General features: G+C 65.8%; 4 protein-coding genes and 1 long non-coding RNA gene across 10 annotated transcripts; 3 read left to right on the forward strand and 2 right to left on the reverse strand.

Moving 5' to 3' along the window:
• Positions 1-2,004: 2,004 nt before the first annotated feature.
• Positions 2,005-10,063, reverse strand: OPA3 (outer mitochondrial membrane lipid metabolism regulator OPA3). The gene is given in 4 exon segments (XM_058828341.1): positions 2,005-2,193; positions 3,395-3,697; positions 3,700-3,744; positions 9,867-10,063. Coding segments are annotated over 4 exon segments (660 nt in total). The 5' UTR covers positions 10,009-10,063; the 3' UTR covers positions 2,005-2,023.
• A 791-nt stretch (positions 10,064-10,854) lies between these two features.
• On the reverse strand, positions 10,855-12,064 carry LOC131573980 (uncharacterized). The gene is made up of 3 exons (XR_009276324.1): positions 11,936-12,064; positions 11,080-11,349; positions 10,855-10,964 (listed from the first exon to the last, which is right to left on the reverse strand). It is a non-coding gene; the product is annotated as an uncharacterized LOC131573980 (long non-coding RNA).
• Positions 12,036-27,770, forward strand: GIPR (gastric inhibitory polypeptide receptor). 3 transcript variants are annotated; one of them, XM_058828338.1, is made up of 13 exons: positions 12,036-12,187; positions 14,377-14,464; positions 14,537-14,644; positions 14,737-14,858; positions 17,289-17,392; positions 18,721-18,862; positions 19,786-19,939; positions 22,299-22,359; positions 23,177-23,246; positions 23,353-23,441; positions 27,182-27,320; positions 27,516-27,557; positions 27,632-27,770. In XM_058828338.1, the coding sequence occupies exons 1-13, from the start codon at positions 12,131-12,133 to the stop codon at positions 27,752-27,754; spliced, it is 1,299 nt and encodes a 432-aa protein (XP_058684321.1). In that variant the 5' UTR covers positions 12,036-12,130; the 3' UTR covers positions 27,755-27,770. The 3 variants fall into 3 exon arrangements, with proteins under 3 accessions (XP_058684321.1, XP_058684322.1, XP_058684323.1); XM_058828339.1 differs by having other exon boundaries at positions 27,182-27,230; XM_058828340.1 differs by lacking the exons at positions 27,516-27,557; positions 27,632-27,770 and adding an exon at positions 27,321-27,509 and having other exon boundaries at positions 27,182-27,230.
• Positions 27,771-28,805: 1,035 nt separating this feature from the next.
• Positions 28,806-32,157, forward strand: FBXO46 (F-box protein 46). Its single transcript, XM_058828337.1, has 2 exons — positions 28,806-29,005; positions 30,254-32,157. The coding sequence occupies exon 2, from the start codon at positions 30,296-30,298 to the stop codon at positions 32,048-32,050; it is 1,755 nt and encodes a 584-aa protein (XP_058684320.1). The 5' UTR covers positions 28,806-29,005; positions 30,254-30,295; the 3' UTR covers positions 32,051-32,157.
• A 7,198-nt stretch (positions 32,158-39,355) lies between these two features.
• Positions 39,356-56,232, forward strand: QPCTL (glutaminyl-peptide cyclotransferase like). 4 transcript variants are annotated; one of them, XM_058828329.1, is made up of 8 exons: positions 39,356-39,599; positions 41,106-41,246; positions 44,921-45,196; positions 49,578-49,727; positions 52,631-52,730; positions 54,253-54,369; positions 55,712-55,877; positions 56,040-56,232. In XM_058828329.1, exons 1-7 carry the CDS (start codon positions 39,378-39,380, stop codon positions 55,855-55,857), a joined length of 1,152 nt encoding a protein of 383 aa, XP_058684312.1. In that variant the 5' UTR covers positions 39,356-39,377; the 3' UTR covers positions 55,858-55,877; positions 56,040-56,232. The 4 variants fall into 4 exon arrangements, with proteins under 4 accessions (XP_058684312.1, XP_058684313.1, XP_058684314.1 ...); XM_058828330.1 differs by lacking the exon at positions 56,040-56,232 and adding an exon at positions 55,989-56,001 and having other exon boundaries at positions 55,712-55,887; XM_058828331.1 differs by lacking the exon at positions 54,253-54,369.
• The last annotated feature ends 11,158 nt before the right edge of the window (positions 56,233-67,390 follow it).

Raw genomic sequence — 67,390 nt, forward strand, 5'->3', positions numbered from 1 at the left:
TTTTGGGGGTGGTGCCCCCCCCAAATCCCCCCCCAATCCGCCCCCTCCTCACAATTTCACCCCCTCACCGCCCTCGGGGGGGGGGGGTCCGGGCCGTGTTCCCCCCAGGCTGTGCCTTACCGGCAGGGGGGGCCCCGAGGCCCCCCCACACTGTGCCCCTCCCCCCCCTCACCGCCAATGGGGGACCCCATTTTATACATGGGGGGGGGGAAGGGAAGCCCCCCCCCCCCCTTTTTCTTCCACCTCCCCCTCCAGGGGTCTTTTTTAAGTCACTTTTGGGTTTTTCACTGGTTTTTTTTTTTTTTTTGATGATTTTTGGGGGGGGGGGGGTCGCCCCCCGCCCAGCACCAATAAACGGTTTTCTACAGGACCCTCGTGGCTTTGGGGGGGTCCCTGGGGGGGTCCTGAGTGGGATCAAAATCCTCCCCCCCTCACCAAAATCTCCCCCTCTCCCCCAAATCCCCATTCCCCAAAAATCCCCCCTCCCCAAAATCTCCCTCCTCAAAATCCCCCCTCCCCTAAATCTCCCATTCCCAAAATCTCTCCCCAAAATCCCCCATTCCCCAAAATCCCCCCCTCCCCAAAATCCCCCCTCCCCAAATCCCCATTCCCCAAAATCCCCCATTCCCCAAAATTCCCCTCCTCAAAATCCCCCATTCCAAAATCCCCCCCTTCCCCAAAATCCCCCTCCCCAAAATCCCCCCCTCCCCAAAATTCCCCCTCCCCAAAATCCCCCATTCCCAAAATCCCCCCTCCCCCCAAAATCCCCCTCCCCAAAATCCCCCCTCCCCAAAATCTCTCCCCAAAATCCCCCATTCCCAAAATTCCCCTCCTCAAAATCCCCCATTCCAAAATCTCCCCATTCCCAAAATCCCCCCCCCCCAAAATCCCCCATTCCCCAATCCCCCATTCCCAAAATCCCCCTCCCCAAAATCCCCCATTCCCAAAATCTCTCCCCAAAATCCCCCCCCTCCCCAAAATCCCCCCTCCCCCAAAATCCCCCTCCCCCAAATCCCCCCTCCCCCAAATCCCATTCCCAAAAACCCCCTCCCCAAAATTCCCCTCCTCAAAATCCCCCATTCCCAAAATCCCCCCCTTCCCCAAAATCCCCCTCCCCAAAATCCCCCCCTCCCCAAAATCCCCCCTCCCCAAAATCCCCCCTCCCCCAAATCCCCCTCCCCAAAATCCCCCCCCAAAATCTCTCCCCAAAATCCCCCTCCCCAAAATCCCCCTCCCCAAAATCCCCCCCTCCCCCAAATCCCCCCTCCCCCAAATCCCCCCTCCCCAAAATCCCCCCTCCCCAAAATCCCCCATTCCCAAAATCCCCCATTCCTCAAAATCCCCCCATCCCAAAATCCCCCTCCCCAAAATCCCCCTTCCCCAAATCCCCCTTCCCCCAAAATCCCCCTTCCCCAAAATCCCCCATTCCCAAAATCTCCCCATTCCCAAAATCTCTCCCAAAATCCCCCTCCCAAAATCCCCCTCCCCAAAATCCCCCATTCCAAAATCCTCCCCCCATTCCCAAAATCGCCCCCCCCCTCAAAATCCCCCTCCCCAAAATCCTCCCCATTCCCAAAATCCTCCCCATCCCCAAAAATATCTCCCCAAATCCCCCTCCCCAAAATTCCCCTCCTCAAAATCCCCCCTCCCCAAAATCTCTCCCCAAATCCCCCCTCCCCAAAATCCCCCACTACCAAAATCCCCATTCCCCAAAATCCCCTCCTCCCCCAAATCCCCCTCCCCAAAATCCCCCATTCCCCAAAATCCCCCTCCCCAAAATCCCCCATCCCCAAAATCCCCCCTCCCCAAAATGACCACGCCCCTTTCAGAGGAAGCCACGCCCACTCCACCAGCCCCTCAGCACCTCTCCACCAATCAGAGCTCTCCTGGTTATTGCCCCTGTGCTGTGATTGGTCACACTCGCACAGAGGCACGCCCACCGGGCACACCCAAACGTGGCCACGCCCACCCCCTCCCTTAGCCCCGCCTCTTAAAGGCACAGCGCACAGAACACAAAAGTGCTTTAATGCGTGGGGGTGTGGCCTGTTGCGACATGGCCGCTGCCTGTCGCGACAGGGGCGTGTCCAGAGCCGCTGGGGGCGTGTCCAGAGCCGGCGGGGGCGGGGCCAGCCCCAGCAGCGACATTCACAGCTTGGTTGGGGACGTGTCCTGAGGTTCCCTGGGCGTGTCCGGCTCCACCCTGGGCGTGTCCAGCCCCACCCTGGGCGTGTCCAGCCCCACCCTGGGCGTGTCAGCCCCTCCTGGGCATGTCCAGCTCCTCCCTGGGCGTGTCCAGCCCCTCCCCGTGCGTGTCCAACCCCACCCTGGGCGTGTCCAGCCCCTTCCTCCCCCCAAAATCCCTCCCTCCCCCCAAAATCCCCCTCCCCCAAATGACCCACGCCCCTTTCAGAGGAAGCCACGCCCACTCCACCAGCCCTCAGCACCTCTCCACCAATCAGAGCTCTCCTGGTTATTGCCCCTGTGCTGTGATTGGTCACACTCACACAGAGGCCACGCCCACCGACACACCTAAACGTGGCCACGCCCACTCCCCTCTTAGCCCCGCCTCTAAAGGCACAGCGCACAGAACACAAAAGTGCTTTAATGCGTGGGGGTGTGGCCTGTCGCGACATGGCCGCTGCCTGTCGCGACAGGGGCGTGTCCAGAGCCGGCGGGGGCGGGGCCAGCCCCAGCAGCGACATTCACAGCTTGGTTGTGACGTGTCCTGAGGTTCCCTGGGCGTGTCCGGCTCCACCCTGGGCGTGTCCAGCCCCACCCTGGGCGTGTCCAGCCCCACCCTGGGCGTGTCCAGCCCCACCCTGGGCGTGTCCAGCTCCACCCTGGGCGTGTCCAGCCCCACCCTGGGCGTGTCCAGCCCCATCCTGGGCGTGTCCAGCCCCTCCCTGGGCGTGTCCAGCCCCTCCCTGGGCGTGTCCAGCCCCTCCCTCCCCCCAAAATCCCCCCTTCCCAAATCCCCCTCCCCCAAATGACCACGCCCCTTTCAGAGGAAGCCACGCCCACTCCACCAGCCCTCAGCACCTCTCCACCAATCAGAGCTCTCCTGGTTATTGTCCCTGTGCTGTGATTGGTCATACTCATACAGAGGCCACGCCCACTGGACACACCCAAACGTGGCCACGCCCACTCCCCTCTTAGCCCCGCCTCTTAAAGGCACAGCGCACAGAACACAAAAGTGCTTTAATGCGTGGGGGTGTGGCCTGTCGCGACATGGCCCGCCGCCTGTCGCGACAGGGGCGTGTCCAGAGCTGCCAGGGGCGTGTCCAGAGCCGCGGGGGCGGGGCCAGCCCCAGCAGTGACATTCACAGCTTGGTTGGGGACGTGTCCTGAGCTTCCTGGGCGTGTCCGGCTCCACCCTGGGCGTGTCCGGCTCCACCTTGGGCGTGTCCAGCCCCTCCCTGGGCGTGTCCGGCCCCTCCCTGGGCGTGTCCAGCCCCTCCCTGGGCGTGTCCCTGGGCCCGCAGCTCCTCCAGGTCCCTCTGGAGCTGCTCCAGGCCCTGCCGGAGGTCGCTGAGGGTCTGCTCCAGGTGCTCCTCGCGGCGCCGGCTCTGCCCCGCCTGCCGCAGGTACTCGAGGTAGAGGCAGAGCCCCCCGACCCCGAAGACCAGGGCCTCCCCCAGCAGCTCGGCGCCGAGCTCGGCCGCCGCCTCCTCGTTCAGCGGCTTCACGGCCGCCCCACGAAGCCCAGGAGGCGCATCTTGGTTCGCATCTCTACCCAGTGGTAAACTGGGCGGGAGAAATGGGGTTAGGAACCCGAAATGAGGGCAGGAGCAGCCCTGGTGCCGGCTGGGAGCGCCCCAAAAGTTCCCTCAAATTGCCCCAAATTCCCTCTGAGTCCAGTCACAAATCCCTGCTGAACCAACCCTGGATTCCCCTCAAAATCCTGTCATGGATCCCTCAAATTGCCCCAAATTCCCTCTGAGTTCAGTCACAAATCCCTGCTGAACCAGCCCTGGATTCTCCTCAAAATCCTGTCACAGATACTTCAAATTGCCCCAAATTCACCCCCCAAATTCCCTCCCAGTCCAGTCACAAATCCCTGCTGAACCATCCCTGGATTCCCTCAAAATCCTGTCATGGATCCCTCAAATTGCCCCAAATTCCTCTGAGTTCAGTCACAAATCCCTGCTGAACCAGCCCTGGATTCTCCTCAAAATCCTGTCATGGATCCCTCAAATTGCCCCAAATTCCCTCCCAGTCCAGTCACAAATCCCTGCTGAACCAGCCATGGATTCCCCTCAAAATCCTGTCATGGATCCCTCAAATTGCCCCAAATTCCCTCCCAGTCCAGTCACAAATCCCTGCTGAACCAGCCCTGGATTCTCCTCAAAATCCTGTCATGGATCCCTCAAATTGCCCCAAATTCCCTCCAGTCCAGTCACAAATCCCTGCTGAACCAGCCCTGGATTCCCCTCAAAATCCTGTCATGGATCCCTCAAATTGCCCCAAATTCCCTGAGTTCAGTCACAAATCCCTGCTGAACCAGCCCTGGATTCTCCTCAAAATCCTGTCATGGATCCCTCAAATTGCCCCAAATTCCCTCTGAGTCCAGTCACAAATCCCTGCTGAACCAGCCCTGGATTCCCCTCAAAATCCTGTCATGGATCCCTTCAATTCCATTCTCGGATTCCCCCAAAAAAACACCCCGGATCCCCCCAAATCCATCCCCAGGCACCTCCCAAACCCAGCCACAGATCCCCCAAAATCTATCCCCAGACGCACCCAAATCCATCCCCAGATCCCCCCAAACCCAACCCCAGATCCCCCCAAATCCATCCCCAGATCCCCCAAATCCATCCCCAGATCCCCCCAAATCCAACCCCAGATCCTCCCCAAATCCATCCCCAGATCCCCCCCAAATCCAACCCCAGATCCCCCCCAAACCCAGCCACAGATCCCCCCAAAATCTATCCCAGACGCACCCAAATCCATCCCCAGATCCTCCCCAAATCCAACCCCAGATCCCCCCAAATCCCATCCCCAGATCCCCCCAAATCTATCCCCAGATCCACCCCAAACCCAACCCCAGATCTCCCCCAAATCCATTCCCAGATCCACCCAAATCCATCCCCAGATCCTCCCAAATCCATCCCCAGATCCTCCCAAATCCATCCCCAGATCCCCCCAAATCCATCCCCAGATCCCCCCCAAATCCATCCCCAGATCCCCCCAAACCCAACCCCAATCTCCCCAAATCCATCCCCAGATCCACCCCAAATCCATCCCCAGATCCCCCCCAAATCCATCCCCAGATCCTCCCCAAATCCATCCCCAGATCCCCCCAAATCCATCCCCAGATCCCCCCAAATCCATCCCCAGATCCCCCCCAAATCCAACCCCAGATCCCCCCAAATCCATCCCCAGATCCCCCCCAAACCCATCCCCAGATCCCCCCAAATCCATCCCCAGATGCCCCCCAAATCCAACCCCAGATCCCCCCCAAACCCATCCCCGGATCCCCCCAAACCCATCCCCTGATCCCCCCAATCCAACCCAGATCCCCCCAAACCCATCCCCTGATCCCCCCCAAATCCAACCCCAGATCCACCCCAAATCCATCCCAGATCCCCCCCAAACCCATCCCAGATCCCCCCCAAATCCAATCCCAGATCCCCCCAAATCCAACCCCAGATCCCCCCCAAAACCCATCCCCAGATCCCCCCCAAACCCAACCCCAGACACCCCAAACCCATCCCCAGACACCCCCAAATCCATCCCCAGATCCCCCCAAATCCAACCCCAGATCCCCCAAATCCATCCCAGATCCCCCCAAAACCATCCCCAGATCCCCCCCAAATCCATCCCCAGATGCCCCCAAATCCAACCCCAAATCCATCCCAGATCCCCCCCACATCCAACCCCAAATCCAACCCGACACCCCCAAACCCATCCCCAGATCCCCCCAAAACCCAGCCACAGATCCCCCCAAAACCCAACCCCAGATCCCCCCCAAACTCATCCCCAGATCCCCCCAAACCCATCCCCAGATCCCCCCCAAATCCATCCCAGATCCCCCCCAAACCCATCCCTGATCCCCCCAAATCCAACCCCAGATCCCCCCAAACCCATCCCCAGATCCCCCCAAACCCATCCCCAGATCCCCCCCAAACTCATCCCCAGATCCCCCCAAATCCATCCCCAGATCCCCCCAAATCCATCCCCAGATCCTCCCAAATCCATCCCCAGATCCTCCCCAAATCTATCCCCAGATCCCCCCAAATCCAACCCCAGATCCCCCCCAAATCCATCCCCAGATCCCCCCCACATCCAACCCCAAATCCAACCTGACACCCCCCAAACCCAACCCCAGATCCCCCAAATCCATCCCCAGATCCCCCCAAACCCATCCCCAAATCCCCCAAACCCATCCCCAGATCCCCCCAAATCCATCCCCAGATCCCCCAAATCCATCCCCAAATCCCCCCCAATCCATCCCCAGATCCCCCAAATCCAACCCCTGATCCCCCCAAATCCAACCCCAGATCCCCCCCAAATCCAACCCCAGATCTCCCCCAAATCCATCCCAGATCCCCCCCAAACCCAACTCCAGATCCCCCCAAATCCAACCCCAGATCCCCCCCAAACCAACCCCAGATCCCCCCAAATCCATCCCCAGATCCTCCCCAAACCCATCCCCAGATCCCCCCAAACCCATCCCCAGGCACCTCCAAACCCAACCCCAGATCCCCCCAAATCCAACCCCCAGATCCCCCAAATCCAACCCCAAACCCATCCCCAGATCCCCCCAAATCCATCCCAGATCCCCCCAAACCCATCCCCAAATCCCCCCCAAACCCAACCCCAGATCCCCCCCAAATCCAACCCCAGATCCCCCCAAACCCATCCCCTGATCCCCCCAAATCCAACCCCAGATCCCCCCAAAACCCATCCCCTGATCCCCCCCAAATCCAACCCCAGATCCCCCCAAAATCCATCCCCAGATCCCCCCCAAACCCAGCCACAGATCCCCCCAAATCCAACCCCAGATCCCCCCAAATCCAACCCCAAATCCAACCCGACACCCCCCAAATCCATCCCCAGATCCCCCTAAATCCATCCCAGATCCCCCAAACCCATCCCCAGATCCCCCCAAATCCATCCCAGATCCCCCCCAAATCATCCCCAGATCCCCCAAATCCAACCCCAGATCCCCCAAATCCAACCCCAAATCCAACCCAGATCCCCCCCAAATCCATCCCCAGATCCCCCAAATCCATCCCCAGATCCCCCAAACCCATCCCCAGATCCCCCCCAATCCATCCCAGATCCCCCAAACCCAACCCCAGATCCCCCCCAAATCCAACCCCAGATCCCCCCCAAATCTATCCCCAGACACCCCCAAACCCATCCCCAGATCCCCCAAATCCAACCCAGATCCCCCCAAATCCAACCCCAAATCCAACCCGACATACCCCAAACCCATCCCCAGATCCCCCCAAATCCATCCCCAGATCCCCCAAACCCATCCCAGACACCCCCAAATCCATCCCCAGATCCTCCCCAAATCCATCCCCCAGATCCCCCCAAACCCAACCCCAGATCCCCCCAAATCCATCCCCAGATCCCCCAAATCCATCCCCAGATCCCCCCAAACCCAACCCAGATCCCCCAAATCCATCCCCAGATCCCCCCCAAACCCATCCCCAGACACCCCCAAACCCATCCCCAGATCCCCCCAAACCCATCCCAGACACCCCCAACCCAACCCCAGATCCTCCCCAAACCCATCCCCAGATCCCCCAAATCCATCCCCAGATCCCCCCAAACCCAACCCCAGATCCTCCCCAAATCCATCCCAGATCCCCCCAAACCCATCCCAGATCCCCCCCAAATCCAACCCCAGATCCCCCCCAAATCCAACCCCAGATCCCCCCAAATCCAACCCCAAATCCAACCCGACATACCCCAAATCCATCCCCAGATCCCCCAAATCCAACCCCAGATCCCCCCCAAACCCATCCCCAGATCCCCCCCAAACCCAGCCATAAACCATCCCCAGATCCCCCCCAAATCCATCCCAGATCCTCCCAAACCCATCCCCAGATCCCCCCCAAATCCAGCCATAAACCATCCCAGATCCCCTAAATCAACCCCAGATCCCCCCCAAACCCACCCCTGGGGGTCCCCAAGTGTCCCCATCGCCGTTTTGTCACCCCCTGGGACCCCACAGACCCCTCCTCACTCACTGGGCAGCCTCAGGGCCGGGAGAAGGGGCAGGGTCCCCACCATGTCCCCAAGTGTCCCAAACCCTCGGTGACCCCTCGGTGACCCCTTGGTGTCCCCTGTCCCTCAGATCCCGGACCGGAAAGCGGGGTCGGGCGGGGGTCCCGCGTGTCCCCCACTGTCCCCTCAGTGTCCCCACACCCCCGTGTCCCCCTCTGTCCCCTCAGTGTCCCCACACCCCCGTGACCCCTCGGTGACCCCTCGGTGTCCCCAAACCCCCGTGTCCCCCACTGTCCCCAAGTGTCCCCTGTCCCCATGACCCTCGGTGACCCTTGGTGTCCCCTGTCCCTCAGATCCCGGACCGGAAAGCGGGGTCGGGCGGGGGTCCCGCGTGTCCCCCACTGTCCCCTCAGTGTCCCCACACCCCCGTGACCCCCGCTGTCCCCTCAGTGTCCCCAAACTCCTGTGACCCCTCGGTGACCCCTCGGTGTCCCTGTCCCTCACATCCCGGACCGGAAAGTGGTGTCGGGCGGGGGTCCCCGCGTGTCCCCACTGTCCCCTCAGTGTCCCCACACCCCCGTGACCCCCACTGTCCCCTCAGGGTCCCCGCGTGTCCCCCGCTGTCCCCAAGTGTCCCCAAACCCCCGTGACCCCTCGGTGACCCTCAGTGTCCCCTGTCCCTCAGATCCCGGACCGGAAAGCGGGGCGGGGGCTGGGTCCCGCGTGTCCCCCACTGTCCCCTCAGTGTCCCCAAACCCCCATGACCCCTCGGTGACCCCTCGGTGTCCCCTGTCCCTCAGGCCCTCAGGCCCCGGACAGGAAAGCGGGTCGGGGCTGGGTCCCGCGTGTCCCCTGCTGTCCCCTCGGTGTCCCCGTGTGTCCCCCGCCATGTCCCCAAGTGTCCCCACACCCCCGTGACCCTCGGTGTCCCCTGTCCCTCAGATCCCGGACCAGAAAGCGGGGTCGGGGGGCGTCCCCGCGTGTCCCCCACTGTCCCCACACCCCCGTGACCCCCACTGTCCCCTCAGGGTCCCCGTGTCCCCCTCAGTGTCCCCTGTCCCTCAGGCCCCGGACCGGAAACAGGGGTCGGGGCTGGGTCCCCCCGTGTCCCCTCAGGGTCCCGGTGACCCCTCGGTGTCCCCTCGGTGACCCCTCGGTGTCCCCTGTCCCTCAGGCCCTCAGACCCCGGACCGGGAAGCGGTGTGGGGGCTGGGTCCCGCGTGTCCCCCGCTGTCCCCTCAGGATCCCCGTGTCCCTCAGTACCCCCACACCCCTCTGACCCCTCGGTGACCCCTCGGTGTCCCCAGGCCCTCAGATCCCGGACCAGAAAATGGGGTCGGGGGGGTCCCTGCGTGTCCCCCGCTGTCCCCAAGTGTCCCCTGTCCCCCGTGACCCCTCGGTGTCCCCTCGGTGACCCCTCGGTGTCCCTGTCCCTCAGGCCCTCAGGCCCCGGACCGGAAAGCGGGGTCGGGGGGCGTCCCCGCGTGTCCCCCACTGTCCCCTCAGTGTCCCGCGTGTCCCCAGCCATGTCCCCAAGTGTCCCCACGCCTCCCCTGACCCTCGGTGTCCCCTGTCCCTCAGACCCCGGACCGGAAGGCGGTGTCGGGGCTGGCTCCCCAGGTGTCCCCGCACCCCCGGCCATGTCCCCCCGCTGTCCCCTCAGTGTCGCCGCCGCTGTCACTCACGCTGGGCGGGGGGCAGGCAGATGTAGGTGCGGAAGAAGGGGGAGGCGCGCGCCCCCGCCTTGATGCGCGCGGCCAGGGGCCGGCTGAGCTGGCGCGCGCCCAGCGTCAGCAGCTTGGCCAGCGGGAACGCGCCCGCCACCATCCTGGGCCCGGGGGCGCGCGCGCGGCGCGGCGCGGTGACGTCACGGCGCGCGCGCGGCCAGGGGCGATGACGTCACGGCGGGGCGCTGCGCTGCGTTGGACACGCCCCTCCCCCCTTCCCTCTCCCCTCTCCCCTCCCTTCCCTCCCCTCCCCTCCCTCCCCTCCCCTCCCCTCCCCCCTCCCCTCCCCTCCCCTCCCCTCCCCTCCCCTCCCCTCCCTCCCCTCCCCTCCCCTCCCCTCCCTCCCTCCCTCCCTCCCCTCCCTCTCCTTCCCCTCCCCTCCCCTCCCTCCCCTCCCCTCCCTCCCCTCCCCTCCCCTCCCCTCCCCTCCCCTCCCCTCCCCTCCCCTCCCCTCCCCTCCCCTCCCCTCCCCTCCCCTCCCCTCCCCTCCCCTCCCTCCCCTCCCTCCCCTCCCCTCCCCTCCTCTCCTCTCCCCTCCCCTCCTTCTCCTCTCCCCTCCCCTCCTTCTCCCTCCCCTCCCCTCCCCTCCCCTCCCCTCCCCTCCCCTCCCCTCCCCCTCGGTGGTGGCGCCGCCTGGCGAGGCGCGCGCTGGAAGGGACACGCCCCCTTGTCTTGGGGACATCGGGGACACCGGGGGGACACACCTGGGACACCTGGGGGACACTGGGGGACACAGCTGGCGACACCTGGGGACACCTGGGACACCTGGGGGACACTGGGGGACACAGCTGGGGACACCTGGGGACACCTGGGGACACCTGGGGACACCTGGGGGACACTGGGGGACACAGCTGGCGACACCTGGGGACACTGGGACATACCTGGGGACACTGGGGGACACCTAGGGGACACCGGGGGGACACGGGGACACGCCTGAGGACACCGGGACACACCTGGGGGACATTGGGGGACATTGGGACACACCGAGGGGACACTGGGTCACACCTGGGGGACACCGGGACACACCTGGGGACACGGGGGGACACTGGGGGACACCTGGGACACACCTGGGGACACCTGGGACACATCTGGGGGACATCTGGGACACACCTGGGACACACCTGGGGACACTGGGACACACCTGGGACACACCTGGGACACTGGGACACACCTGGGACACACCTGGGGACACTGGGACACCTGCGGGGGACACTGGGACACACCAGGGGACACCGGGGGGACACCGGGGGGACACTGGGGGACACCTGGGACACATCTGGGGGACACCTGGGACACACCTGGGACACACCTGGGGACACTGGGAGACACTGGGACACCTGCGGTGGACACTGGGGGACACTTGAGGGACACCGGGACACCCATGAGGACACTGGGACACACCTGGGGACACCGGGGGGACACCAGGGGACACTGGGGGACACTGGGACACACCTGGGGGACACTGGGACACACCTGGGGGACACTGGGGGACACCTGGGGACACCTGCGGGGGACACTGGGACACACCTGGGGACACCGGGGGGACACCAGGGGACACTGGGGGACACTGCGACACACCGGGCGGACACTGGGACACACCTGGGGGACACTGGGACACACCTGGGGACACCGGGGGGACACTGGGGGACACTGGTGGGACACGGGGACACACCTGGGGACACCAGGGGACACCAGGGGGACACCTGGGACACTGGGAGACACTGGGACACCTGCGGCGGACACTGGGGGACACCGGGGGACACTGGGACACACCAGGGGGACACCTGGGGACACTGGGACACACCAGGGGACACTGGGACACACCAGGGGGACACCTGGGGACACTGGGACACCTGCGGTGGACACTGGGGGACACCAGGGAAGACAGGGGGGACATTAGGACACAGCTGGGGACACGGGGGGGACACTGGGACACACCCGGGTGACACTGAGACCCTTGCAAGTGGCCGTGGACCCCCTTGGTGACACCGGCACCCCCTTGGTGACACCGGCACCCCCTTGGTGACACCAGGACCCCCTTGGTGACACCGGCACCCCCTTGGTGACACCGAGGCTCCTCCCGCCCCTCCCGGGGGCGGTCCCTGCCCGTGCCGGTGCCACCCGAGGGTGACAGAGCCACGGAGCGGCGACACGGGGGAGGTGACACGGGGGAGGTGACACCGGGGGAGGTGACACCGGCACCAGAGCCCCCAGGGGCCACCATGGGCCAGCAGGCAGCGACCCCCGCCCCGCTGAGCCACGTCCCGCCCGGAGCAGAGGTGAGACCCCCCCCGATGTCCCCCGATGTCCCCACTGCTGTCCCCCGATGTCCCCCAATGTCCCCCAATGTCCCCCGATGTCCCCCGATGTCCCCCCGATGTCCCCCGATGTCCCCACTGCTGTCCCCCGATGTCCCCCGATGTCCCCCGATGTCCCCACTGCTGTCCCCCGATGTCCCCACTGCTGTCCCCCGATGTCCCCCGATGTCCCCATCGCTGTCCCTCGCTGTCCCCCTCTCCCCCACCGCCGTCTCTCGCTGCTGTCCCCCGATGTCCCCACTGCTGTCCCCGATGTCCCCCGATGTCCCCCAATGTCCCCCGATGTCCCCCGATGTCCCCCGATGTTCCCGCTGCTGTCCCCGATGCTGTCCCCGATGTCCTCCGCTGTCCCCGATGTCCCCACTGCTGTCCCCGATGTCCCCCGATGTCCCCACTGCTGTCCCCGATATCCCCATTGCTGTCCCCGATGTCCCCACTGCTGTCCCCAATGTCCCCATTACTGTCCCCCATGTCGCCAATGTCCCCACTGCTGTCCCCAATGTCCCCACTGCTGTCCCCAATGTCTCCACTGCTGTCCCCGCTGTCCCCATTACTGTCCCCGCTGTCCCCAATGTCCCCACTGCTGTCCCCAATGTCCCCATTACTGTCCCCCATGTCGCCAATGTCCCCACTGCTGTCCCCGATGTCCCCGCTGCTGTCCCCAATGTCCCCATTACTGTCCCCCATGTCCCCAATGTCCCCATTACTGTCCCCGATGTCCCCACTGCTGTCCCCGATGCTGTCCCCGCTGTCCCCAATGTCCCCATTACTGTCCCCGCTGTCCCCAATGTCCCCCCCAGGATCGCTCCGCTCAGGCCACCGTGCTCGCGTGGCTCCGGTACTGCCAGTCCTGCGAGCTGCACCTGCTGCTGGCCCCGCTGTCCCCGATGTCCCCAATGTCCCCATTACTGTCCCCAATGTCCCCAATGTCCCCCCAGGATCGCTCCGCTCAGGCCACCGTGCTCGCGTGGCTCCGGTACCGCCAGTCCTGCGAGCTGCACCTGCTGCTGGCCCCGCTGTCCCCGATGTCCCCAATGTCCCCACTGCTGTCCCCGCTGTCCCCAATGTCCCCATTACTGTCCCCGCTGTCCCCAGTGTCCCAATGTCCCCAATGTCCCCCCCAGGATCGCTCCGCTCAGGCCACCGTGCTCGCGTGGCTCCGGTACTGCCAGTCCTGCGAGCTGCACCTGCTGCTGGCCCCGCTGTCCCACTCTGTCACCCCGCTGTCCCCCGCTGTCCCCGCTGTCCCCGCTGCTGTCCCCAATGTCTCCACTGCTGGCCCCGCTGTCCCCGATGTCCCCAATGTCCCCATTACTGTCCCCGCTGTCCCCACTGCTGTCCCCAATGTCCCCATTACTGTCCTCGATGTCCCCACTGCTGTCCCCAATGTCCCCATTACTGTCCCTGCTGTCCCCGCTGTCCCCGATGTCCCCACTGCTGTCCCCGATGTCCCCACTGCTGTCCCCGATGTCCCCATTGCTGTCCCCGCTGCTGTCCCCGATGTCCCCACTGCTGTCCCCGATGTCCCCATTGCTGTCCCCGCTGCTGTCCCCGCTGTCCCCAATGTCCCCATTGCTGTCCCCCCCAGGACCGCTCCGCTCAGGCCACCGTGCTCGCGTGGCTCCGGTACCGCCAGTCCTGCGAGCTGCACCTGCTGCTGTCCCCGCTGTCCCCGCTGTCCCCAATGTCCCCATTACTGTCCCCAATGTCCCCATTGCTGTCCCCGCTGCTGTCCCCAATGTCCCCACTGCTGTCCCCGCTGTCCCCAATGTCCCCAATGTCCCCCCCAGGACCGCTCCGCTCAGGCCACCGTGCTCGCGTGGCTCCGGTACCGCCAGTCCTGCGAGCTGCACCTGCTGCTGTCCCCGCTGTCCCCGCTGTCCCCAATGTCCCCATTACTGTCCCCAATGTCCCCACTGCTGTCCCCGCTGTCCCCCCAGGACCGCTCCGCTCAGGCCACCGTGCTCGCGTGGCTCCGGTACCGCCAGTCCTGCGAGCTGCACCTGCTGCTGTCCCCGCTGTCCCCGCTGTCCCCAATGTCCCCATTACTGTCCCCGCTGTCCCCGCTGTCCCCAATGTCCCCATTACTGTCCCCATTACTGTCCCCAATGTCCCCATTACTGTCCCCAATGTCCCCGCTGTCCCCTCAGGACCGCTCCGCTCAGGCCACCGTGCTCGCGTGGCTCCAGTACCGCCAGTCCTGCGAGCTGCACCTGCTGCTGGCCCCGCCCTCCCCAGGTGAGCCGCGACACCTTGGGGACACCGGGGGACACTCCAGGACCCCCCCTGACCCCCCCACGACCCCCCCAGGACCCGTCTGCAACCGCAGCTTCGACCTCTACGCGTGCTGGGGGGACGCTGTCCCCAACAGCACCGCCACTGTCCCCTGCCCCTGGTACCTGCCCTGGTACCACCGAGGTAACGCGGGTCCCCCAGGAGGGGACAGCGAGGGGACAGCTGGGGACAGCGAGGGGACAGCGAGGGGACAGCGGGTGACAGCGGTGCCACAGTGCAGGGCGGGGTGGTGGCGCGGCGCTGCGGCCCCGACGGGCGCTGGGTGACAGATGACACCGGCAGGACCTGGCAGGACAATTCCCAGTGCGAGGACCTGGCGCAGGTGCAGCCGCTGCAGGTGGGGACTGGGAGGGGACAGGGAGGGGACAGCGAGGGGACAGGGATGGGACAGGGAGGGGACAGGGAGGGGACAGGGAGGGGACAGGGATGGGACAGGGAGGGGACAGCGCGGGGACAGGGAGGGGACAGGGAGGGGACAGGGAGGGGACAGCGCGGGGACAGGGAAGGGACAGGGAGGGGACAGGAAGGGGACAGGGAGGGGACAGGGATGGGACAGAGAGGGGACAGACCGGGGACAGCGCGGGGACAGGGATGGGACAGTGAGGACAGGGAGGGGACAGTGAGGGGACAGGGAGGGGACAGGGAAGGGACAGGGAGGGGACAGAGCGGGGACAGGGAGGGGACAGAGCGGGGACAGGGAGGGGACATTGAGGGGACAGAGCGGGAACGTGGCGGGGATAGAGGGGGGACAGGGCAGGGACAATGAGGGGACAGTGAGGGGACAGAGCGGGGACAGGGAGGGGACAGGAAGGGAACACTGAGGGGACAGGGATGGGACAGAGAGGGGACAGAGCGGGGACAGGGAGGGGACAGGAAGGGAACACTGAGGGGACAGGGATGGGACAGAGAGGGGACAGAGCGGGGACAGCGCGGGGACAGGGATGGGACAGGGAGGGGACAGGGAGGGAACACTGAGGGGACAGGGATGGGACAGAGAGGGGACAGCGCGGGGACAGGGATGGGACAGTGAGGACAGGGAGGGGACAGTGAGGGGACAGTGAAGGGACAGGGAGGGGACAGTGAGGGGACAGCGCAGGGACAGTGAGGGGACAGCGCGGGGACAGGGAGGGGACATTGAGGGGACAGGGAGGGGACAGTGAGGGGACAGTGAAGGGACAGGGAGGGGACATCGGGGGACGTGTCGGGGTTGGGGGGGGGACAGCGCGGGGACAGCGGGGGGCGCAGGGAAGTGACGCCGGAGGGGACAGCGGGGGGGACACAGTGGGGTGACACCGCGGGGTGCCACCATGCTGGGAGATGCCACGTGCCTGTCGCTGTGTCGTGCTCCGTGTCACACTGTGCCCCGCGTGTGTCACACTGTGCCCCGCGTCGTGCTGCGCTCCGTGTCGTGCTGTGCCCCGTGTGACACCGTGCGACACCGTGTGACACCGTGTGACACGCCGCGGTGCCACGTGCCACGCTGCGCTGCCACTCGTGTCCCGCCCTGTGTCGCGCTGTGCCGTGCCCCCCGTGTCCCCTGTGTCGCGTCCTGTCCCCTGCTGTGTCCTGTGTGCTGTGTCCCTTGCTGTCACCATGCTGTGCCATGTCCCCCGTGTCCCCATGTCCCCGTGTCCCCGTGTCCCCGTGCCCCTGTGTCCCCATGTCCCGTGTCCCCTGTCCCCCATGTCCCCGTGTCCCCATGTCCCTTGTCCCCATGTCCCCATGTCCCCATGTCCCCGTGTCCCGTGTCCCCATGTCCCCGTGTCCCCATATCCCCGTGTCCCCATGTCCCGTGTCCCCGTGTCCCCGTGTCCCCATGTCCCTTGTCCCCATGTCCCATATCCCCGTGTCCCCATGTCCCCGTGTCCCCGTGTCCCCGTGTCCCCATGTCCCGTGTCCCCGTGTTCCCATGTCCCCATGTTCCGTGTCCCCGTGTCCCCATGTCCCCATGTCCCCATGTCCCCATGTCCCCATGTCCCCATGTCCCCATGTCCCCGTGTCCCCGTGTCCCCGTGTCCCCATGTCCCGTGTCCCCGTGTTCCCATGTCCCCATGTCCCCGTGTCCCGTGTCCCGTGTCCCCCTGTCCCGTGTCCCGTGTCCCCATGTCCCCATGTCCCCATGTCCCCATGTCCCCGTGTCCCCGTGTCCCCATGTCCCCGTGTCCCCATGTCCCCGTGTCCCCGTGTCCCGTGTCCCCATGTCCCCGTGTCCCCCTGTCCCGTGTCCCCATGTCCCCACGTCCCCATGTCCCCATGTCCCCGTGTCCCCGTGTCCCCATGTCCCCGTGTCCCCATGTCCCCATGTCCCCGTGTCCCGTGTCCCGTGTCCCTGTGTCCCGTGTCCCCATGTCCCCATGTCCCCACGTGTCCTCTGTCCCCGTGTCCCCCCATGTCCCCGTGTCCCCCCATGTCCCCCTGTCCCCTGTCCGGTGTCCCCCTGTCCCCTGTCCGGTGTCCCCGTGTCCCCTGTCCGGTGTCCCCCTGTCCCCTGTCCCGTGTCCCGTGTCCCCATGTCCCCATGTCCCCCCGTGTCCCCATGTCCCCCCGTGTCCCCATGTCCCCACATCCCCACATCCCCATGTCCCCCTGTCCCCGTGTCCCCGTGTCCCCCTGTCCCGTGTCCCGTGTCCCATGTCCCCATGTCCCCACGTGTCCTCTGTCCCCGTGTCCCCCCATGTCCCCGTGTCCCCTGTCCGGTGTCCCCGTGTCCCCTGTCCCCTGTCCGGTGTCCCCGTGTCCCCTGTCCGGTGTCCCCGTGTCCCCTCAGCGCCAGGCGTGGCTGCTGGAGCAGTTCCGTCTCCTCTACACCGTGGGATATTCGCTGTCCCTTGTCGCGCTGGTGGTGGCGCTGCTGCTGCTGCTGCTGCTCAGGTAGGGACACACCTGGGGCACTGTCACCTCCTGGGGCTGTGTCACCTCTGTGGGGCTGTGTCACTTCTGGGGGGCTGTGTCACCTCTGAGGGCTGTGTCACCTCTGGGGGGCTGTGTCACCTCTGGGGCTGTGTCACCTCTGGGGCACTGTCACCTCCTGGGGGGCTGTGTCACCCCTGGGGCTGTGTCACACCTGGGGCACTGTCACCTCTGTGGGGCTGTGTCACACCTGGGGCACTGTCACCCCTGGGGCTGTGTCACACCTGGGGCACTGTCACCTCTGTGGGGCTGTGTCACACCTGGGGCACTGTCACCTCCTGGGGGGCTGTGTCACCCCTGGGGCTGTGTCACCTCCTGGGGCACTGTCACCCCTGGGGCTGTGTCACCCCTGGGGGGCTGTGTCACCCCTGGGGGGCTGTGTCACCTCTGGGGCTGTGTCACCCCTGGGGGGCTGTGTCACCTCTGGGGCACTGTCACCTCCTGGGGGGCTGTGTCACCCCTGGGGCACTGTCACCTCCTGGGGGGCTGTGTCACCCCTGGGGCTGTGTCACCTCTGGGGCTGTGTCACCTCCTGGGGGGCTGTGTCACACCTGGGGCTGTGTCACCCCTGGGGCTGTGTCACCTCTGGGGCACTGTCACACCTGGGGCACTGTCACCTCCTGGGGCTGTGTCACCCCTGGGGCACTGTCACCTCTGGGGCTGTGTCACCCCTGGGGCTGTGTCACCCCTGGGGCACTGTCACCCCTGGAGCTGTGTCACCTCTGGGTCTGTCACACCCCTGTGTGCTGCTGCCCCCCGTGGCGGTGTCACCCGGGCGGTGTCCCCGAGTCTCCCAGGGGCTGTCCCCGTGTCACCCAGGCGGTGTCCCCGTGTCACCTGTGTCGGTGTCCCTGTGTCACCCAGGGGCTGTCCCCGTGTCACCCAAGGGCTGTCCCCGTGTCACCCAGGCAGTGTCCCTGTCCCTGTGTCAACCAGGCGGTGTCCCCGTGTCACCCGTGTCAGTGTCCCGGTGTCACCCGTGTCAGTGTCCCCATGTCACCCGTGTCACCCGTGTCCCCGTGTCACCCGTGTCGCTGTCCCCGTGTCACCCGTGTCCCCGTGTCACCCGTGTCACCCGTGTCCCCGTGTCACCCGTGTCACCCGTGTCACCCGTGTCCCCGTGTCACCCGTGTCACCCGTGTCACCCGTGTCCCCGTGTCACCCGTGTCACCCGTGTCCCCGTGTCACCCGTGTCAGTATCCCCATGTCACCCGTGTCGCTGTCCCCGTGTCACCCGTGTCACCCGTGTCATCCGTGTCCCCGTGTCCCCCGTGTCGCTGTCCCCGCAGGCGCCTGCGCTGCACGCGGAACCTGATCCACGCCAACCTCTTCGTGTCCTTCGCGCTCCGGGCCGGCGCCATCCTCACGCGTGACGCGCTGCTGCCACACGGCCACCGCCACGGCCACCCCCTGCAGCTGCTGGGCATGCAGGTGGGCATGGGGACACCCTGGGGACACCGCGGGGACACCCCGGGGACACCCCAGGGACACCCCGGGGACACCCCTGGGGACACCGCGGGGACACCCTGGGGACACCCCAGGGACACCCCGGGGACACCCCTGGGGACACCCGCGGGGGAGCGGGGAAACCCTGGGGACACCCTGGGGACACACGTGGGGACAGCCCTGGGGACACCCGCGGGGGAGCGGGGACACACGTGGGGAAACCCCGGGGACACCCTGGGGACACACGTGGGGACACCCTGGGGACACCGCGGGGACACCCTGGGGACACCGCGGGGACACCCTGGGGACACCGCGGGGACACGGCGGGGACACCCCTGGGGACACTGCGGGGACACCCGTGGGGGAGCGGGGACACCCTGGGGACACCATGGGGACACCCCGGGGACACCGCGGGGACACACGTGGGGACACCCTGGGGACACCGCGGGGACAGCCCTGGGGACACCCTGGGGACACCCCTGGGGACACCCGTGGGGACACCCGCGGGACCGGGGACAACCCACGGGGACACCCGCGGGGACAGCCCTGGGGAAACCCGCGGGGGAGCGGGGACAACCCACGGGGACACTCACGGGGGAGGGTGGCACCCACGGGGACACTCACGGGACCGGAGACAACCCACGGGGACACCCGCGGGACCGGGGACAACCCCCGGGGACACTCACGGGACTGGGTGGCACCCACGGGGACACCCACGGGAGGGAGGCGACACTGACGGCGGAGGCTGGAGGGAGCACACGGGGCCACCCACGGGAGCGGGTGACACTCTCGGGGGTGGCTGTCACCCGCCGCCGGTGGCCGCTGGTGGCCGCTGGTGGCGGTGTCGGGGCGGGGAGGGGACAGCCCTGTGTGTGTGTGTCACCTGTGGTGTCACCGTGTCGCCGCAGGCGGGCCCCGCGTGTCGCGTGGCGCAGAGCCTGGCCCAGTACTGCGTGGGCGCCAATTACGCGTGGGCCATGGGCGAGGGGCTCTTCCTGCTGCGCCTCCTGCTCGCCACCTCCGGCCGCCGCTGCCTGCCCGCCTTCCTCCTCCTCGGATGGGGTGCGACATGGCCCTGGCACCTGTCACCTGTCACCTGTGTCACCTGTGTCACCTGTCACCTGTGTCACCTGTGTCACCTCCTGTGCCTTTGTGTCCCCCCGTGTCTCCCTCCGTGCCACCTCCGGCCGCCGCTGCCTGCCCGCCTTCCTCCTCCTCGGATGGGGTGCGACACGGCCCTGTGTCACCTGTCACCTGTGTCACCTGTGTCACCTGTCACCTGTGTCACCTGTGTCACCTGTGTCACCTGTGTCACCTGTCACCTGTGTCACCTGTGTCACCTGTCACCTGTGTCACCTGTGTCACCTGTGTCACCTGTCACCTGTGTCACCTGTGTCACCTGTGTCACCTGTGTCACCTGTGTCACCTGTGTCACCTCCTGTGCCTTTGTGTCCCCCCGTGTCTCCCCCTCTGTGCCACCTCCGGCCGCCGCTGCCTGCCCGCCTTCCTCCTCCTCGGATGGGGTGCGACATGGCCCTGTGTCACCTGTGTCACCTGTGTCACCTGTGTCACCTGTCACCTGTGTCACCTGTGTCACCTGTGTCACCTCCTGTGCCTTTGTGTCCCCCCCGTGTCTCCCTCCGTGCCACCTCCGGCCGCCGCTGCCTGCCCGCCTTCCTCCTCCTCGGATGGGGTGCGACATGGCCCTGTGTCACCTGTGTCACCTGTGTCACCTGTGTCACCTGTCACCTGTGTCACCTGTGTCACCTGTGTCACCTGTGTCACCTGTGTCACCTGTGTCACCTGTGTCATCTGTGTCACCTGTGTCACCTGTGTCATCTGTGTCACCTGTGTCACCTGTGTCACCTGTGTCACCTGTGTCATCTGTGTCACCTGTGTCACCTGTGTCACCTGTGTCACCTCCTGTGCCTTTGTGTCCCCCCCGTGTCTCCCTCCTCTGTGCCACCTCCGGCCGCCGCTGCCTGCCCGCCTTCCTCCTCCTCGGATGGGGTGCGACATGGCCCTGGCACCTGTCACCTGTCACCTGTGTCACCTGTCACCTGTGTCACCTGTGTCACCTCCTGTGCCTTTGTGTCCCCCCCGTGTCTCCCTCTGTGCCACCTCCGGCCGCCGCTGCCTGCCCGCCTTCCTCCTCCTCGGATGGGGTGCGACATGGCCCTGTGTCACCTGTGTCACCTGTGTCACCTGTCACCTGTGTCACCTGTGTCACCTGTGTCACCTCCTGTGCCTTTGTGTCCCCCCCGTGTCTCCCTCCTGCTCGCCACCTCCGGCCGCCGCTGCCTGCCCGCCTTCCTCCTCCTCGGATGGGGTGCGACATGGCCCTGGCACCTGTCACCTGTGTCACCTGTGTCACCTGTCACCTGTGTCATCTGTCACCTGTGTCACCTGTGTCACCTCCTGTGCCTTTGTGTCCCCCCCGTGTCTCCCTCCGTGCCACCTCCGGCCGCCGCTGCCTGCCCGCCTTCCTCCTCCTCGGATGGGGTGCGACATGGCCCTGTGTCACCTGTGTCACCTGTGTCACCTGTCACCTGTGTCACCTGTGTCACCTGTGTCACCTGGCACCTGTGGCACCTGTGGCACCTGTGGCACTGTGTCATCTGTCACCTGTGTTGCTGTGTCACCTGGTACCTGTGGCACCTGTCACCTGTGTCACCTGTGTCACCTGTGTCACCTGGCACCTGTGGCACTGTGTCATCTGTCACCTGTCACCTCTGGCACCTGTGTGTCCCCCCGTGTCCCCCTCATGTCCCTCTCCGTGCCACCTCTTGTCTCACCTGTGGCACCTGTCACCTGTGTCACCTGTGTCACCTGTGTCACTTGTGTCACCTGTGTCACCCGTGGCACCTGTGGCACCTGTGGCACCCGTGTCGCTGTGGCAGCTGTGGCACCCGTGGCACCTGTGGCACCTGTGGCACCTGTGTCGCTGTGTCACCTGTGGCACCTGTGTCACCCGTGGCACCCGTGGCACCTGTGGCACCTGTGGCACCTGTGTCGCTGTGCCACCTGTGTCACCTGCTGTGCCTTTGTGTCCCCCCCGTGTCCCCCCCCGTGCCAACTCCCGTGCCCCCGTGTCACCTGTGGCACCTGTGTCACCTCTGTCACCTGTGGAGCTGTGGCACCTGTGGCACCTCTGTCATCTGTGGCACCTGTGGCACTGTGTCACCTGTGGCACCTGTGGCACCTCCTGTGCTTTTGTGTCCCCCCGTGTCCCCCCCATGTCCCCCTCCGTGCCACCTCCTGTGCCCCCGTATCATCTGTGTCACCCGTGTCACCAGTGTCCCCAGTGTCACCTGTGTCCCCAGTGTCACCTGTGTCACCAATGTCACCTGTGTCACCCGTGTCACCTGTGTGTCCCCCCGTGTCCCCCGCTGTCCCTAACCGTTCGTGTCCCCCACCCCAGGTGTCCCCGTGCTCTTCGTTGTCCCCTGGGTCCTCCTGCGGTACCTGTACGAGAACGAGGGGTGAGGCCACCTGTCCCCCACCCTGTCCCCTCCCTGTCCCCTCCCTGTCCCCGCTCTGTCCCCACCCTGTCCCCGCGCTGTCCCCACCCTGTCCCCCACCCTGTCCCCCACCCTGTCCCCCACCCTGTCCCCCGCTCTGTCCCCTCTCTGTCCCCTCCCTGTCCCCTCCCTGTCCCCTCCCTGTCCCCGCTCTGTCCCCACACTGTCCCCGCGCTGTCCCCCTCGCTGTCCCCACGCTGTCCCCGCCCTGTCCCCACCCTGTCCCCTCCCTGTCCCCTCTCTGTCCCCTCCCTGTCCCCTCTCTGTCCCCACCCTGTCCCCGCGCTGTCCCCACCCTGTCCCCGCGCTGTCCCCGCGCTGTCCCCGCGCTGTCCCCGCGCTGTCCCCACCCTGTCCCCACCCTGTCCCCGCGCTGTCCCCGCACTGTCCCCGCTCTGTCCCCACCCTGTCCCCCGCTCTGTCCCCGCTCTGTCCCCGCTCTGTCCCCGCGCTGTCCCCGCGCTGTCCCCATGCTGTCCCCACCCTGTCCCCGCGCTGTCCCCGCGCTGTCCCCGCGCTGTCCCCATGCTGTCCCCACCCTGTCCCCGCTCTGTCCCCGCGCTGTCCCCCCCCGTCCCCGCGCTGTCCCCTGCGCTGTCCCCGCCCTGTCCCCCACCCTGTCCCCCGCTCTGTCCCCGCTCTGTCCCCCCACTGTCCCCCGCGCTGTCCCCGCTCTGTCCCCGCTCTGTCCCCGCGCTGTCCCCGCTTTGTCCCCTCGGAGGGGACATCGGTGACACTTTTGGGGAGGGGGCTGAGCGCGCCCCCGCCGCCCCCGCAGGTGCTGGGAACGCAACGAGAAGGTGGCGGTGTGGTGGCTGATCCGCTGTCCCATCCTGGTGGCCGTCGCGGTGGGTGACATCGCGACGGGGGTGGCGGTGGCTTGGGGGGGGGTGTCCGGGTGTCGCGGGAGGTGCCACCGCGGGTGTCGCCTCTGCTGTCGCCTCCCCCTGCCAGGTGAACTTCGTGGTGTTCGTGCGCATCGTGCGGATCCTGGTGGCCAAAGTGCGCGCGCGCCAGGTGTCCCGCGGGGACACGCGGCTCAGGTGGGGACATCGCGGGTGGGGACACGCGGCTCAGGTGGGGACATCGCGCGTGGGGACACGCGGCTCAGGTGGGGACATCGCGCGTGGGGACACGCGGGGACACGCGGCTCAGGTGGGGACCTCGAGTGGGGGACACGCGGCTCAGGTGGGGACATCGGGTGGGGGGGACACGCGGCTCAGGTGGGGACATCGCGAGTGGGGACACGCGGCTCAGGTGGGGACATCGCGGGGGGGGACACGCGGCTCAGGTGGGGACATCGCGGGTGGGGGACACGCGGCTCAGGTGGGGACATCGAGTGGGGGGGACACGCGGCTCAGGTGGGGACATCGAGTGGGGGGGACACGCGGCTCAGGTGGGGACATCGAGTGGGGGACACGCGGCTCAGGTGGGGACATCGGGTGGGGACACGCGGCTCAGGTGGGGACATCGAGTGGGGGGGACACGCGGCTCAGGTGGGGACATCGGGTGGGGACACGCGGCTCAGGTGGGGACATCGAGTGGGGGGGACACGCGGCTCAGGTGGGGACATCGCGGATGGGGACACGCGGCTCAGGTGGGGACATCGCGAGTGGGGACACGCGGCTCAGGTGGGGACATCGCGGGTGGCGACACGCGGCTCAGGTGGGGACATCGCGCGTGGGGACACGCGGCTCAGGTGGGGACATCGCGGGGGGGACACGCGGCTCAGGTGGGGACATCGCGGGGGGGACACGCGGCTCACGTGGGGACATCGCGAGTGGGGACACGCGGCTCAGGTGGGGACATCGCGGGTGGGGGGGACACGCGGCTCAGGTGGGGACATCGAGTGGGGACACGCGGCTCAGGTGGGGACATCGAGTGGGGACACGCGGCTCAGGTGGGGACATCGCGGGGGTGGGGACACGCGGCTCAGGTGGGGACATCGAGTGGGGGACACGCGGCTCAGGTGGGGACATCGAGTGGGGACACGCGGCTCAGGTGGGGACATCGAGTGGGGGGGACACGCGGCTCAGGTGGGGACATCGAGTGGGGGGGACACGCGGCTCAGGTGGGGACATCGCGCGTGGGGACACGCGGCTCAGGTGGGGACATCGCGGGGGGGGACACGCGGCTCAGGTGGGGACATCGAGTGGGGACACGCGGCTCAGGTGGGGACATCGCGGGTGGGGGGGACACGCGGCTCAGGTGGGGACATCGGGTGGGGGACACGCGGCTCAGGTGGGGACATCGCGGGTGGGGACACGCGGCTCAGGTGGGGACATCGCGAGTGGGGACACGCGGCTCAGGTGGGGACATCGCGGGTGGGGACACGCGGCTCAGGTGGGGACATCGAGTGGGGGGGACACGCGGCTCAGGTGGGGACATCGAGTGGGGGACACGCGGCTCAGGTGGGGACATCGGGGGGGGGACACGCGGCTCAGGTGGGGACATCGCGAGTGGGGACACGCGGCTCAGGTGGGGACATCGATGGGGACACGCGGCTCAGGTGGGGACATCGGGTGGGGACACGCGGCTCAGGTGGGGACATCGCGGGTGGGGACACGCGGCTCAGGTGGGGACATCGCGCGGGGACACGCGGCTCAGGTGGGGACATCGCGGGTGGGGGGGACACGCGGCTCAGGTGGGGACATCGCGCGGGGACACGCGGCTCAGGTGGGGACATCGCGGGTGGGGGGGACACGCGGCTCAGGTGGGGACATCGCGGGTGGGGACACGCGGCTCAGGTGGGGACATCACGCGGGGACACGCGGCTCAGGTGGGGACATCGGGTGGGGGGGACACGCGGCTCAGGTGGGGACATCGCGGGTGGGGAGGACACGCGGCTCAGGTGGGGACATCGGGTGGGGACACGCGGCTCAGGTGGGGACATCGAGTGGGGGGGACACGCGGCTCAGGTGGGGACGTCGCGGGGGGGGGGGACACGGCCACCGCAGCTGGGCAGGGTGGGGACACCAGCTCGCCATCGCTGGCCGTGTCCCCTGAAGTGTCCCCGCGTGTCCCCGGGGGTGTCCCCGTGTCCCCGGGGGTGTCCCCGTGTCCCCAGAAGTGTCCCCGCGTGTCCCCGGTGGTGTCCCCGTGTCCGGCGGCGTCCCCGGGGATGTCCCAGCGGTGTCCCCAGGCGTGTCCTCATGTCCGAGGGTGTGCCCAGGCGTGTCCCCGTGTCCGGGAGTGTCCCCGCGTGTCTCAGCGGTGTCCCCGCGTGTCGTCAGGGGTGTCCCCGTGTCCGGGAGTGACCCCGCGTGTCCCAGCGGTGTCCCCGCGTGTACCCGGGGGTTCCCCAGCGGTGTCCCCGCGTGTCGTCAGGGGTGTCCCCGGGTTCGGGGGTGTCCCCGGGGATGTCCCAGCGGTGTCCCCGCGTGTCCCCGCGGTGTCCTCGTGGTGTCCCCGGGTCCGGGGGTGTCCCAGCGGTGTCCCGCGTGTCCCCATGTCCTGGGGTGTCCCCGCGGTGTCCCCGGGGGTGTCCCCGGAGGTGTCCCCGTGTCCCAGCGGTGTCTCCGTGTCCGGGGGTGTCCCAGTGGTGTCCCCACGTGTCCCAGCGTGTCCCCGGGGGTGTCCCAGCGGTGTCCCCGCGTGTCCCCGGGGGTGTCCCCACGTGTCCCAGCGGTGTCCCCACGGTGTCCCCGCGTGTCCCCACGTGTCCCCGGGGGTGTCCCCATGTCCGGGGGTGTCCCAGCGGTGTCCCCGGGAGTGTCCCCGTGTCCGGGGGTGTCCCCGCGTGTCCCCGGGGATGTCCCCGCGTGTCCCAGCGGTGTCCCCGCGTGTCCCCACGTGTCCCCGGGGGTGTCCCCATGTCCGGGGGTGTCCCCACGGTGCCCCCCGCGTGCCCCCGGGGGTGTCCCCGCGTGTCCCCGGGAGTGTCCCCGTGTCCGGGGGTGTCCCCGCGTGTCCCGGGGTTGTCCCCGCGTGTCCTAGTGGTGTCCCCACGTGTCCCCACGTGTCCCCGGGGTTGTCCCCATGTCCGGGGGTGTCCCCACGGTGCTCCCCGCGTGTCCCCGCGTGTCCCCGGGGGTGTCCCAGCGGTGTCCCCGGGAGTGTCCCCGTGTCCGGGGGTGTCCCCGCGTGTCCTGGGGATGTCCCCGCGTGTCCCAGCGGTGTCCCCACGTGTCCCCGGGGGTGTCCCCATGTCCGGGGGTGTCCCCACGGTGCCCCCCGCGTGTTCCCGCGTGTCCCCGGGGGTGTCCCAGCGGTGTCCCCACGTGTCCCCACGTGTCCCCGGGGGTGTCCCCATGTCCGGGGGTGTCCCCACGGTGCCCCCCGCGTGTCCCCGCGTGTCCCCGGGGGTGTCCCAGCGGTGTCCCCGGGAGTGTCCCCGTGTCCGGGGGTGTCCCCGCGTGTCCTGGGGATGTCCCCGCGTGTCCCAGCGGTGTCCCCGCGTGTCCCCACGTGTCCCCGGGGGTGTCCCCATGTCCGGGGGTGTCCCCACGGTGCCCCCCGCGTGTCCCCGCGTGTTCCCGGGGGTGTCCCAGCGGTGTCCCCGGGAGTGTCCCCGTGTCCGGGGGTGTCCCCGCGTGTCCTGGGGATGTCCCCGCGTGTCCCAGCGGTGTCCCCGCGTGTCCCCACGTGTCCCCGGGGGTGTCCCCATGTCCGGGGGTGTCCCCACGGTGCCCCCCGCGTGTCCCTGGGGGTGTCCCAGCGGTGTCCCCACGTGTCCCCACGTGTCCCCGGGAGTGTCCCCGTGTCCGGGGGTGTCCCCGCGTGTCCCCGGGGATGTCCCCGCGTGTCCCCGCGATGTCCCCACGGTGTCCCCGCGTGTCCCCAGGCTGGCGCGCTCCACGCTGACGCTGATCCCGCTGCTGGGAGTGCACGAGGTGATTTTCGCCCTGGCCGGGGAGGGCGAAGGCGGCGGCGGCCTGAGGCTGGCCCGGCTCTGCCTTCACCTGCTGCTCACCTCGCTGCAGGTGAGGGCGACAACGCCGCGACAACACCGCGACAACACCGCGACAACACCGCGACAACACCGCGACAACACCGCGACAACACCGCGACAACACCGCGACACCGGGGAGGGCGAAACGCGGCTTCCATGGGGTTAATTTGGGGTAATTAATTTGGGGTGTCCCCACACGTGTCCCCCCCCTTGTCCCCCCACCCAGGGTCTGGTGGTCAGCGTCCTGTACTGCTTCACCAACAAGGAGGTGCGTCACCGGCCGGGCGTGTCGCGACAGGGTGCCGCGCCCCGCAGCGTCATGTCGCGACATGCCGCCCGCAGGTGCAGGCTGAGATCCGCCGGGGGTGGCAGCGCTGCCGTCTGGGGGTCCCCGGCCCCGCCAGGGCCCCCCCGAGGGGTCGCTCCCGGCCGGGGCAGCGCCCGGTGGTCGAGAGCGGCTGCTGAAGGGGCGGGGGGCACCCATGGGTGCTGGGCAGGGGGGGGGTCTCCGAGAGTTTGGGGTGCGGGAGGGGTTGTGGGTCAGTTTAGGGCGGAATCCGGGGGATTTGGGTCAGTTTAGGGCGGAATCTGGGGAATTTGGGTGTTTGGGGATGGGGGGTTTCAATGCCTTGGGGTTCAGGGTCAGTTTAGGGCAGAATCCGGGGGATTTGGGTGTTTGGGGATGGGGGGGTTCAATGCCTTGGGGTTTTGGGTCAGTTTAGGGTGGAATCCGGGGGATTTGGGTCAGTTTAGGGCAGAATCCGGGGAATTTGGGTGTTTTGGGGAGGGGTGTTCAATGCTTTGGGGTTCTGGGTCAGTTTAGGGCGGAATCCGGGGGATTTGGGTGTTTGGGGATGGGGGGCTCAATGCCTTGGGGTTCTGGGTCAGTTTAGGGCGGAATCCGGGGGATTTGGGTCAGTTTAGGGCGGAATCCGGGGGATTTGGGTGTTTTAGGGGGGTTCAATGCCTTGGGGTTCTGGGTCAGTTTAGGGCGGAATCCGGGGGATTTGGGTGTTTTGGGGAGGGGGGGCTCAATGCCTTGGGGTTCTGGGTCAGTTTAGGGCAGAATCCGGGGGATTTGGGTCAGTTTAGGGCGGAATCCGGGGGATTTGGGTCAGTTTAGGGCGGAATCCGGGGGATTTGGGTGTTTTGGGGAGGGGGGCTCAATGCCTTGGGGTTCAGGGTCAGTTTAGGGCGGAATCCGGGGGATTTGGGTGTTTTAGGGGGGTTCAATGCTTTGGGGTTCTGGGTCAGTTTAGGGTGGAATCCGGGGAATTTGGGTGTTTTAGGGGGGTTCAATGCCTTGGGGTTCTGGGTCAGTTTAGGGCGGAATCCGGGGGATTTGGGTTTTTTTGGAGGGGGATTTCAATGCCTTGGGGTTCTGGGTCAATTTAGGGCAGAATCCGGGGGATTTGGGTATTTTGGGGAGGGGGTTCAATGCTTTGGGGTCCTGTGGGGGACATCGGGGGTCCCCAGGTTTGTACCCTAAACATAAAACAACCACGTGACACCCAGGGGTGCTGTGCGGTCATTGTGAGGGGGGAACTACGACTCCCAGCGTGCCCCGCGGGGCGGCGCCGAGCGTCACGGGGAGACTACGACTCCCGTGATGCCCCGCGCGGCGCAGGCGCGGAGCGCGGCGGGCACGTGCGCAGGCGCGGCGGGGCACCCCGGAAGCGGCCGGAGAGGCGGAGCGGCCGCGCCCGGCACTGCCCGGTGAGCGGGGGAGGGGCGGCGGCACCGGGTGGGGCCCGGCTTAGCGCGGGAGGGGGAGGGGCGCGGGGCATCGCGGGGCAGCCCCGGCGAGCGGCCGAGCCTGCGGGTCGGTGGCTGAGAGCGGCCACGGGGCCTCACGGAGGGGACGGCGGGGGCTCTGGGGGGGGGGGGGATCTCGGTGCGGCACCGAGCACCGGCGCGGGGGGACGGCGCCGCTCAGCCGACACGCGGGGCGCGCCGGGTGGGCCCGGTGGTGTCTCCGCGCCCCCAGCGCGGCGGGGCCGGGCCGGATAACGCGTTCCCCACACCGGACACCGGAGCCGGGTCCCCCCCCCGGACCCCCCCCGAGCCCACGCGGGACCGGGACGGCGGCGCGGGACCGGGCGGGGCCGCCGGGCCACGCCCACCCCGAGGCCACGCCCCCCGGCCCGGCCGTGCCCCCGCGCGCCGCCGTCCATATATGGGCATGGCCCGAACGCCGCGCGCTGATTGGCTGCCGGCCGGGCGCGCGCGCGGGGGATGAGGCGTTAAACGGGCGGGGCGGGGCGGGGCCAGAGAGGGGCGGGGCTTGAGGAGGGGTGGGCGGGGCTTAGCGGGCTCGGGGGGGCGGGGCTTGGGGCGCGCGTGGGAAGGGGGCGCGGCCCCGCGATGTCCCCGAGGGTCCCCCAAGGGTTCCCCGTGATGTCCCTGAGGGTCCCCCGCGATGTCCCTGAGGGTCCCCCGGGATGTCCCCAAGGGTCCCCCGAGGGTCCCCCGTGATGTCCCCGAGGGTTCCCCGCGATGTCCCTGGGGGTCCCCCATGATGTCCCCGAGGGTCCCCCATGATGTCCCCGAGGATCCCCTGGGGGTCCCCCATGATCATGTCTCCAAGGGTCCCCCGGGGGTGTCCTGCGATGTCCCCCGAGGGTCCCCTGCGATGTCCCCGAGGGTCCCCCAGGGGTCCCCTGTGATGTCCCCGAGGGTCCCCCGAGATGTCTCCGAGGGTTCCCCGCGGGTCCCCCACGATGTCCCTGTGATGTCCCCGAGGGTCCCCTGCGATGTCCCTGAGGGTCCCCCGGGATGTCCCCGAGGGTCTCCCGAGGGTCCCCTGCGATGTCCCCCGAGGGTCCCCCGGGATGTCCCTGGGGGTCCCCCGTGATGTCCCCGAGGGTCCCCCGAGATGTCTCCGAGGGTCCCCCGCGGGTCCCCCACGATGTCCCCGTGATGTCCCCGCGGGTCCCCCCGCCATCACCGCCCGTCTCTCCACAGGCCCGGGCGGCCCCGGCGGCGCGGCCGTGCCATGCGGCGCTGATGGAGCCCAACGCCTTCCCGCAGCTGCAGCTGTGGTGCCCGCGGCCCTTTGGCACCTTCTCGCAGAACAAGCCATGCGCCCCCGCCGGAGCCGCCCCCGCAGCCCCCCGCAAACCCCTGAGCTGCCGCCCCTCCGAGAACACCCCCCCGGAGCCCCCCGAGCCCGGCCCGGCGCCGGCGCCGGCGGCCGAGGACGGCCGGGTGTTGCTGGACACGTGGTACGTCATCAAACCGGGCAACACCAAGGAGAAGGTGGCTTTCTTCGTGGCCCACCAGTGCGGCACCGGCGGCGCCGGCGGCACCGGAGGCCGCGCCAGCACCATGAAGGTCAAGGGCAACTGGGGCAGTGACAGCTCCAAAGCCAAGCGGCGCCGGCGCTGCCACGACCCCAAAGCTGCGCCCGGCCCGCCCTGGGCCGCCAGCTCCGGTGACGCCCCCAAGGACCCTCCTAAGGACACCCCCAGGGACACCCCCGGCGACGCCGTCGGGGACGGCGCCAGCGACGCCCCGGACCTGCTGTCGGTGGCGGAGATGGTGGCGCTGGTGGAGCGGCGAGCGGCGCTGGCCCTGCAGAGCCTGCCCCGGCCCTGCGACGCTCCGGCCCCGCTGGTGCTGCTGGAGGCGCCCGGTGGCCCCGAGTGCCGGCGCGTGGCCGCGGCCGTGGCCCAGTTCGAATCGCAGCAGCAGCACCACCGGGAGCGCGGCGGCGGCGGCGGCGGCGGCGGCGGCGGCGGCCGGCCCAACGGGCTGTGCCGCGGCGGATCCGCGGCGGAGTGCGCGCCGGGAGCGGCCACGGCGGCGGGGCCCGGCGAGGTGAGGATCGCCTTCCGCATCTCCAGCGGGCGGGAGCCCCGAGCGGCCGCCGCGGCCACCGGCGCCGTCCCCGAGCGGCCCCGCGCGCTGGGCGCCAAGGACCAGATCACCTGCGACCTGTACCGGCTGGTCAGCCCGGCGCGCGCCGGCGTGGAGCTGCTGCTGGCCGCCAAAGGCGACAAGGACGGCGCCGACGAGGCGGCGTCGGCGTCGGCAACGGAGCCGAGCTCTGGCGCGGCCGAGGGTCCGGCGGCGCCGCGGGACTGCGCGTCCGGCTTCCACGTGGACGTGGTGGTGACGGGCGTGGTGGACCAGTGCGTGTTCTTCGGCAAGGACAGCGCCAAGCAGGTGACGGAGGAGACGGTGCGGCTGCCGGACGAGCCGCCGCCGCCGGGGCAGCTCTTCCTGCTGCCCGGCCGGCACGAGGAACCGGCGTCGGCATCGTCGGCGTCGCCGGGCAGGGAGGCCGGCGGGGACCCGGCGCTGTGCCGGCTGTACCGGCACGTGTCCCACGATTTCCTGGAGATCCGTTTCAAGATCCAGCGGCTGCTGGAGCCGCGGCAGTACATGCTGCTGCTGCCCGAGCACGTCATGGTGAAGATCTTCAGCTACCTGCCCACGCAGGCGCTGGCCGCCCTCAAGTGCTCGTGCCACTACTTCAAATCCATCATCGAGACTTTCGGCGTGCAGGCCACGGATTCCCGCTGGAACCGCGACCCGCTGTACCGCGACGACCCCTGCAAGCAGTGCAAGAAGCGCTACGAGCGCGGGGACGTGTCCCTGTGCCGCTGGCACCCCAAGCCCTACCACCACGACCTCCCCTACGGCCGCTCCTACTGGATGTGCTGCCGGCGGCCGGACCGGGACGCGCCCGGCTGCCGGACGGGGCTGCACGACAACAACTGGGTGAACCCGGGCGGCCGCAGGGAGGACGGGAGGTGAAGGACGGACGGACGGACGGACGGACGGACGGAGGGATGGACGGATGGACAGATCGGGGGATGCGTCCGGGGATGGGAAGGGCGGAAGGATGGAAAAAAAAAAAGGAATGGAACGGTGGAGTGTGGAAGCGTGAAGGGGAGGGGAGGGGACGGGGTGGAGGTGGCCGGGTGTGGATGAAGGGGTGGGGATGTCCCCAGCTGGGCTGGTGGCCTTGTGGAGGGTGACGTTGCCCTGCAGGGTGGTGTCCCCGTGAAGGACAGTGGGGACAGCCAGTGGCAATGTCCCCAACTGGGGTGGTGGCCTTGTGGAGGGTGACATTGCCCTGCAGGGTGTTGTCTCCAGAGAGGACAGTGGGGACAGCTGATGGCAATGTCCCCAGCCAGACTGGTGGCCCCAAGCAGGGTGACATTGCCCTGCAGGGTGGTGTCCCTGTTGACAGTGGTGACAGCTGATGGCGATGTCCTGGTACAGGGCTGGTGTCCCCAGGCAGGGTGACATTGCCCTGCAGGGTGATGTCCCTGTGACAGACAATGGGGACAGCTGGTGGCAATGTCCTGGACAGGGTTGGTGGCCCCAAGCAGGGTGACATTGCCCTGCAGGGTGGTGTCCCCAGAGAGGACAGTGGCATCATCACGATGTCCCCAACTGGGCTGGTGGCCTTGTGCAGGGTCACGTTCCTCTCCAGGGTGGTGTCCCCAGAGAGGACAGTGGGGACAGCTGATGGCAATGTCCCCAGCCAGACTGGTGGCCCCAAGCAGGGTGACATTGCCCTGCAGGGCGATGTCCCTGTGACAGACAATGGGGACAGCCAGTGGCAATGTCCTGGACAGGGCTGGTGTCCCCAGGCAGGGTGACATTGCCCTGCAGGGTGGTGTCCCCATGACAGCCAATGGGGACGGCCAATGGTGATGTCCCCAACTGGGCTGGTGGCCTTGTGCAGGGTCACGTTCCTCTCCAGGGTGGTGTCCCCAGAGAGGACAGTGGGGACAGCCGATGGCGATGTCCCCAACCGGGCTGGTGGCCCCAAGCCGGGTGACATTGCCCTGCAGGGTGGTGTCCCCGTGACAGACAATGGGGACAGCCGATGGTGATGTCCCCAACTGGGCTGGTGGCCTTGTGGAGGGTCACGTTCCTCTCCAGGGTGGTGTCCCCACAGAGGACAATGGGGACAGCTGATGGCGATGTCCTGGACAGGGCTGGTGGCCCCAAGCCGGGTGACATTGCCCTGCAGGGTGGTGTCCCTGTTAAGGACAGTGGGGACAGCCGATGGCGATGTCCTGGACAGGGCTGGTGGCCCCAAGCAGGGTGACATTGCCCTGCAGGGTGGTGTCCCCATGAAGGACAGTGGGGACAGCCAGTGGCAATGTCCCCAGCTGGGGTGGTGGCCTTGTGGAGGGTCACGTTCCTCTCCAGGGTGGTGTCCCCAGAGAGGACAGTGGGGACAGTTGATGGCGATGTCCCCAGCCGGACTGGTGTCCCCAGGCAGGGTGACATTGCCCTGCAGGGCGATGTCCCTGTGACAGACAATGGGGACAGCTGGTGGCAATGTCCTGGACAGGGCTGGTGGCCCCAAGCAGGGTGACATTGCCCTGCAGGGAGATGTCCCTGTGACAGACAATGGGGACAGGCAATGGTGATGTCCCCAACTGGGCTGGTGTCCCCAGGCAGGGTGACATTGCCCTGCAGGGTGGTGTCCCCATGAAGGACAGTGGCATCATCACAGTGTCCCCAACCGGGCTGGTGTCCCCAGGCAGGGTGACATTGCCCTGCAGGGTGGTGTCCCCGTGAAGGACAGTGGCATCATCACAATGTCCCCAACTGGGCTGGTGGCCTTGTGGAAGGTGACATTCCTCTCCAGGGTGATGTCCCCGTGACAGACAATGGGGACAGCCAATGGTGATGTCCCCAACTGGGCTGGTGGCCCCAAGCCGGGTGACATTGCCCTGCAGGGTGATGTCCCCATGACAGACAATGGGGACAGCCGATGGTGATGTCCCCAACTGGGCTGGTGGCCTTGTGGAGGGTGACATTGCCCTGCAGGGTGTTGTCTCCAGAGAGGGCAGTGGGGACAGCTGATGGCAATGTCCCCAGCTGGGCTGGTGGCCTTGTGGAGGGTGACATTGCCCTGCAAGGTGGTGTCCCCATGAAGGACAGTGGGGACAGCCAGTGGCAATGTCCCCAGCTGGGCTGGTGGCCCCAGGCAGGGTGACATTGCCCTGCAGGGTGGTGTCCCCAGAGAGGACAGTGGCATCATCACAATGTCCCCACCTGGGCTGGTGGCCTTGTGGAGGGTGACATTGCCCTGCAGGGTGTTGTCCCCAGAGAGGGCAGTGGGGACAGCTGATGGCGATGTCCCCAACTGGGCTGGTGGCCCCAAGCCAGGTGACATTGCCCTGCAGGGTGGTGTCCCCATGACAGACAATGGGGACAGCCAATGGTGATGTCCCCAGCTGGGCTGGTGGCCCCAAGCAGGGTGACATTGCCCTGCAGGGTGATGTCCCCGTGAAGGACAGTGGCATCATCACAATGTCCCCAACTGGGCTGGTGGCCTTGTGGAGGGTGACATTGCCCTGCAGGGTGATGTCCCCGTGAAGGACAGTGGCATCATCACAATGTCCCCAACTGGGCTGGTGGCCTTGTGGAAGGTGACATTCCTCTCCAGGGTGATGTCCCCATGACAGACAATGGGGACAGCCAATGGTGATGTCCCCAACTGGGCTGGTGGCCCCAAGCAGGGTGACATTGCCCTGCAGGGTGGTGTCCCCAGAGAGGACAGTGGCATCATCACAATGTCCCCAGCCAGACTGGTGTCCCCAGGCAGGGTGACATTGCCCTGCAGGGTGGTGTCCCCAGAGAGGACAGTGGCATCATCACAATGTCCCCAGCCAGACTGGTGTCCCCAGGCAGGGTGACATTGCCCTGCAGGGTGGTGTCCCCAGAGAGGACAGTGGCATCATCACAATGTCCCCAGCCAGACTGGTGTCCCCAGGCAGGGTGACATTGCCCTGCAGGTTGGTGTCCCCAGAGAGGACAGTGGCATCATCACAATGTCCCCAGCTGGGGTGGTGGCCTTGTGGAGGGTGACATTGCCCTGCAGGGTGATGTCCCCACAGAGGACAGTGGGGACAGCCGATGGCAATGTCCTGGACAGGGCTGGTGGCCCCAGGGAGGGTGACATTGCCCTGCAAGGTGGTGTCCCCAGAGAGGACAGTGGGGACAGCCAGTGGCAATGTCCCCAGCTGGGGTGGTGGCCTTGTGGAGGGTGACATTGCCCTGCAGGGTGATGTCCCCAGAGAGGACAGTGGCATCATCACAATGTCCCCAGCTGGGGTGGTGGCCTTGTGGAGGGTCACGTTCCTCTCCAGGGTGGTGTCCCCAGAGAGGACAATGGGGACAGCTGATGGCAATGTCCTTGACAGGGCTGGTGGCCCCAAGCCGGGTGACATTGCCCTGCAGGGCGGTGTCCCCACAGAGGGCAGTGGGGACAGCTGATGGCGATGTCCCCAGCCGGACTGGTGTCCCCAGGCAGGGTGACATTGCCCTGCAGGGTGGTGTCCCCAGAGAGGACAGTGGGGACAGCTGATGGCGATGTCCTGGACAGGGCTGGTGGCCCCAGGCAGGGTGACATTGCCCTGCAGGGTGATGTCCCCATGAAGGACAGTGGCATCATCACAATGTCCCCAGCCAGACTGGTGTCTCCAAGCAGGGTGACATTGCCCTGCAGGGTGGTGTCCCCATGAAGGACAGTGGCATCATCACAATGTCCCCAGCCAGACTGGTGTCTCCAAGCAGGGTGACATTGCCCTGCAGGGTGATGTCCCCGTGAAGGACAGTGGCATCATCACAATGTCCCCAGCTGGGCTGGTGGCCTTGTGGAGGGTGACATTGCCCTGCAGGGTGGTGTTCCTGTGAAGGACAGTGGCATCATCACAGTGTCCCCAACCGGGCTGGTGGCCCCAGGCAGGGTGACATTGCCCTGCAGGCTGATGTCCCCATGAAGGACAGTGGCATCATCACAATGTCCCCAGCTGGGCTGGTGGCCCCAAGCCAGGTGACATTGCCCTGCAGGGAGATGTCCCTGTGACAGACAATGGGGACAGCCAATGGTGATGTCCCCAACTGGGCTGGTGGCCCTGTGGAGGGTCACGTTCCTCTCCAGAGAGGTGTCCCCACAGAGGGCAGTGGGGACAGCCGATGGCAATGTCCTGGACAGGGCTGGTGGCCTTGTGGAGGGTGACATTGCCCTGCAGGGTGGTGTCCCCAGAGAGGACAGTGGCATCATCACAATGTCCCCAGCCAGATTGGTGGCCCCAGGCAGGGTGACATTGCCCTGCAGGGTGGTGTCCCCATGAAGGACAGTGGCATCATCACAATGTCCCCAGCTGGGCTGGTGGCCCATCCAAGGACGATGTCCCTCCGAGGGTGACGTCCCCACATGGGGACAGCCCAGCGGTGCAGGTCCCAAGGAAGGGGGTGGCTGGTGGCATCTCGGGAAGGTGACAGCCCTGCCCAGGTGACAGCTCTGCCCAGGTGACAGCCCTGCCCAGGTGACAGCCCTGCCCGGGTGACAGCCCTGCCCAGGTGACAGCTCTGCACAGGTGACAGCTCTGCACAGGTGACAGCTGTGCCCAGGTGACAGCCCTGCCCAGGTGACAGCTCTGCCCAGGTGACAGCTCTGCCCAGGTGACAGCCCTGCCCAGGTGACAGCTCTGCACAGGTGACAGCTGTGCCCAGGTGACAGCCCTGCCCAGGTGACAGCCCTGCCCGGGTGACAGCTCTGCCCGGGTGACAGCCCTGCACAGGTGACAGCTCTGCCCAGGTGACAGCCCTGCACAGGTGACAGCTCTGCCCAGGTGACAGCCCTGCCCGGGTGACAGCCCTGCCCGGGTGACAGCTCTGCCCAGGTGACAGCCCTGCCCAGGTGACAGCCCTGCACAGGTGACAGCCCTGCACAGGTGACAGCTCTGCACAGGTGACAGCCCTGCACAGGTGACAGCTCTGCCTGGGTGACAGCTCTGCCCAGGTGACAGCCCTGCCTGGGTGACAGCCCTGCCCAGGTGACAGCCCTGCACGGGTGACAGCTCTGCCCGGGTGACAGCTCTGCCCAGGTGACAGCCCTGCCCGGGTGACAGCCCTGCCCAGGTGACAGCTCTGCTTGGGTGACAGCTCTGCCCAGGTGACAGCTCTGCACAGGTGACAGCCCTGCACAGGTGACAGCCCTGCTCAGGTGACAGCCCTGCACAGGTGACAGCCCTGCTCAGGTGACAGCTCTGCCCAGGTGACAGCCCTGCCCAGGTGACAGCCCTGCACAGGTGACAGCTCTGCCCAGGTGACAGCTCTGCACAGGTGACAGCCCTGCACAGGTGACAGCTGTGCCCAGGTGACAGCCCTGCCCGGGTGACAGCTCTGCCCAGGTGACAGCTCTGCCCAGGTGACAGCCCTGCTCAGGTGACAGCCCTGCCCAGGTGACAGCCCTGCCCGGGTGACAGCTCTGCCCAGGTGACAGCTGTGCCCAGGTGACAGCTCTGCACAGGTGACAGCCCTGCCCGGGTGACAGCTGTGCCCAGGTGACAGCTCTGCCCAGGTGACAGCTGTGCCCAGGTGACAGCTCTGCACAGGTGACAGCTCTGCCCAGGTGACAGCTGTGCCCAGGTGACAGCTCTGCCCAGGTGACAGCTCTGCTCAGGTGACAGCCCTGCCCAGGTGACAGCTCTGCCCAGGTGACAGCTGTGCTCAGGTGACAGCTCTGCCCAGGTGACAGCTCTGCTCAGGTGACAGCTCTGCCCAGGTGACAGCTCTGCCTGGGTGACAGCCCTGCCCAGGTGACAGCCCTGCTCAGGTGACAGCTCTGCCCAGGTGACAGCTGTGCCCAGGTGACAGCCCTGCCCGGGTGACAGCTCTGCTCAGTTGACAGCTCTGCCCAGGTGACAGCCCTGCCTGGGTGACAGCTCTGCACAGGTGACAGCCCTGCCTGGGTGACAGCTCTGCACAGGTGACAGCTCTGCCCAGGTGACAGCTCTGCTCAGGTGACAGCTTTGCCCAGGTGACAGCCCTGCCCGGGTGACAGCCCTGCCCGGGTGACAGCCCTGCCCAGGTGACAGCTCTGCACAGGTGACAGCTCTGCCCAGGTGACAGCTCCAGAGAAGGGCTGGTGGCACCAGGGAGGGTGGTGGCTGCAGGTGACCTGCACAAGCCCCAAGGAGCCCCATGGCCTGTCCCAGGGGATGTCCCCAAATGAGGTCACCTGTCCTGGTGACGGTGACATCACGGGCTGAGGGTGACACCCACGGGGGTGCCAGTCCCAAGGAGGATGGCCGTGGTCACCCTGTGTGTCCCCCCCGTGTCCATCTGTCCCCTCCCTGTGTCCCCCCCGTGTCCATCTGTCCCCCCCCTGTGTCCCCCCGTGTCCCATTCCTGTACCCGTTGTGTCCCCCCGTGTCCCTGTGTCACCCCCGTGTCCCCCCGTGTCCGTCTGTCCCCGTGTCCCTCTGTCCCTCTGTCCCCGTGTCCGTCTGTCCCCGTGTCCCCCCGTGTCCGTCTGTCCCCGTGTCCCCGTGTCCCTCTGTCCCCGTGTCCCCCCGTGTCCGTCTGTCCCCGTGTCCCTCTGTCCCCCTCTGCCCCCCCGTGTCCGTCTGTCCCCGTGTCCCTCTGTCCCCGTGTCCCTCTGTCCCCGTGTCCCCCCGTGTCCCTCTGTCCCCGTGTCCGTCTGTCCCCGTGTCCCTCTGTCCCTGTGTCCCCGTGTCGTCCCCGTGTCCCCCCCGTGTCCCTGTGTCCCCGTGTCCCTGTGTCCCCGTGTCCCTCTGTCCCCATGTCCCCCCGTGTCCCTCTGTCCCTCTGTCCCCGTGTCGTCCCCGTGTCCCCGTGTCCCCCCCGTGTCCCTGTGTCCCCGTGTCCCTCTGTCCCCCCGTGTCCCTCTGTCCCCGTGTCCCTCTGTCCCTCTGTCCCTCTGTCCCCGTGTCCCCCCGTGTCCGTCTGTCCCCCCCGTGTCCCTCTGTCCCTCTGTCCCTCTGTCCCCGTGTCCCTCTGTCCCCGTGTCCCTCTGTCCCCGTGTCCCCGTGTCCCTCTGTCCCCGTGTCCCTCTGTCCCCGTGTCCCCGTGTCCCCGTGTCCCTCTGTCCCCGTGTCCCTCTGTCCCCGTGTCCGTCTGTCCCGTTGTTCGCGCGCCCATCCCGCGTTTTCCCGCGTGGGCGTGGCCTCTCTCAAGCTCCGCCCACCGCCCAATGACCGCAGGTTACGTCATCCCTCGCGGCCCCGCCCCCTTCAGGCCCCACCCCCTCTCAGCGATTGGTCCGCGCTGGCCCCGCCCCCCGCGAGGCCCCGCCCCCGCCATGCGCCAGGTCCCGGCCGGGTCGCGCCGCCCGCGGGCCGCGGGTTCGAGTCCCGGTCCGGTCCCGGGGCCACTCCCGGTCCCGGTACCGGGCCGGTTCCGGGGGCTCCTCCCGCGGCCGCCCCGCCCGGCCCGGCCGCTGCTGCCGCTGCTGGCGCTGCTGGCGGCCGCCGCCGTGCTGTTCCTTGCCTGGCCCGGCGGGGAGCGCGGAACCGCCGGCCCGGTGAGCGGGGAGCGGGCTCGGGATTAACGGGGAGGGAATTGGGGGGGGGGGGCGGGGGTTAACGGAGGAGAACGGGGGGGGTTAACGGGAGCCCCCCCCCCCCCCGACCTTTCGGGACCGATCGAGCTGGGTGGGGACCCTCGGCAGCCCCGGATCGCTCGGGATCCGTCCTGGGGCGGGATCAAAGGATGCCGGCGTGTCCCGGAGCCCCCCGAAACCCCCGGGGGGACCCCAAAACCCTCCTGAACCCCCCCCAAAACCTTTCTGGGACCCTCCAGGACCCCCAAAACCGCTCCGGGACCCCCCCAGAACCTTTCTGAGACCCACCAGGACCCCCAAAACCGCTCCAGGACCCCCAAAACCGCTCCGGGACCCCCAAAACCCTCCTGGACCCCCCCCGAACCTTTCTGGGACCCTCCAGGACCCCCAAAACCGCTCCAGGACCCCCAAAACCGCTCCGGGACCCCCAAAACCCTCCTGGACCCCCCCCGAACCTTTCTGGGACCCTCCAGGACCCCCAAAACCGCTCCGGGACCCCCAAAACCGCTCCGGGACCCCCCAAACCGCTCTGGGACCCCCCCAGAACCTTTCTGAGACCCTCCAGGACCCCCAAAACCGCTCCGGGACCCCCAAAACCCTCCTGGACCCCCCCAGAACCTTTCTGGGACCCTCCAGGACCCTCCAGGAACCCCAAAACTGCTCCAGGACCCCCCCCAGAACCTTTCTGAGACCCACCAGGACCCTCCAGGACCCCCAAAACTGCTCCAGGACCCCCAAAACCGCTCCGGGACCCCCCAGACTCCCCAGCGCCCCCTCCCCAGACCCCTCCAGGACCCCCAAAACCGCTCCGGGACCCCTAAAACCGCTCTGTGACCCCCCAAACCACTCTGGGACCCTCCACCCTCCCCAGCGCCCCCTCCCCAGACCCCTCCAGGACCCCCAAAACCGCTCTGGGACCCCCAAAACTGCTCCGGGACCCCCCAGACTCCCCAGCGCCCCCTCCCCAGACCCCTCCAGGACCCCCAAAACCGCTCTGGGACCCCCAAAACCCTCCTGGACCCCCCAGAACCTTTCTGGGACCCTCCAGGACCCTCCAGGACCCCCCCAGAACCTTTCTGGGACCCTCCAGGACCCTCCGGGACCCCCAAAACTGCTCCGGGACCCCCAAAACTGCTCCGGGACCCCCAAAACCCTCCCGGAACCCCCCCAGAACCTTTCTGGGACCCTCCAGGACCCTCCAGGACCCCCAGAACCGCTCCGGGACCCCCAAAATCGCTCCAGGACCCCCAAAACCGCTCCGGGACCCCCCCCAGAACCTTTCTGAGACCCACCACGACCCTCCGGGACCCCAAAACCCCTCCAGGACCCCCAAAACTGCTCCGGGACCCCCAAAACCGCTCCGGGACCCCCCAGACTCCCCAGCACCCCCTCCCCAGACCCCTCCAGGACCCCCCAGACCTCCCCAAATTTCTCGGGACCCCTTCAGACCCCTCCCACCCCCCCCAGGACGCCCCCGGCCCCCCTTCGGACGAAGCCCTGCGGAGCCTCCTGTCCCACCTGGACCCCTCCCGGCTCTGGGGGTCCCTCCTGAGACCCCTCCTGCACGAGAGGGTCCCGGGGGGACCCGGCAGCCGCGCGGCCCGGGAGGTGAGACCCCCCCCAGAACCCCCCAAATCCTTCAAACCCCCCCAAATCCTTCAAACCCCCCCCAGAAACCCCCAAATCCTTCAAACCCCCCCCAGAACCCCCCAAATCACTCAAAACCCCCCCCCAGAACCCCCCAAATCACTCAAAACCCCCCCAAATCCTTCAAACCCCCCCCCAGAACCCCCCAGATCCCTCAAAACCCCCCCCAGAACCCCCCAAATCCCTCAAAACCCCCCCAGAACCCCCCAAATCACTCAAAACGCCCCCCAGAACCCCCCAGATCCCTCAAAACCCCCCCAAATCCTTCAAACCCCCCCCAGAACCCCCCAAATCCTTCAAAACCCCCCAGAAACCCCCAAATCCCTCAAAACCCCCCCCAAATCCTTCAAAACCCCCCCAGAACCCCCCAGATCCCTCAAACCCCCCCCAGAACCCCCCAAATCCCTCAACCCCCCCCCCAGAACCCCAAATCCTTCAAACCCCCCCCAGAACCCCCCAGATCCTTCAAACCCCCCCCCAGAACCCCCAAATCACTCAAAACCCCCCCAAATCCTTCAAACCCCCCCCAGAACCCCCCAGATCCCTCAAACCCCCCCCAAATCCTTCAAAACCCCCCCAGAAATCCCAAATCTCTCAAACCCCCCCAAATCCTTCAAAACTCCCCCAGAACCCCCCAGATCCCTCAAACCCCCCCCAAATCCCTCAAAACCCCCCCCAGAAACCCCAAATCCTTCAAACCCCCCCCCAGAACCCCCCAGATCCCTCAAAACCCCCCCCAGAACCCCCCAAATCCCTCAACCCCCCCCAGAAACCCCCAAATCACTCAACCCCCCCGCCAAATCCCTCAAAACTCCCCCAGAACCTCCCAAATCCCTCAAAACCACCCCAAATTCCCCCAAATCCCTCAAAAGCCCCCCCCAGAACCCCCCAAATCCCTCAAAAACCCCCCAGAAACCCCCAAATCCCTCAAAAACCCCCAGAAACCCCCAAATCCCTCAAAAACCTCCCAAATCCCTCAAAACCCCCCCCAGAACCTCCCAAATCCCTCAAAGACCCCCCCAAATAATTCCCCCAAATCCCTCAAAACCCCCCCAAATCCTTCAAACCCCCCCGAATCCTTCAAAACCTCCCCAAATTCCCCCCCCAGAACCCCCAAATCCCTCAAAACCCCCCAGAACCCCCTAAATTCCCTCAAAACCCCCCAAATTCACCCAAATCCCAAAAAAAAACCCCAAATCCCCTCCCCCAGACCCTCCCAGACCCCTCCCAAGTGTCCCAAGACCCCCCCCTACTGTCCCCAGACCCTCCAAGTGTCCCAGACCCCTCGGGTGCCACCCTGGCGATGTCCCCAGTGTCCCCAATGTCCCCCCCGATGTCCCCAGACCCCCCATGTGTCCCCAGACCCCTCGGGTGCCACCTTGGCGATGTCCCCAATGTCCCCCCTGGTGTCCCCAGACCCCTCCCAAGTGTCCCCAGACCCCTTGGATGCCACCCTGGCGATGTCCCCATTGTCCCCCCAGTGTCCCCAGACCCCCCCAAGTGTCCCCAGACCCCCTGGGTGCTACCCTGGCGATGTCCCCAACGTCCCCAATGTCCCCCCCGTGTCCCCAGACCCCCCCAAATGTCCCCAGTGTCCCAGTCTCCTCCCAAGTGTCCCCAGACCCCCCGGGTGCCACCCTGGCGATGTCCCCATTGTCCCTCCTGGTGTCCCCAGACCCCCCCAAGTGTCCCCAATCCCTCCCAAGTGTCCCCAGACCCCTGAGTGCCACCCTGGTGATGTCCCCAGTGTCCCCCCCGCTGTCCCCAGTCCCCTCCCAAATGTCCCCAATCCCCTCCCAAGTGTCCCAAGTGTCCCCAGACCCCTCCCAAGTGTCCCCAACCCCTCCCCAGTGTCCCCAGTGTCCCCAGACCCCTCCCAAGTGTCCCCAGACCCCCTGGGTGCCACCCTGGCGGTGTCCCCAATGTCCCCAGACCCCTCTCAAGTGTCCCCAGTGTCCCCAATCCCCTCCGCAGTGTCCCCAGACCCCTCTAAAGTGTCCCCAATCCCCTCCCAAGTGTCCCCAGTGTCCCCAATCCCCCCCAAGTGTCCCCAGACCCCTTCCAAGTGTTCCAGACCCCCTGGGTGCCACCTTGGCGATGTCCCCAGTGTCCCCAATGTCCCCCCCGTGTCTCCAGACCCCTCCCAAGTGTCCCCAGACCCCCCGGGTGCCACCCTAGCAGTGTCCCCAATGTCCCCAATTTCACCCCCGTGTCGCCAGACCCCCCCAAATGTCCCCAGACCCCCCGGGTGCCACCCTGGCGATGTCCCCAATGTCCCCCCCGCTGTCCCCAGACCCCTCCCAAGTGTCCCCAGCCCCCCGGGTGCCACCCTAGCACTGTCCCCAATGTCCCCAGTGTCCCCCCGGTGTCCCCAGACCCCTCCAAGTGTCCCCAGACCCCTCCCAAGTGTCCCCAGTGTCCCCAATGTCCCCCCCGGTGTCCCCAGACCCCTCCCAAGTGTCCCAGACCCCTCTCAAGTGTCCCCAGACCCCCCAGGTGCCACCCTGGCGGTGTCCCCAATGTCCCCAATGTCCCCCCCGGTGTCCCCAGACCCCCTGGGTGCCACCCTAGTGATGTCCCCAGTGTCCCCCACAGTGTCCCCAGACCCCTCCCCAGTGTCTCCAGTGTCCCCAGGTGTCCCCAGTGTCCCCAATCCCCTCCCAAGTGTCCCCAGACCCCCCGGGTGCCACCCTGGCGATGTCCCCATTGTCCCTCCCAGTGTCCCCAGACCCCTCCCAAGTCCCCTGACCCCCCCAAGTGTCCCCAATCCCCTCCCAAGTGTCCCCAGCCCCCCCTGGGTGCCACCCTGGCGATGTCCCCAATGTCCCCAGACCCCTCCCAAGTGTCCCCAGCCCCCCCCAGGTGCCACCCTAGCAGTGTCCCCAATGTCCCCAATTTCACCCCCGTGTCCCAGACCCCTCCCAAGTGTCCCCAGTGTCCCCAATCCCCTCCCAAGTGTCCCCAGCCCCCCCGGGTGCCACTCTAGCACTGTGCCAAATGTCCCCAATGTCCCCCCCGGTGTCCCCAGACCCCTCCCAAGTGTCCCCAGTGTCCCCAATCCCGTCCCAAGTGTCCCCAGACCCCTCCCAAGTGTCCCCAGACCTCCTGGGTGCCACCCTGGCAATGTCCCCATTGTCCCCCCAGTGTCCCCAGACCCCCCCAAGTGTCCCCAGACCCCCCCCAAGTGTCCCCAGCCCCCCCGGGTGCCACTCTAGCACTGTCCCCAATGTCCCCCCCGGTGTCCCCAGACCCCTCCCCAGTGTCCCCCAGTGTCCCCAATCCCCTCCCCAGTGTCCCCAATCCCCTCCCCAGTGTCCCCAGACCCCTCCCAAGTGTCCCCAGACAGCCCAGGTGCCACCCTGGTGATGTCCCCAATGTCCCCCCCGGTGTCCCCAGACCCCCCCCAAGTGTCCCCAGACCCCCCCAAGTGTCCCCAGCCCCCCCTGGTGCCACCCTGGTGATGTCCCCAATGTCCCCAGACCCCCCCAAGTGTCCCCAACCCCTCCCCAGTGTCCCCAATCCCTCCCAGTGTCCCCAATCCCCTCCCAGTGTCCCCAATCCCCTCCCAGGTGTCCCCAGCCCCCCCCGGGTGCCACCCTGCCGCTGTCCCCAACGTCCCCGATGTCCCCTGGCAGCACATCGTGTCCCACCTGCGCTCTCTGGGGGCCGGGTGGCACCTGGAGCTGGACACCTTCACGGCCACCACCCCCCGTGGCCAGGTGACCTTCAGCAGCGTGGTGGCCACGGTGGCCCCGGTGGCCGCGCGGCGCCTGGCGCTGGCCTGTCACTACGACACCAAGGTGGTGGCCTCGGGGACATTCGTGGGTGCCACCGACGCCGCCGTGCCCTGCGCCCTCCTGCTGGAGCTGGCGAGCGCGCTGGACACGCACCTGCGGCGCAGGGAGACACAGGTGAGTGACAGGTGAGTGACAGGTGTGTGACAGGTGAGTGACAGGTGAGTGACAGGTGAGTGACAGGTGAGTGACAGGTGAGTGACAGGTGAGTGACAGGTGTGTGACAGGTGTGTGTGACAGGTGTGTGACAGGTGTGTGTGACAGGTGAGTGACAGGTGTGTGACAGGTGTGTGACAGGTGTGTGACAGGTGAGTGACAGGTGTGAGTGACAGGTGTGTGACAGGTGTGTGTGACAGGTGTGTGACAGGTGTGTGACAGGTGAGTGACAGGTGTGTGACAGGTGTGTGTGACAGGTGAGTGACAGGTGAGTGACAGGTGAGTGACAGGTGTGTGACAGGTGTGTGACAGGTGTGTGTGACAGGTGTGTGACAGGTGTGTGACAGGTGACACGTGTGTGACAGGTGAGTGACAGGTGACAGCTGTGTGACAGGTGACAGGTGAGTGACAGGTGAGTGACAGGTGTGTGACAGGTGACAGGTGTGTGTGACAGGTGTGTGACAGGTGAGTGACAGGTGTGTGACAGGTGTGTGACAGGTGTGTGACAGGTGTGTGTGACAGGTGTGTGACAGGTGTGTGACAGGTGTGTGACAGGTGTGTGACAGGTGTGTGTGACAGGTGTGTGACAGGTGTGTGACAGGTGTGTGACAGGTGTGTGACAGGTGTGTGACAGGTGTGTGTGACAGGTGTGTGACAGGTGTGTGACAGGTGTGTGACAGGTGTGTGTGACAGGTGACAGGTGTGTGTGACAGGTGTGTGACAGGTGTGTGACAGGTGAGTGACAGGTGTGTGACAGGTGACAGGTGTGTGTGACAGGTGAGTGTGACAGGTGTCCTGCTGGAGCTGGCGACCGCGCTGGACACGCACCTGCGGCGCAGGGAGACACAGGTGAGTGACAGGTGAGTGACAGGTGAGTGACAGGTGAGTGACAGGTGTGTGTGACAGGTGTGTGACAGGTGTGTGACAGGTGAGTGACAGGTGTGTGACAGGTGTGTGACAGGTGTGTGACAGGTGTGTGTGACAGGTGTGTGACAGGTGTGTGACAGGTGTGTGACAGGTGAGTGACAGGTGTGTGACAGGTGTGTGTGACAGGTGTGTGACAGGTGTGTGACAGGTGTGTGACAGGTGTGTGACAGGTGAGTGACAGGTGTGTGACAGGTGTGTGTGACAGGTGTGTGACAGGTGTGTGACAGGTGTGTGTGACAGGTGAGTGACAGGTGAGTGACAGGTGTGTGACAGGTGTGTGACAGGTGTGTGACAGGTGTGTGACAGGTGTGTGACAGGTGTGTGTGACAGGTGTGTGACAGGTGTGAGTGACAGGTGAGTGACAGGTGACAGGTGTGTGTGACAGGTGTGTGACAGGTGTGTGTGACAGGTGTGTGACAGGTGTGTGTGACAGGTGTGTGACAGGTGTGTGTGACAGGTGACAGGTGTGTGTGACAGGTGTGTGACAGGTGAGTGACAGGTGTGTGACAGGTGAGTGACAGGTGAGTGACAGGTGTGTGGGACAGGTGTGTGACAGGTGTGTGACAGGTGTGTGACAGGTGACAGGTGAGTGACAGGTGTGTGTGACAGGTGTGTGACAGGTGTGTGACAGGTGTGTGACAGGTGTGTGTGACAGGTGAGTGACAGGTGTGTGACAGGTGTGTGTGACAGGTGTGTGACAGGTGACAGGTGAGTGACAGGTGTGTGTGACAGGTGTGTGACAGGTGTGTGACAGGTGTGTGACAGGTGTGTGTGACAGGTGTGACACAGGTGTGTGTGACAGGTGTGTGTGACAGGTGTGTGTGACAGGTGAGTGACAGGTGTGTGTGACAGGTGTGTGTGACAGGTGAGTGACAGGTGAGTGACAGGTGAGTGACAGGTGAGTGACAGGTGACAGGTGTGTGACAGGTGTGTGACAGGTGTGTGTGACAGGTGTGTGACAGGTGTGTGACAGGTGTGTGACAGGTGTGTGACAGGTGTGTGACAGGTGTGTGACAGGTGAGTGACAGGTGTGTGACAGGTGTGTGACAGGTGAGTGACAGGTGTGTGACAGGTGTGTGACAGGTGTGTGACAGGTGAGTGACAGGTGTGTGTGACAGGTGAGTGACAGGTGAGTGACAGGTGAGTGACAGGTGAGTGACAGGTGACAGGTGTGTGACAGGTGTGTGACAGGTGTGTGACAGGTGAGTGACAGGTGAGTGACAGGTGTGTGACAGGTGTGTGACAGGTGAGTGACAGGTGAGTGACAGGTGAGTGACAGGTGTGTGACAGGTGTGTGTGACAGGTGTGTGACAGGTGAGTGACAGGTGTGTGACAGGTGAGTGACAGGTGTGTGACAGGTGTGTGTGACAGGTGTGTGACAGGTGTGTGTGACAGGTGAGTGACAGGTGTGTGTGACAGGTGAGTGACAGGTGTGTGACAGGTGAGTGACAGGTGTGTGACAGGTGTGTGACAGGTGTGTGACAGGTGTGTGTGACAGGTGTGTGACAGGTGTGTGACAGGTGTGTGACAGGTGTGTGACAGGTGAGTGACAGGTGTGTGACAGGTGAGTGACAGGTGTGTGACAGGTGTGTGTGACAGGTGAGTGACAGGTGTGTGACAGGTGTGTGACAGGTGAGGGACAGGTGAGTGACAGGTGTGTGACAGGTGTGTGACAGGTGAGTGACAGGTGAGTGACAGGTGTGTGTGACAGGTGTGTGACAGGTGTGTGACAGGTGTGTGACAGGTGTGTGTGACAGGTGTGTGACAGGTGTGTGACAGGTGAGTGACAGGTGTGTGACAGGTGTGTGACAGGTGTGTGACAGGTGAGTGACAGGTGTGTGTGACAGGTGTGTGACAGGTGTGTGACAGGTGAGTGACAGGTGTGTGACAGGTGTGTGACAGGTGTGTGACAGGTGTGTGACAGGTGTGTGTGACAGGTGTGTGTGACAGGTGACAGGTGTGTGACAGGTGTGTGTGCCAGGTGTGTGACAGGTGTGTGACAGGTGACAGGTGTGTGTGACAGGTGTTACAGGTGTTCCCCAGGTGTTCCCCACGTGTGTCACAGGTGTGTCCCAGGTGTGTCCCAGGTGTGTGACAGGTGTCCCCCAGGTGTGACAGGTGTGTCACAGGTGTGTCACAGGTGTTACAGGTGTGTGACAGGTGTTCCCCAGGTGTGTCCCAGGTGTGTCACAGGTGTGTCACAGGTGTCCCCCAGGTGTGTGACAGGTGTGTCCCAGGTGTGTGACAGGTGTGTCCCCCCCAGGACCCCCCCGTGACGCTGCAGTTGTGTGTGTGACAGGTGACAGGTGTGTCACAGGTGTGTCCCAGGTGTCACGGGTGTGTCACAGGTGTGTCACAGGTGTTCCCCAGGTGTCACAGGTGTGTGACAGGTGTGTCCCAGGTGTGTCACACGTGTCACAGGTGTGTCCCAGGTGTGTGACAGGTGACAGGTGTGTGACAGGTGACAGGTGTGTCACAGGTGTCCCCCAGGTGTGTGACAGGTGTCCCCCAGGTGTCTCAGGTGTGTGACAGGTGTGTCCCCCCCAGGACCCCCCCGTGACGCTGCAGTTGTGTGTGTGACAGGTGACAGGTGTGTCACAGGTGTGTCACAGGTGTGTGACAGGTGTGTCCCAGGTGTGTCACAGGTGTGTCCCAGGTGTGTCACAGGTGTGACAGGTGTGTGACAGGTGTGTGACAGGTGTGTCCCCCCCAGGACCCCCCCGTGACGCTGCAGTTGTGTGTGTGACAGGTGACAGGTGTGTCACAGGTGTGACAGGTGTGTCCCAGGTGTGTCCCAGGTGTCCCCCAGGTGTGTGACAGGTGTGTCCCCCCCCAGGACCCCCCCGTGACGCTGCAGTTGTGTGTGTGACAGGTGTTACAGGTGTGTGACAGGTGACAGGTGTGTCCCAGGTGTGTCCCAGGTGTGTCACAGGTGTGTCCCAGGTGTGTGACAGGTGTGTGACAGGTGTGTGACAGGTGTGTCCCCCCAGGACCCCCCCGTGACGCTGCAGTTGTGTGTGTGACAGGTGACAGGTGTGTCCCAGGTGTGTCACAGGTGTGTGACAGGTGTGTGACAGGTGTGTCCCCCCAGGACCCCCCCGTGACGCTGCAGTTGTGTGTGTGGCAGGTGTTACAGGTGTGTGACAGGTGACAGGTGTCCCCCAGGTGTGTGACAGGTGTGTGACAGGTGTGTCCCCCCAGGACCCCCCCGTGACGCTGCAGTTGTGTGTGTGACAGGTGACAGGTGTGTCCCAGGTGTGTCACAGGTGTGTGACAGGTGTGTGACAGGTGTGTCCCCCCAGGACCCCCCCGTGACGCTGCAGTTGTGTGTGTGACAGGTGACAGGTGTGTCACAGGTGTCCCCCAGGTGTGTCACAGGTGTGTCCCAGGTGTGTGACAGGTGTGTCCCCCCCAGGACCCCCCCGTGACGCTGCAGTTGCTGTTCCTGGATGGGGAGGAGGCGTTCGGGGAATGGAGCGACAGCGACTCCTTGTACGGAGCGCGACACCTGGCGGCCAGGATGGCGACACGGGGACACCCCGCGGGGTCAGAGGTCACTGCCATGGTCAGTGTGACACATTGGGGACACCCCGCGGGGTCAGAGGTCACCGCCATGGTCAGTGTGACACATTGGGGACACCCCGCGGGGTCAGAGGTCACTGCCATGGTCAGTGTCACACATTGGGGACACTGGGGACACCTGGCGGCCAGGATGGCGACACGGGGACACCCCGCGGGGTCAGAGGTCACCGCCATGGTCAGTGTCACACATTGGGGACACTGGGGACACTGGGGACACCTGGCGGCCAGGATGGCGACACGGGGACATCCTGCGGGGTCAGAGGTCACCGCCATGGTCAGTGTGACACATTGGGGACATTGGGGACACTGGGGACATCCCGCGGGGTCAGAGGTCACCGCTATGGTCAGTGTCACACATTGGGGACACCTGTCAGGGTCAGTGTCACACATTGGGGACACCCCGCGGGGTCAGAGGTCACCGCCATGGTCAGTGACAGTGACAATGGGGACACTGGGGACACTGGGGACACCCTGCGGGGTCAGAGGTCACCGCCATGGTCAGTGACACAGGGTGGACACTGTCCCTGTGTTCCTGTCCCCATGGTGGTGTCCCCACAGTGTCCCCACGGTGTCCCCAAGTGTCCCCATGATGTCCCCATGGCAGTGTCCCCATGGCAGTGTCCCCAAGTGTCCCCACGATGTCCCCAAGTGTCCCCAAGTGTCCCCAAGTGTCCCCATGTGTCCTCATGTGTCCCCAGAGCCTGCTGGTGCTGCTGGACCTGCTGGGTGGCCCCATGGCAGTGTCCCCAAGTGTCCCCATGATGTCCCCAAGTGTCCCCAAGTGTCCCCATGATGTCCCCAAGTGTCCCCAAGTGTCCCCAAGTGTCCCCAGAGCCTGCTGGTGCTGCTGGACCTGCTGGGTGTCCCCATGGCAGTGTCCCCATGATGTCCCCATGGCAGTGTCCCCATGATGTCCCCAAGTGTCCCCATGTGTCCCCATGATGTCCCCATGATGTCCCCAAGTGTCCCCACGATGTCCCCAAGTGTCCCCATGTGTCCCCATGATGTCCCCAAGTGTCCCCATGATGTCCCCAAGTGTCCCCAAGTGTCCCCATGATGTCCCCAAGTGTCCCCAAGTGTCCCCATGTGTCCCCAGAGCCTGCTGGTGCTGCTGGACCTGCTGGGTGGCCCCATGGCAGTGTCCTCATGATGTCCCCAAGTGTCCCCATGTGTCCCCAAGTGTCCCCAAGTGTCCCCATGATGTCCCCAAGTGTCCCCATGATGTCCCCAAGTGTCCCCATGTGTCCCCATGATGTCCCCAAGTGTCCCCATGATGTCCCCAAGTGTCCCCAAGTGTCCCCATGTGTCCTCATGTGTCCCCAGAGCCTGCTGGTGCTGCTGGACCTGCTGGGTGGCCCCATGGCAGTGTCCCCAAGTGTCCCCATGTGTCCCCAAGTGTCCCCAAGTGTCCCCATGATGTCCCCAAGTGTCCCCATGATGTCCCCAAGTGTCCCCATGTGTCCCCATGATGTCCCCAAGTGTCCCCATGATGTCCCCAAGTGTCCCCATGATGTCCCCACGTGTCCCCACGATGTCCCCAAGTGTCCCCATGATGTCCCCAAGTGTCCCCATGATGTCCCCATGTGTCCCCAGAGCCTGCTGGTGCTGCTGGACCTGCTGGGTGTCCCCATGGCAGTGTCCCCATGATGTCCCCAAGTGTCCCCATGATGTCCCCAAGTGTCCCCAAGTGTCCCCAAGTGTCCCCATGTGTCCCCAGAGCCTGCTGGTGCTGCTGGACCTGCTGGGTGGCCCCATGGCAGTGTCCTCATGATGTCCCCAAGTGTCCCCATGTGTCCCCAAGTGTCCCCAAGTGTCCCCATGATGTCCCCAAGTGTCCCCATGATGTCCCCAAGTGTCCCCATGTGTCCCCATGATGTCCCCAAGTGTCCCCATGATGTCCCCAAGTGTCCCCAAGTGTCCCCAAGTGTCCCCATGATGTCCCCAGAGCCTGCTGGTGCTGCTGGACCTGCTGGGTGGCCCCATGGCAGTGTCCCCAAGTGTCCCCATGTGTCCCCAAGTGTCCCCAAGTGTCCCCATGATGTCCCCAAGTGTCCCCATGATGTCCCCAAGTGTCCCCATGTGTCCCCATGATGTCCCCAAGTGTCCCCATGATGTCCCCAAGTGTCCCCATGATGTCCCCACGTGTCCCCACGATGTCCCCAAGTGTCCCCATGATGTCCCCAAGTGTCCCCATGATGTCCCCATGTGTCCCCAGAGCCTGCTGGTGCTGCTGGACCTGCTGGGTGTCCCCATGGCAGTGTCCCCATGATGTCCCCAAGTGTCCCCATGATGTCCCCAAGTGTCCCCAAGTGTCCCCAAGTGTCCCCATGTGTCCCCAGAGCCTGCTGGTGCTGCTGGACCTGCTGGGTGGCCCCATGGCAGTGTCCCCATGATGTCCCCAAGTGTCCCCAAGTGTCCCCAAGTGTCCCCAAGTGTCCCCAGAGCCTGCTGGTGCTGCTGGACCTGCTGGGTGGCCCCATGGCAGTGTCCCCAAGTGTCCCCATGATGTCCCCATGATGTCCCCAAGTGTCCCCATGTGTCCCCAGAGCCTGCTGGTGCTGCTGGACCTGCTGGGTGGCCCCATGGCAGTGTCCCCAAGTGTCCCCATGTGTCCCCATGATGTCCCCATGATGTCCCCATGGCAGTGTCCCCAAGTGTCCCCATGATGTCCCCATGATGTCCCCAAGTGTCCCCATGATGTCCCCAAGTGTCCCCAAGTGTCCCCATGTGTCCCCATGTGTCCCCAGAGCCTGCTGGTGCTGCTGGACCTGCTGGGTGGCCCCATGGCAGTGTCCCCAAGTGTCCCCATGATGTCCCCATGGCAGTGTCCCCATGATGTCCCCAAGTGTCCCCAAGTGTCCCCATGATGTCCCCATGTGTCCCCAGAGCCTGCTGGTGCTGCTGGACCTGCTGGGTGGCCCCAGCCCCGCCATCCACAGCCACTTCTCCCGGACCCACCACTGGTTCCTGCGCCTCGTCACCATCGGTGCCACACCGCGGGGACAGTGGGGACAGTGGGGACAGGGGTGGGGACAGCAGGGACAGGGGTGGGGACAATGGGAACAGGGATGGGGACAATGGGGACAGGGATGGGAACAGGGATGGGGACAGTGGGGACAGGGATGGGGACAGGGGTGGGGACAGTGGGACAGGGATGGGGGCAATGGGGACAGGGGTGGGGACAATGGGGACAGGGGTGGGGACAGGGATGGGGACAGCAATGGGGACAGAGGTGGGGACAATGGGACAGGGATGGGGACAATGGGACAGGGATGGGGACAGGGGTGGGGACAATGGGGACAGGGGTGGGGACAGTGGGGACAACGGGGACAGGGCTGGGGACAATGGGGACAGGGATGGGGACAGGGATGGGGACAGGGATGGGGACAGCGGGGACAGGGATGAGGACAATGGAGACAGGGGTGGGGACAGGGGTGGGGACAATGGGGACAGTGGGGACAGGGATGGGGACAGGGGTGGGGACAGGGATGGGGACAGTGGGACAGGGATGGGGACAGGGATGGGGACAGGGATGGGGACAATGGGGACAGGGATGGGGACAATGGGGACAGGGATGGAGACAATGGGGACAGGGATGGGGACAGGGATGGGGACAATGGGGACAGGGATGGAGACAATGGGGACAGGGATGGAGACAATGGGGACAGGGATGGAGACAATGGGGACAGGGGTGGGGACAGGGATGGGGACAGGGATGGGGACAATGGGGACAGGGATGGGGACAGGGGTGGGGACAGTGGGGACAGGGGTGGGGACAGGGATGGGGACAGGGATGGGGACAGGGGTGGGGACAGTGGGGACAGGGATGGGGACAGGGGTGGGGACAGGGGGACAGGGATGGGGACAGGGGGACAGGGGCACCGTGGGGACAGTGAGGGGACAGGGACAGTGAGGACACATCGGGACCGAGGGACGGCGTCGGGAGGTGGGACAGGGTGGCAGCATGTCCTGTGTCCCCAATGTCCCCGATGATGTCCCAATGTCCCCAATGTCCCCAATGTCCCCGATGATGTCCAATGTCCCCAATGTCCCCAATGTCCCCAATGTCCCCAATGTCTCCAATGTCCCCAATGTCCCCAGTGTCCCCAATGTCCCCAATGTCCCCAATGTCCCCTCAGAGCAGCGTCTCCGCCGTCTGGCTCTCCTGCACTCCATGTCCCCAATATCCCCATGTCCCCAATGTCCCCAATGCCCCCTCAGTGTCCCCAATGTCCCCAATGTCCCCAGTGTCCCCATGTCCCCAATGTCCCCAATGTCCCCAATGTCCCCAGTGTCCCCAATGTCCCCAGTGATGTCCCCAGTGTCCCCAGTGTCCCCAGTGATGTCCCCAGTGTCCCCAATGTCCCCAATGTCCCCAGTGTCCCGATGTCCCCAGTGTCCCAATGTCCCCAGTGTCCCCAATGTCCCCAATGTCCCCAATGTCCCCGATGTCCCCAATGTCCCCAGTGTCCCCAGTGATGTCCCCAATGTCCCCAATGTCCCCTCAGAGCAGCGTCTCCGCCGTCTGGCTCTCCTGCACTCGGCCCCCCCGGCTCCGCCGTTTTTCCGCCTCAGCCCCGCCCCGGGGCCCGTCGAGGACGACCACGTGCCCTTCCTGCAGCGAGGTGACTGTCACCGCTGTCACCTGTGTCACCACCCCGGTGTCACCTGTGTCACACCAGTGTCACCTGTGTCACCGGTGTCACCTGTGTCACCCTGTGTCACCACCCCAATGTCACCTGTGTCACCCTGTGTCACCTGTGTCACCTGTGTCACCCTGTGTCATCTGTGTCACCCTGTGTCACCTGTGTCACCTCTGTCACCTGTGTCACCTCTGTCACCTGTGTCACCTCTGTCACCTGTGTCACCACCCCGGTGTCACCTGTGTCACCACCCCGGTGTCACCTGTGTCACCTGTGTCATCGGTGTCACCCTGTGTCACCCCAGTGTCACCCCAGTGTCACCCAGTGTCACCTGTGTCACCACCCCGGTGTCACCTGTGTCACCTGTGTCATCGGTGTCACCTGTGTCACCCCAGTGTCACCCTGTGTCACCTGTGTCACCTGTGTCACCTGTGTCATCGGTGTCACCTGTGTCACCCCGTCACCGGTGTCACCTGTGTCACCTGTGTCACCCAGTGTCACCCAGTGTCACCCAGTGTCACCTGTGTCACCTGTGTCACCCCAGTGTCACCCTGTGTCACCCCAGTGTCACCCCAGTGTCACCCTGTGTCACCCCTGTGTCACCCCAGTGTCACCCCAGTGTCACCCCAGTGTCCCCAGTGTCCCCAGTGTCACCCAGTGTCACCCCTGTGTCACCAGTATCACCCCAGTGTCCTGTGTCCCCAGTGTCACCTGTGTCATCTGTGTCACCTGTGTCACCACCCTGTCACCAGTGTCCCCAGTGTCCCCAGTGTCCCCACCCCAGTGTCCCCCCCGTGTCGCTCTGTGCCTCCCCCGCGGCTCCCTGCGAGCTCCCAGTGTCCCCCCTGTGTCCCCCCTGTGTCCCCCCTGTGTCCCCCCTGTGTCCCCTCCGTGTCCCCCCTGTGTCCCCCCTGTGTCCCCCCAGTGTCCCCCCGGTGTCCCGCCGTGTCCCTGCTCTTCCTGCGGCGAGGTGACCCCACTGTGTCCCGTCCGTGTCCCCTCCGTGTCCCCTCTGTGTCCCCCCTGTGTCCCCTCCGTGTCCCCTGGTGTCCTCCATGACGCCCCTGTCCCCGCAGGTGTCTCCCTCCCGTGTCCCCGATGTCCCCCCGATGTCCCCAGGTGTCCCTGATGTCCCCATGTCCCTCTGTATGTCCCCGATGTCCCCCGATGTCCCCAATGTCCCCTGATGTCCCTGATGTCCCCAATGTCCCCTGATGTCCCCAATGTCCCCAATGTCCCCAATGTCCCAGTGTCCCCAATGTCCCCAGTGTCCCCAGTGTCCCCAATGTCCCAGTGTCCCCAATGTCCCCTGCTGTCCCCGCAGGTGTCCCTGTGCTGCACCTGATCCCGACGCCGTTCCCGCGGGTGTGGCACACGCCGGGGGACACTGAGGACAATCTGCACCCCCCGACCGTGCAGGACCTGGCCAAGGTCCTGGTGGTCTTTGTGGCCGAGTTCCTGCAGCTCTGACCCCCCCCTGGGCTGGGGACACCCCAAAAAACAACAAAGAAACCCCAAAAATCCCAAAAACCCCAAAAAACAACAAATAAACCCCAAAAACCCAAATAAACCCCAAAAAACAACAAATAAACCCCAAAACCCCCCAAATCAACCCAAAAACCATCAAATAAACCCCAAAAAACAACAAATCAACCCCAAAAACCCCAAATCAACCCCAAAAAAACAACAAATCAACCCCAAAAAACAACAAATAAACCCCAAAAAAACCCAATTAAACCCCAAAAAACAACAAATCAACCCCAAAAACCCCAAATCAACCCCAAAAAACAACAAATAAACCCCAAAAAACAACAAATCACCCCAAAAACCCAATTAAACCCCAAATCAACCCCAAAAAACAACAAATAAACCCCAAAAAACAACAAATCAACCCAAAAAACAACAAATCAACCCCAAAAAACAACAAATCAACCCCAAAAACCCAAATAACCCCAAATAAACCCCAAAAAACAACAAATAAACCCCAAAACCCCAAATCAACCCCAAAAAACAACAAATCAACCCCAAAAAACAACAAATAAACCCCAAAAACCACCAAAATTCCCATTTATTGTCCAAATCTGGGGGCTCTGGAGGGGTCACACCTGGAGGGACAAAAATCGGGGGTCTCAGGGGAGATTTGGGGGTCTCAGGGGAGGATTTGGGGGTCTCAGGGGGGGATTTGGGGGTCCCAGGAGGGGATTTGGGGGTCCTGGGGGGTGATTTTGGAGGTCCCGGGGGGGATTTGGGGGTCTCAGGGGGGGATTTGGGGGTCTCAGGGGAGTTTTGGGGTCCCAGGGGGGATTTGGGGGTCTCAGGGGGGGATTTGGGGGTCTCAGGGGGGATTTGGGGGTCTCAGGGGAGGATTTGGGGGTCCTGGGGGGGATTTGGGTGTCTCAGGGGGGGATTTGGGGGTCCCAGAGGGGATTTGGGGTTCCCTGGAGAGGATTTGGGGCTCTCAGGGGGGATTTGGGGGTTTTGGGGGGAGATTTGGGGGTCTCAGGGGGGGGATTTGGGGGACCCAGGAGGGGATTTGGGGGTCTCAGGGGGGGATTTTGGGTTCCCAGGGGGGATTTGGGGGGTCCCGGGGGTGATTTTGGGGGTCCCGGGGGTGATTTTGGGGGTCCCGGGGGTGATTTTGGGGGTCCCGAGGGTGATTTTGGGGGTCCCGGGGGTGATTTTGGGGGTCTCAGGGGTGATTTTGGGGGTCCCGAGGGTGATTTTGGGGGTCCCGGGGGTCTCACCCGCGTGGCCGAGGCTCGCTGTGGTCGCCGCTCTGGCCCGGGGGGGCTCAGCCGAGGGGTCCCCCCCGTGTCCGCCGGGGTCCTGCTGCCAAAAACCGCCGTGAGACCCCCCCAGAACCCCCCAAATCCCCCCAAAACCCCCCAGAACCCCCCAGAACCCCCCAAAAACCCCCAAAACCCCCCCAAATCCCCCCAAAACCCCCCCAAATCCCCACCTGGAACCCACCGGGACCCCCCAAAATCCCCTTGGAACTCACAGACCCCAAAACCCCCAAATCCCACCTTGGAGACCCCAAAACTCCCTCAAATCCCCCCAAAAATCCCCCCCAATCCCTGCCCCCGCTAACATCGGTGGGACCCCAGACCCAAAACATCCCAAAATCCCCCAAAACCCCCCAAAACCCCCCAAAACCCCCCCTAAAATCCCCCAAAATCCCCCCAAAACCCCCCAAATTCTCACCTGCTGTCACCCCCGTCTCCTCCTGGCCACCGCCAGCCCCAGGGACAGCAGTGGGACCCCCCTGAACCCCCCCAGGACCCCCCCAAAATCCCCCCAGGACCCCAAAAACCCCCTAAAAACCCCCAAACACCCCAAACCCCCCAAAACCACCCCAAAATCCCCCCCCAAACCCCCCAAATTCCCCCCAAATCCTCACCTGCTGCCAAAAGCCGCCTCCTCCTGCCCACTCCCAGTCCCAGTAACAGCAGTGGGACCCCCCCAGGAACCCCAAAAACCCCCCCCAGGACCCCCCAAAAAACCCCCAAATTCCCCTAAATCCCCCCAAATCCCCCCAAATCCCCCCCAAAACCCCCCTCAGGACCCCCCAAAACACCCCAATCCCCCCCAAATCCTCACCTGCTGCCAAAAGCCGCCTCCTCCTGCCCCACTCCCAGTCCCAGTAACAGCAGTGGGACCCCCCCAAAAACCCCAAAAACCCCCCCAGGACCCCCCAAATCCTCACCTGCCTCCCCCTCTCCTCCTCCTGGCCACCGCCAGCCCCACTCCGGGCCCCAGCAGCAGCAGCGGGAGCGCGCACTGAACCCCCAAAACCCCCCAGGACCCCCCAAAACCCCCTCAAACCCCCCCAGGACCCCCCAAAAACCCCTCAAATCCCCCCAAATCCCCCCAAATCCTCACCTGCCTCCCCCTCTCCTCCTCCTGGCCACCGCCAGCCCCACTCCGGGCCCCAGCAGCAGCAGCGGGAGCGCGCACTGAACCCCCCGGGACCCCCAAAAACCCCCAAATCCCCCCGGGACCCCCCAAAACCCCCCAAAACCCCCCCAGGACCCCCAAATCCTCCCCAAAACCCCCCCAAATCCTCACCTGCCTCCCCCTCTCCTCCTCCTGGCCACCGCCAGCCCCACTCCCGGCCCCAGCAGCAGCAGCGGGAGCGCGCACTGAACCCCCAGGACCCCCCAAAACCCCTCAGGACCCCCCAAAAACCCCTCAGGACCCCCCAAAAACCCCTCAGGACCCCCCAAATCCTCACCTGCCGCCCCCTCTCCTCCTCCTGGCCACCGCCAGCCCCACTCCCGACCCCAGCAGCAGCAGCGGGAGCGCGCACTGAACCCCCCGGGACCCCCCAAAAACTCCCAAAATCCCCCCCAAAACCCCCCCAGGACCCCCAAATCCCCCCCAAACCCCCCCAAATCCTCCCCAAATCCCCCCAAATCCTCACCTGCCGCCCCCTCTCCTCCTCCTGGCCACCGCCAGCCCCACTCCCGGGTCCCAGCAGCAGCAGCGGGAGCGCGCACTGAACCCCCAGAACCCCCAAACAGCCCCCCAAAACCCCCCAGGACCCCCAAAACCCCCTCAGGACCCCCCAAATCCTCACCTGCCTCCCCTCTCCTCCTCCTGGCCACCGCCAGCCCCACTCCGGCCCCAGCAGCAGCAGCGGGAGCGCGCACTGAACCCCCAGGACCCCCCAAAAACCCCCAAATCCCCTGAAACCCCCCCAAAACCACCCCAGGACCCCCAGGTCCCCCCAAAACCTCCAAAAAACCCCCCCAGGACCCCCCAAAAAACCCCCCAAACCCCCCCAAATCCTCACCTGCCTCCCCCTCTCCTCCTCCTGGCCACCACCAGCCCCACTCCTGGCCCCAGCAGCAGCAGCGGGAGCGCGCACTGAACCCCCAAATCCCCCAGGACCCCCCAAATCCTCCCCAAATCCCCAAAAAACCCCTCAGGACCCCCCAAACCCCCCCAAATCCTCACCTGCCACCCCCTCTCCTCCTCCTGGCCACCGCCAGCCCCACTCCGGGCCCCAGCAGCAGCAGCGGGGAGCGCGCACTGAACCCCCCAGGACCCCCCCAAATCCCCCCAAAACACCCCAAAATCCCCCCAAAAACCCCCAAAATCCCCTCAAACCCCTCCAGGACCCCCCGAAACCTCCCCAAATCCCCCCAAATCCTCACCTGCCGCCCCCTCTCCTCCTCCTGGCCACCGCCAGCCCCACTCCTGGCCCCAGCAGCAGCAGCGGGGAGCGCGCACAGCGCCAGCGGGGCCGGACCCCGCCGCTGTTGGGGGGTCGGGGGGGGGTCCCCCAATCTCCTCCTCGCAGCGCACCCCATAAATCCCGGGGCGCAGGCACAGACCGGCCCCGAGAAGTGGGTGAAGCAGGTGCCGCCGTGGGCGCAGGGGTTGGGGGCGCAGGCTCCGGAGCGGCGGCGGCAGAGGGGACCCCCAAAGCCCAGGGTGCAGGAGCAGCTGAAGGAGTTGGCGCCGTCCTGGCAGGTGCCCCCATGGGCGCACGGGTTTGGGGTGCAATCGTCAGCGTTGTGCTGGCACCGGCGCCCCGAAAATCCCGGCGGGCAGCGGCACAGGGGGGACAAGCCTTGGGAGTCACGGCAGTGGCCGCCTGCAGGGGGAAATGGGGGAAATGAGAATAAATGGGGGGAATGGGGGGAAAATGAGAATAAACGGGGGAAAAAATGAGAATAAACGGGGGAAATGGGAAATGGGGGGAAAAATGAGAATAAATGGGGGGAAATGGGGGAAAAAAATGAGAAAAAATAAAAATAAACGGGGGGAAATGGGGGAAAAAATGAGAAAAATGAGAATAAACGGGGGGAAATGGGGGGGAAAATGAGAATAAATGGGGGGGAATGGGGGGAAATGAGAATAAATGGGGGGAAATGGGGGGAAAAATGAGAATAAACGGGGGGAAATGGGGGAAAAATGAGAATAAACGGGGGAAATGGGGGAAATGGGGAAAAATGGGGGAAAAAATGAGAATAAAGGGGGGGAAATGGGGGGGAAAAATGGAGGAAAAATGAGAAAAATGAGAATAAACGGGGAGAAATGGGGGAAAAATGAGAATAAACGGGGGAAAAATGAGAATAAACGGGGGGAAATGGGGGAAAAAATGAGAATAAACGGGGGGAAATGGGGGGAAATGGGGGGAAAAAATTAGAAAAATGAGAATAAACGGGGGGAAATGGGGGGAAATGGGCAAAAAAAGGGAGGAAAAAAGGGAAAAAATAAAAAAATGGGGGGAAAATGGGGGGAAAACGGGAGGAAAAATGAGAAAAATGAGAATAAACGGGGGGAAATGGGGGAAAAAAATGAGAATAAACGGGGGGAAATGGGGGAATGGGGGAAAAAATGAGAATAAACGGGGGAAAAAAATGAGAATAAACGGGGGGAAATGGGGGAAAAATGAGAATAAACGGGGGGAAATGGGGGGAAAAAGGGAGGAATAAACGGGGGAAATGGGGGAAAAATGAGAAAATGAGAATAAATGGGGGGAAATGGGGGAAAAATGAGAATAAATGGGGGGAAATGGGGGGAAAATGAGAATAAACGGGGGGAAATGGGGGAAAAATGAGAATAAATGGGGGAAAAATGAGAATAAACGGGGGGAAAAGGGGGAAAATGAGAATAAATGGGGGGAAATGGGGGAAAAATGAGAATAAATGGGGGGGAATGGGGGGAAAAATGAGAAAAATGAGAAAAATGAGAATAAACGGGGGGAAATGGGGGGAAAAATGAGAAAAATGAGAAAAATGAGAATAAACGGGGGGAAATGGGGGGTAAAAGGGGGGGAAATGGGGGAAAAATGGGGGAAAATGGGGGAATGGGAAAGGGGAAATTGGGGAAAAATGGGGGGAAAATGCGGGAAAAAAGGGAGGAAAACGGGGGAAAAACAGGAGGAAAAAGGGGGGAAAATGTGGGAAAAAGGGGGAAAAGGGGGGGAAAATGAGAAAAATGGGGGGAAAAGGGAGGAAAATGGGGGAAAAACGGGGGTAAAAAGGGAGGAAAATGCGGGAAAAAAGGGAGGAAAAAAGGGAGGAAATGGGGGAAAAACGGGGAAAAACCGGGGAAAAAAGGGGAAAAAAGGGAAAAAATTAGAAAAATGGGGGGGAAATGGGGGAAAAACGGAGGAAAAAATGAGAAAAAGGGGGGAAAATGGGGGAAAATGGGGGTTTCAGGGTGCAGCTCACCGGTTCCCGGGGGGGTTTTGGGGTTCCCGGGGGGTTTTGGGGTTCAGGGGGGTTCCGTGGGGGTTCCGGGGGGGTTCCGGGGGGGTTCCAGGGGGGGTTTTGGGGTTCCGGGGGTTCCCGGGGGGTTTTGGGGTGCAGCTCACCGGTTCCCGGGGGGGTTTTGGGGGTTCCCAGGGGGTTTTGGGGTTCCCGGGGGGTTTTGGGGTGCAGCTCACCGGTTCCCGGGGGGGTTTTGGGGTTCCCGGGGGGGTTTTGGGGGTTCCCGGGTGGGTTTTGGGGTTCAGGGTGGGTTTTGGGGGGGTTCCCGGGGGGTTTTGGGGGTTCCCGGTGTCAGTTTTGGGGTTCCCGGGGGGTTTTGGGGGTTCCCGGGGGTGTTTCAGGGTTCCAGGGGTTCCCGGGGGGGTTTTGGGTGTTCCCGGGGGGGTTTTGGGGTTCAGGGCGGGTTTTGGGGGGGTTCCCGGGGGGTTTTGGGAGTCCCGGGGGGTTTTGGGGTGCAGCTCACCGGTTCCCGGGGGGGTTTTGGGGGTTCCCGGGGGGTTTTTGGGGGTTCCCGGCGGGTTTTGGGGTGCAGCTCACCGGTTCCCGGGGGGGTTTTGGGGTTCCCGGGGGGGTTTTGGGGGGTTCCCGGGGGGTTTTGGGGGTTCCCGGGGGGTTTTTGGGGTGCAGCTCACCGGTTCCGGGGGGGTTTTTGGGGTTCCCGGGGGGGTTTTGGGGGGGTTCCCGGTGTCAGTTTTGGGGGTTCCCAGGGGGTTTTGGGTGTTCCCGGGGGGGTTTTGGGGGTGCAGCTCACTGGTTCCCCGGGTGGGTTTTGGGGTTCAGGGCGGGTTTTTGGGGGTTCCCGGGGGTTTTGGGTTCAGGGCGGGTTTTGGGGGGGTTCCCGGGGGGTTTTGGGGGTTCCCGGGTGGGTTTTGGGGTTCCCGGGGGGTTTTGGGGGTTCCCGGGTGGGTTTTGGGGTTCAGAGCGGGGTTTTTGGGGTTCCCGGGGGTTTTGGGGTTCAGGGCGGGTTTTGGGGGGGTTCTCTCGGGGGGTTTTGGGGGTTCCCGGGGGGGTTTTGGGGTTCAGGGCGGGTTTTGGGGGTTCCCGGGGGGGTTTTGGGGTTCAGGGCGGGTTTTTGGGGGTTCCCGGGGGGGGTTTTGGGGTTCAGGGCGGGTTTTGGGGGTTCCCGGGGGGGTTTTGGGGTTCAGGGCGGGTTTTGGGGGGGTTCCCGGTGTCAGGTTTTGGGGGGGTTCCCGGGGGGTTTTAGGGTTCCCGGGGGGGGTTTTGGGGTTCAGGGCGGGTTTTTGGGGGGTTCCCGGGGGGTTTTGGGGTTCAGGGGGGGTTCCTGGTGTCAGTTTTGGGGTTCCCGGGGGGTTTTGGGGGTGCAGCTCACCTGTTCCCGGGGGGGTTTTGGGGTTCCCGGGGGGTTTTGGGGTTCCCGGGGGGTTTTGGGGGGTTCCCCGGGGGGGTTTTGGGGTTCAGGGGGGTTCCCGGGGGGTTTTGGGTGTTCCCGGGGGGGTTCTGGGGGTTCCCGGGGGGTTTTGGGGTTCCCGGTGTCAGTTTTGGGGGGTTCCCGGTGGGTTTTGGGGTGCAGCTCACCGTTCAGGCAGTACTGGGGGTCGCAGCGATCCGCCCGCCGCTCGCAGTTGGAGCCCCGGAATCCCGGGGGGCAGCGGCAGCTGTAACCGGGGGGCTCCCGGGGGGGCTCCCGGGGGGGGCTCCCGGGGGGGCTCCCGGGGGTCCCGGCCCGGGGGTCGGGGGCGCAGGCGCCGCCGTTAAAGCACGGCCCGAGGGCGCAGGGGGAGGGGGGGCACCTCCGGGAGGGGGTACGGGACCCCCGGGAGAGGCTCCGGGGCCACCGGTGAGGGAATTTGGGAGCCCCGGGAGCACCGGGAGATGGTCTGGGACCCCCGGGAGGGGCTCCGGGACCCTCGGGAGGGGCTCTGGGACCCCCGGGAGAGGCTCCGGGACCCCCGGGAGGGCTTTTGGAGCCCCCGGGAGCAGCTCCGGGACCCTCGGGACCCCCGGGAGAGGCTCCGGGACCCCCGGGAGGGGCTCTGGAACCCCCGGGAGCGGCTCTGGGACCCCCGGGACCCCCGGGAGAGGCTCCGGGACCCCCGGGAGCGGCTCCAGGACCCCCGGGAGCGGCTCCGGGACCCCCCGGGAGGGCTTTTGGAGCCCCCGGGAGAGGCTCCGGGACCCCCGAAGGATGATCCGACACCCCCAGGAGGGGATCCGGGTCCTCTGCGACCACCGGAGCCGAGGTCCGGGACCCCCAGGAAGGCACCGGGGAGCTCGGGGAAGCGCCAGGAGATGCTCTGAGACCCCCGGGAGCGGCTCCGGGACCCCCGGGACCCCCGGGAGGGCTTTTGGAACCCCCGGGAGGGGCTCTGGGACCCCCCGGGAGCAGCTCCGGGACCCCCGGGACCCCTGGGAGGGGCTCCGGGACCCCCTGGAGGCTGGGAGCGGCTCCGGGACCGGGGCTCGCCGGCCCGGCGGGACCAAGGACGGGGCCGGGGCTCCAGGGGGTCGCTCCCGGGGCTACCGGGGCCACCGAAGGAGCGTCCGGTGCCACCCCCGGGGGATCCGGGGCCACCCCGGGGCCACCGGGGCCACCAGAGCCGCCGCCGCCGGTGTCGCTGGGATGTCACAGCCACCGCCACCGCGTCCCTGCGGGGACAGCGCCGTTACCGGGGGGAACCGGGGGTCCCGGGGTGGTCCCGGTGGTCCCGGGGGGTCCCAGGGTGGTCCCCGGGGGCTCCGGGGGGCTCCGGGGGGGTCCAGGGGGGGTCCCAGGGGGTCCCAGGGTGGTCCCAGGGTGGTCCGGGGTGGTCCCAGGGTGGTCCCGGGTGGTCCCAGGGGGCTCCGGGGTGGTCCCGGGGGGTCTCGGGGTGTCCCGGGGGGGTCCCGGGGGGGTCCTGAGGGGGGTCCTGGAGGGGACCCGGGGAGGTTTTGGGGGTCCCGGGTGGTCCCGGGGTGGTCCCGGGGGGTCCCTGGGTGGTCCCGGGGGGTCTCGGGGTGTCCCGGGGGGGTCCCGGGGGGTCCCGGGGCGGTCCCGGGGGGTCCCGGGGGGGTCCGGGGGGTCCCGGAGGGTCCCAGGGTGGTCCCGGGGTGGTCCCAGGGTGGTCCCGGGTGGTCCCAGGGGGCTCTGGGGTGGTCTCAGGGGGTCCCGGTGGGTCCGGGGTGGTCCCGAGGGGGTCCCGGGGGGTCCCGGGGGGGTTCCGGTGGGTCCTGGGGTGGTCCCGGGGGGTCCCGGGGGTCCCAGGGTGGTCCCAGGGTGGTCCCGGGTGGTCCCAGGGGGCTCCGGGGTGGTCCCGGGGGGTCCGGGGTGGTCCCGGGGGGTCTCGGGGTGGTCCCGGGGTGGTCCCGGGGGGTCCCGGGCGGTCCCGGGGGGTCCCAGGGGTCCCAGGGTGGTCCCCGGGGGCTCCGGGGGGGCTCCGGGGGGGTCCCGGAGGGTCCCGGTGGTTTCTGAGGGGGTCCCGGGGTGGTCCCGGGTGGTCCCAGGGGGCTCCGGGGTGGTCCCGGGGGGTCTCGGGGTGTCCCGGGGGGTCCCGTGGGGTCCCGGGGCGGTCCCTGGGTGGTCCCGGTGGTCCCGGGGGGGTCCCGGGGGGGTCCCGGAGGGGTCCCGGAGGGTCTGGGGGGTCCCGAGGGGGATCCGGGGGGTTTCCGAGGGGTCCCGGGGTGGTCCCGGGGGTCTCCGGGTGGTCCCGGGGGGGTTCCGTGGAGTCCCGGAGGGGTCCCGGGGAGGTTTTGGGGGTCCCGGGGGGTCCCTGGGTGGTCCCAGGGGGGTCCCGGGGGCTCCGTGGGTCCGGGGGGGTTCCGGAGGGGTCCCGGGGGGGTCCCGAGGGGGATCCGGGGGGTTTCCGAGGGGTCCCGGGGTGGTCCCGGGGGTCTCCGGGTGGTCCCGGGGTGGTCCCGGAGGGTCCCTGGGTGGTCCCAGGGGGGTCCCGGGGGGGTCCCGGGGGGGTCCCGGGGGGTCCCGGGGGGGTCCCGGGGGGGTCCCGGGGAGGTTTTGGGGGTCCCGGGGGGTCCCTGGGTAGTCCCGGGGTGGTCCCGGGGGGGTCCGGGGTGTCCCGGGGGTGTCCCGCTGGTCCCGGGGGGTGTCCCGGGGGTCTCAGGGGGGTCCCGGTGGTCCCGGGGGGTCCCGGGGGGTCACTTACCGAACAAACGCCTCCGGTGCGAGCGCAGGGGGGGGGCGCAGGGACGGCGACACCGCCCTGGGGGGGGGGGGGGACAGAGCGGGGTCAGGGGGGGGTCCCGGGGGGGTCATTCGGGGTTTTTTTGGGGTGGGGGGGTTCATTCCCGTTATTTTCGGGGGGGTTATTCAGGGTTATTTTGGGGGTGGGGGGGTTATTCAGGGTTATTTTGGGGGTGGGGGGGTTATTCAGGGTTATTTTGGGGGTGGGGGGGTTATTCAGGGTTATTTTGGGGTGGGGGGGTTCATTCCGGTTATTTTGGGGGGGGGGTCCCGGGGGGTTCATTCCGGTTATTTTGGGGGGGGGGTCCCGGGGGGGTTCATTCAGGGTTATTTTGGGGGGGGTCCCGGGGGGGTTATTCAGGGTTATTTTGGGGGTGGGGGGGTTCATTCCGGTTATTTTGGGGGGGGGGTCCCGGGGGGGTTCATTCAGGGTTATTTTGGGGGGGGGTCCCGGGGGGTTTATTCCGGTTATTTTTGGGATGGGGGGGTTCATTCCGGTTATTTTGGGGGGGTTCATTCCGGTTATTTTGGGGGGTGGGGGGGTTATTCAGGGTTATTTTGGGGGGGGGTCACTCACGGGGGGGCGCAGCAGCGTCTCCAGCAGCTCCGGGGGGCGCAGGGGGGGCAGGGGGGGGCAGGGGGGGGAGGGGGCAGCGCAGGCGGGTCCCGAAGCGGAGCCCCCCCCCCGCCCCCCCCCCGCCAGGGCCCCCCCGGCCGGAGGCGCGGCCGCGACACCGAGCGCCCCAAAAGCCGCAGGGGGGGGGCCTGGGGGGGGGGGCAGGGGGGAGATCAGCACCCCCCGAACCCCCCCCGGGACCCCCCCGGGACCCCCCGGAACACCCGGACCCCCCCAGGACCCCCCCAGGAACATCCGAACCCCCCCGGGACCCCCCCCGGAACACCCAGCCCAAAATTGACCCCCCCCCGGAATACCGAAACCCCCCCCGGAACACCCGAACCCCCCGGGACCCCCCCGGGACCCCCCCAGGAACACCCGAACCCCCCCGGGACCCCCCCGGGAACACCCGAACCCCCCCACCCCCGGGACCCCCCCAGGAACACCCGAACCCCCCCGAGACCCCCCCCGGAACACCCAGCCCAAAATTGACCCCCCCCCGGAATACCCGAACCCCCCCGGGACCCCCCCCGGAACACCCGGGACCCCCCGGGACCCCCCCGGAACCCCCCCAGGAGCACCCGAACCCCCCCGGGACCCCCCCGGGAACACCCGAATCCCCCGGGACCCCCCCGGGACCCCCCCAGGAACACCCGAACCCCCCCGGAACACCCAGACCCCCCCGGGACCCCCCCAAAAATCTCCCATTGTTCCCCAAACCCCCCCAATTTTCTCCCTGGGACCCCCCAAATAACCCCAAAATCTCCATTTGTTCCCCAGACCCCTCGAATTTCTCCACCCGGGACCCCCGGGAGCCCCCGGGACCCCCCCCCACCCCCGGGACCCCCCCGGGACCCCCCCAGGACCCCCCTGGGACCCCCCCCCACCCCCGGGACCCCCCCGGGACCCCCCAGGACCCCCCCGGGACCCCCCCAGGACCCCCTCGGGACCCCCCCGGGACCCCCCCTCACCCCCGGGGGCTCCGTTCTCCTCCAGCCTCCAGGACTCGACCACGAGCGAGACGCT

The sequence above is a fragment of the Poecile atricapillus genome (genome assembly GCF_030490865.1).
Source record: "Poecile atricapillus isolate bPoeAtr1 chromosome 31 unlocalized genomic scaffold, bPoeAtr1.hap1 SUPER_31_unloc_1, whole genome shotgun sequence".
NCBI classification, from domain to species: domain Eukaryota; kingdom Metazoa; phylum Chordata; class Aves; order Passeriformes; family Paridae; genus Poecile; species Poecile atricapillus.

Excerpts from the sequence above, each read along its gene's own strand:
- QPCTL (XM_058828329.1), top strand. The coding sequence starts at position 39,378 with ATGCGCCAGGTCCCGGCCGGGTCGCGCCGCCCGCGGGCCGCGGGTTCG. Across the intron at positions 39,600-41,105 it reads AGCGCGGAACCGCCGGCCCG|GACGCCCCCGGCCCCCCTTC; the intron begins GTGAGCGGGGAG and ends CACCCCCCCCAG. Across the intron at positions 41,247-44,920 it reads GCAGCCGCGCGGCCCGGGAG|CACATCGTGTCCCACCTGCG; the intron begins GTGAGACCCCCC and ends GTCCCCTGGCAG.
- FBXO46 (XM_058828337.1), top strand. The coding sequence starts at position 30,296 with ATGGAGCCCAACGCCTTCCCGCAGCTGCAGCTGTGGTGCCCGCGGCCC.
- GIPR (XM_058828338.1), top strand. The coding sequence starts at position 12,131 with ATGGGCCAGCAGGCAGCGACCCCCGCCCCGCTGAGCCACGTCCCGCCC. Across the intron at positions 19,940-22,298 it reads CTTCCTCCTCCTCGGATGGG|GTGTCCCCGTGCTCTTCGTT; the intron begins GTGCGACATGGC and ends CCCCCACCCCAG. Across the intron at positions 23,247-23,352 it reads CCATCCTGGTGGCCGTCGCG|GTGAACTTCGTGGTGTTCGT; the intron begins GTGGGTGACATC and ends TCCCCCTGCCAG.